Below are 72,089 nucleotides of genomic sequence, written 5' to 3'. Positions count from 1 at the left end.
AGTCTGAGATGCTCAAACAAGCATGTTTGTCTGCAGTTGGTGTTCTTCAACTCTAAAATGCACTAGACTGTGTAAGACAGAACCCACAAAAAAAAGACAACAGGCAAATGCATATGTGGTCCCAAAGTCTAAATAGTGACAACAGGGCGAGCTCAAACTGAAGAAAGATGGTTATCCTCACAGGTGAGTGAATCGGCTCATGCTAGGTGAAAAGCACTTGGTTGATCTCTGGAAGCAGGACACAGGAGACCTGAAAGATCATGTGAGACAAAAGTGAGAGACAGGAATGAATAAAATAAATCATCACAGCAAAGTAATGTAGTTTGTGAGCTAGAAAAGGAACATCCTGACAGTCTGAGGCAGGGTGCTCTGCAATCATCCTACTCCAACTATTGACAGGGATATTGTGGCATTTCTTATTTTTCAGTATGAATGAAATTAGTGGGTCCCGCCTTGATGACTATTAGCTTGCACTACTTGTCCTATAGATTTTTGTAGACTTACATTTTTACTTGGAATTTTATTTTATTTTTTATTTCACCTTTACAAGGAACGAGGGCCAGCCAACGTTCCTTGTACCAGAATAACATGCTAGCTAGTGATTAAAGGTATCTGCTCCTGCTAGCATAACAAAAGTTGCTGCGTTGGGAGTTGGGAGTCATTTTACAGCGTGCATTCATGGTATCACATTTCTGTAACTAAATAGTTTGATTACAAATAAATAAAATACTTGACATTTCTCCAAAAAGTACCATCTTTGTCCCCATATGCAGTAGCAAACCGTAGTCTGGCTTTTTTATGGCGGTTTTGGAGCAGTGGCTTCTTCCTTACTGAGCGGCCTTTCAAGTTATGTCGATATATGACTCGTTTTTACTGTGGATATAGATACTTTTGTGCCTGTTTCCTCCAGCATCTTCACAAGGTCCTTTGCTGTTGTTCTGGGATTGATTTGCACTTTTCGCACCAAAGTACGTTCATCTCTAGGAGACACAACACGTCTCCTTCCTGAGAGGTATGACGGCTGTGTGGTCCAATGCTGTTTATACTTGTGTACTATTGTTTGTACAGATGAACGTGGTACCTTCAGGTGTTTGGAAATTGCTCCCAATGATGAACCAGATGTGTGGAGGTCTACAATTATTTTCTGAGGTCTTGGCTGATTTCTTTTGATTTTCCTATGATGTCAAGCAAAGAAGCACTTAGTTTGAATGTAGGCCTTGAAATACATCCACAGCTACACCTCCAATTGACCAAATTATGTCAAATAGCCTATCAGAAGCTTCTAATGCCATGACATCATTTTCTGGAATTTTCCAAGCTGTTTAAAGGCACAGTCAACTTAGTGTATGTAAACTTCTGTCCCACTGGAATTGTGATAATCTGTCTGTAAACAATTGTTGGAAAGACTACTTGTGTCATGCACAAAGTAACCAACTTGCCAAAACTATAGTTTGTTAACAAGAAATTTGTGGAGTGGTTGAAAAATGTGTTTTAATGACTCCAACCTAAGTGTATGTAAACTTCCGACTTCAACTGTATATCAACTCAACTGATATTACAAAAAATACATCCCATTGAATGAGCCACATCAGTTAACATAATTTGAATTAATATTCTACGTTAAAATGGAAATGATTTCAACACAATTCCAGGCAGAGTGGTTCTGACTAGACGGAGTACAGCTACGTATGGAAGTGAGTTTTTCGTAGCAGGTTAGGAAAACATGCAGCAGGTTTGTATTATTAACGTGGCAGGTTAGAAGACTTAGGTTAAGGTTAGGAAAAGGGTTATGTAAAAATGCTCTCCTAACCTGCTACTTCCGGTCGTAGCTGTACTACCTGTAGTCACAACCATTGCGAGTGTACCCATGGGTTTACCAGTCAAATTGCCAGGGTTAGAGGTTCCAAGTAGAGGTCGACCGATTATGATTCTTCAACACCGATACCGATTATGGGAGGACCAAAAAAAGCCGATACTGATTAAATCGGCCGATTTTTATGTATATATTTGTAATAATGACAATTACAACAATACTGAATGAAAAATGAACACTTTTATTTTAACTTAATATAATACATAAATAAAATCTATTTAGCCTCAAATAAAATGAAACATGTTCAATTTGGTTTAAATAATGCAAAACACAGTTTTGGAGAAGAAAGTAAATATGCAATAGGTGCCATGTAAAAAAGCTAGAAATGGGTTCCGAATGGACGGGAGACTCCGGCAGCGCCGGACAGGCGGTAGACTCCGGCAGCACCGGACAGGCGGGAGACTCCGGCAGCTCCGGAGTGAAGGGCGATTCTGGCTTCGCCTGGCTGACTGACGGCTCTGGCAGTTCCTGGCTGGCTGACGGCTCTGGCAGCTCCTGGCTGGCTGACGGCTCTGGCAGCTCCTGGCTGGCTGACGGCTCTGGCAGCTCCTGGCTGGCTGACGGCTCTGGAAGCTCCTGGCTGACCGACGGCTCTGGAAGCTCCTGGCTGGCCGACGGCTCTGGAGGCTCCTGGCTGACTGATGGCTCTGGCGGATCCTGGCTGGCCGACGGCTCTGGCGGCTCCTGGCTGGCCGACGGCTCTGGCGGTTCTTGACTGACCGGCGGCTCTGGTGGCTTAGGACAGACCGGCGGCTCTGGCGGCTTAGGACAGACCGACGGCTCTGGCAGCTCCTGGCTGGCTGACGGCACTGGCAGCTCCTGGCTGGCTTACGGTTCTGGCAGCTCCTGGCTGGCTGACGGCTCTGGAAGCTCCTGGCTGGCCGACGGCTCTGGAGGCTCCTGGCTGACCGATGGCTCTGGCGGCACCTGGCAGGCCGACGGCTCTGGCGGCTCCTGGCTGGCCGACGGCTCTGGAAGCTCCTGGCTGGCCGACGGCTCTGGAGGCTCCTGGCTGACCGATGGCTCTGGCGGCACCTGGCTGGCCGACGGCTCTGGCGGCTCCTGGCTGGCCAACGGCTCTGGCGGCTCCTGGCTGGCCGACGGCTCTGGCGGCTCTTGACTGACCGGCGGCTCTGGTGGCTTAGGACAGACCGGCGGCTCTGGCGGCTTAGGACAGACCGATGGCTCTGGCAGCTCCTGGCTGACTGACGGCACTGGCAGCTCCTGGCTGGCTGACGGCTCTGGCAGCTCCTGGCTGGCAGACGGCTCTGGAAGCTCCTGGCTGACCGACGGCTCTGGAAGCTCCTGGCTGGCCGACGGCTCTGGCCGCTCCTGGCTGGCCGACGGCTCTGGCGGCTCTTGACTGACCGGCGGCTCTGGTGGCTTAGGACAGACCGGCGGCTCTGGCGGCTTAGGACAGACCGATGGCTCTGGCAGCTCCTGGCTGACTGACGGCACTGGCAGCTCCTGGCTGGCTGACGGCTCTGGCAGCTCCTGGCTGGCCGACGAGTCTGGAAGCTCCTTGCTGACCGACGGCTCTGGAAGCTCCTGGCTGACCGATGGCTCTGGCGGCTCCTGGCTGGCCGATGGCTCTGGCGGCTCCTGGCTGGCCGACGGCTCTGGCGGCTACTGGCTGGCCGACGGCTCTGGCGGCTGCTGGCTGGCCGACGGCTCTGGCGGCTCTTGACTGACCGGCGGCTCTGGTGGCTTAGGACAGAGCCTGAGCCTGCCCGAGCCTGCCCAACCTTACCTGGTTGAATGCTCCCCGTAGCCAGGCCAGTGCGGCGAGGTGGAATAGCCCGCACTGGGCTGTGCTGGTGAACCGGGGACACCATGCGTAAGGCTAGTGCCATGTACGCCGGCCCAAGGAGACGCACTGGAGACCAGATGCATAGAGCCGGCTTCATGGCACCTGGCTCGATGCCCACTCTAGCCCGGCCGATACGAGGAGCTGGAATGTACCGCACCGGGCTATACACACGCACTGGGGAAACTGTGCGCTCCACCGAATAACACGGTGCCTGCCCGGTCCCTCTCTCTCTCTCCGGTAAGCACGGGAAGTTGGCGCAGGTCTCCTACCTGACTTCGCCACACTCCCCGTGTGCCACCCCCCAAGACATTTTTGGGTCTGCCTCTCGGGCTTCCTTCCGCGCCGCCGTGCTGACTCCATTCGCCGGTATCCCTCCTCACACTGCTCCAGAGAATCCCAGGCAGGCTCCGGCACTCTCCCTGGGTCGACCGACCACCTGTCTATCTCCTCCCAAGTAATGACATAGTCCAGATCTCGCTCCCATGTCCAGGAGTCCTGCGATCGCTGCTGCTGCCCGTTACCCCGCTGCTTGGTCATTTTGTGGTGGGTGTTTTTGTAACGGCATTCCTCCTCCTCTTCTGAGGAGGAGAGGCGAGAAGGATCGGAGGACCAATGTGCAGCGTGGTAAGTGTCCATAACGTTTATTTAAAGACATAAACTGAACACTACAAAACAATAAATGTGAAACAAACGAAACCAAAACAGTACCGTGTGGCAACAAACACACACACGGAAAACAGACACCCACAACTAAAAAGTGAAACCCAGGCTACCTAAGTTTGATTCTCAATCAGAGACAACTAACGACACCTGCCTCTGATTGAGAACCATATTAGGCTGAACTCAAAACCCCAACATAGAAAAACACACATAGACTGCCCACCCCAACTCACGCCCTGACCATACTAAATAAAGACAAAACAAAGGAAATAAAGGTCAGAACGTGACAATGGCACCATTCATTTTCCTTCAAAGTATTGTCAGCTGACTTCTCATTCAGTGGAGAGGGAAATGTCTAATCAGAAGAGGAGCTGCTATTACTCTTCAAGAAGAAGATTAAAGGCAACCCCAAGTTTGGAGAATTGAAAGACAAAATGAATTTAGATTTGTAAAGTAGATGCAAAACTTTCGCACGTGCATGAATTCCAACATGGTCATTTTAATACCACAACTCACCGTCGTCCTCCATGGTACACGTGTCATTTTTGTAAAGGTAACGTAATCTTAAATTAAAGATTAAATAATCTTTAACACCAAATCATGACCCTTTACTGACTCTTGATTGGACACAAATGTTGTCTTGTTTCTTAAAGACTAGGAGGAGTGCAGGCATTAGTTTAACCTGTTTTCCAAATTAGTTAATTTGAATAAAGACCCTTATTTAATGATTGGTGTGGACGGACCTAGTGTTCTGTAAAAGCAAGACTGACAAACAGAGGTGGTTTAGAACCACTCCCACATGATAAGAACCCTTGCCTGATGTTGAAAAACTTGTGTTAACATCCCAAGCTTATTCATCAAAAGGGCTTACCAAGAGAAGCGTCTAAAAGGAGATTAATTTGTTGAGTTAGTCCTTTTGTACGTATTTCCTGGTAAGCCCCTTTGATGGATTTCTGTCATTGTTGTCGAGCACCCCTCCTATTTTCCTTTGTTTGCTGTAGTGTGGAGGCCTACCTGAACTCACCCCAAGCTAATGCTTTAGCTCAGCAGGCATAACACTGTTTTGTGGCAGGCTATGTTTGTTTAATTGTTTGTTCCCTGTTACTTGGGTACAAGAGTAAGAAGAATTGACCAACATTTTTTCATATGACTTAAGGATAATAATGGCAGTGGTGGTAGTGGAGGATACCGCCTCTTTTTGACATTCCCAACCCACAGTACAGCTGGGAAACGGTACTTATCTCTGGGATTGGATGTGGAAGGAGGGGGCAAGGGGAGAGGGCACCTGAGGTGAATTTGACTCACACAGGACTGGGTTAATGCACATTTTTGGCTCCTAGAACGGGGTTCACTTGTCCGGGTACACAGAAGCTCCATAGAATCAAAACATTGGTGTCAGCCTCAGGTTAAGTTTGAATGCTCTCTGATTACCACTGTGCGAAATGAGCAGCCTGTTACCCACACACACACGCACTCACTGCACAAGACAGGAGGTTGGTGGCACCTTAATTGGGAAGGATGAGCTCATAGTAATGGCTGGAACAGAATAAATGGAATGGTATGGAACTGATCAAACACCTGGTTTCCATGTTTGATACCATTCCAGCCATTATTATGAGCCGTCCTCCCCTCAGCAAACTCCTGTGCTGCGCCGTGGGCAGACACACACACACACACACAGTCACTGGGAGATGCTGGAGGAAATCTCCCCAGCTTTATGAGGCTCCTGCTAATCCCGCCGAGTTTAACACTGATTCACATTCATAGCTGAGCTTACCTATAATTATACATTGCATATTTTTGGTATTAGCAAAGATATTACTCAAGTTTCCAAGTACAGTGTTTTCTGGCCTGTATTAGGGCTCCATTTCATTCTGTTTCAGTGCAGGCCCCACAGAATACTCACCAAAGCAGAAGTGTAATTCCACAAATAGTGTGCCTTTTTGGGTAGTGTAATTTTGTCAAATTCTATTTAACCTAATTTTAACATTCCGTCATAAAGAGCACATGTATAACCTCATAACAAACATGTTTTCCCATCTCACGAGGTATCTATGGGTAACAGGGTTGACGTGTTGAAAATGACCAAAAAGAGTAGAACCAGCTCATCTGCTTTTATGCTATGATTTTACTATTACATTTCGTTCAGGAATAGTTTTACCATATTAAAACGACAGTTCAGTTGATGTTAGAGGGTGGACCTTAAACTTGAGGGGGACATACAGTACCAGTCAAAAGTTTGGACACACCTACTCATTCAAGGGTTTTTCTTTATTTTGACTATTTTCTACATTGTAGAATAATAGTGAACACATCAACACTATGAAATAACAAATACGGAAATGTTTCATTTTTTTAATTTTAAATTTGTCCTTTATTTAAATGAGGCAAGTCAGTTAAGAACACTTGTATTTACGATGACGGCCTACCCCGGCCAAACCTGGACGACGCAGGGCGAATTGTGCGCCGCCCTATGGGACTCCCAATCACAGACGGTTGTGATACAGCCTGGATTTGAAACAGGGACTGTAGTGACAACTCTTGCACTGAGATGCAGTGCCTTAGACCGCTGCGCCACTCGGGAGCCCCCAGAATCATGTAGTAACCAAACAAAGTGTTAAAAAATCCAAATATATTTTATATTTGAGATTCTTAAAAGTAGCCACCCTTTGCCTTGATGACAGCTTTGGACAAATATGATTACAAATAGGCAATTGCATTGGTTTTCTCTAATAGAGTTAGGGTTATTAATACAATTTAGTGAACTGGCCACCAGAAGCAGCACCTTCAACCCTTTCAAAGGCCCAATGCAGCTGTTTTTATTTCAATATTAAATAATTTCCAGCTAACAATTAAATACCTTCCTCTAATTGTTTTCTATTCAAGTCGTCAAAAGGAAACAAAAATAGATTTTTGGCAAGAAACTTTTTGGCATTTCACAAGCAAAACCTTTGCTAGGACTGTCTGGGAGTGGTCTGAATGGGGAGGGATATGTAATCTGAAAACTAGATGTTATTGGCAGAAAGGTTTGGAAATCTTTGTTATTGGTCTCTATACAGTGCCTTCAGAAAGTATTCAGACCCCTTGACTTATTCAAAATCAAAAATCAAATCAAACTTATTTGTCACATACACATGGTTAGCAGATGTTAATGCGAGTGTAGCTAAATGCTTGTGCTTCTAGTTCCGACAATGCAGTAATAACCAACGAGTAATCTAACCTAACAATTCCAAAACTACTACCTTATACACACAGGTGTAAAGGGATAAAGAATATGTACATAAAGATATATGAATGAGTGATGGTACAGAACGGCATAGGCAAGATGCAGTAGATGGTATCGAGTACAGTATATACATATGAGATGAGTAATGTAGGGTATGTAAACAAAGTGGCATAGTTTAAAGTGGCTAGTGATACATGTATTACATAAAGATGCAGTAGATGATATAGAGTACAGTATATACGTAGACATATGAGATGAATAATGTAGGGTATGTAAACATTTTATTAAGTAGCATTGTTTAAAGTGGCTAGTGATATATTTTACACCAATTTCCATCAATTCACAATATTGAAGTGGCTGGAATTGAGTCAGTGTGTTAGCAGCAGCCACTCAATGTTAGTGGTGGCTGTTTAACAGTCTGATGGCCTTGAGATAGAAGTTGTTTTTCAGTCTCTCGGTCCCTGCTTTGATGCACCTGTACTGACCTCGCCTTCTGGATGATATTCTACATTTTGTTACCTTAGAGTCGTATTCTAAAATTGATTAAATTGTCTTTTTCCCCTCATCAATCTCCACACAATACCCCATAATGACAAAGCAACAACAGGATTTTGATATATTACATAAGTATTGAGACTGTTTACTCAGTACTTTGTTGAGGCACCTTTGGCAGTGATTACAGCATCTAGTCTTCTTGGGTATGACGCTACATGCTTGGCACACCTGTATTTGGGGAGTGTCTCCCATTCTTCTCTGCAAATCCTCTCAAGCTCTATCAGGTTGGAAGGGAAGCGTTGCTTCACAGCTATTTTCAGGTCTCTCCAGAGATGTTCGATTGGGTTCAAGTCCGGTCTCTGGCTGGGCCACTCAAAGACATTCAGAAGCCACTACTGCGTTGTCTTGGCTGTGTGCTTAAGGTCATTGTCCTTTTGGAAGTTGAACCTTCGCCCCAGTCTGAGGTACTGAGTGCTCTGGAGCAGGTTTTCATCAATGATCTCTCTGCACGTTGCTCCGTTCATCTTTCCCTTGATCCTGACTAGTCTCCCAGTCCCTGCCTCTACAAAAACATCCCCACAGCATGATGATGCCACCACCATGCTTCATCGTAAGGATGGTGCCAGGTTTCCTCCAGACATATTTCGTGGCATTCAAGCCAAAAAGTTCAATCTTGATTTCATCAGACCAGATAATCTTGTTTCTCATGGTCTGAGAGTCTTAAGGTGCCTTTTGGCAAACTCCAAGTGGGCTGTCATGCCTTTTACTGAGGAGTGGCATCCGTCTGGCCACTCTACCATAAAGGCCTGCTTGGTGGAGTGCTGCAAAGATGGTTGTCCTTCTGGAAGGTTCTCCCATCTCCACAGAGGAACTCTACAGCTCTGTCAGAGTGACCATTGGCCCTTCTCCCCCGATTGCTCCCTTTGGATGGGCGGACAGCTCTAAGGAAAGTATTGGTGGTTTCAAACTTCTTCCATTTAAGAATGATGGAGGCCACTGTGTTCTTGGGGACGTTTAATGCTGCAGAATTTTTTTGGTACACTTCCCCAGATCTGTGCCTTGACACAATCCTGTCTCAGAGCTCTACGGACAATTACTTAGACCTCATGACTTGGTTTTTCCTCTGACAACTGTGGGACCTTATATAGACAGGTGTGTGCCTTTTCAAATAATGTCCAAGTAATTGAATTACCACAGGTGGACACCAATCATGTTGTAGAAACACCTCAAGGATGATTAAAGGAAACAGGATGCACCTGTGTTCAATTTTGAGACTCGTAGCAAAGGGTCTGAATACTTATGTAAATAAGGTATTTTTGTTATTTATTTTTTATAAAATGTCAAAAAAATAAAATAATGTTTTTCGCTTTGTCATTATGGGGTATTGTGTGTAAATGGTTGAGAATGTTATTTTATTTAATCAATTTTAGAATAAGGCTGTAACATAACAAAAGGTGGACAAAGTTATGGGGGCTGAATATTTTCCTAAGGCAAGCCACAACTCCACCCATGCAAAACCTGCTAATTAGAAGGTCCTGTGTACCAGGAAATAACACTGATCAATTTTCTTCACACTTTTACAGTGTTAGTTTAGATCTAATTAGATCTAATTAAGGAAGTAATGTAAACATTTGATAAAAAAACGGCACTTAACTGTAAACCCATATAGATTGCCAAATATTATGTATCTCAACATCAGATGAGGCAAGTTTCAAATTAGTTTCTGATAAGGCCTCAAAAAGCATAATTGATTCCCCTGCAGTCCTATCCCTGATGTATTACACATACAGGGCTGTCATCTGGCATTTGGACAGGATTTAAGTTACTCTGCAGTGTAGCATTCAGGCCAAGTACCCTATAGACCTACATGTAAAAGTATACACAACAGATAATAATGTAGTAATGTATTGCCCAATTATGAGTGCAATGTTCTTGGATAGTCACCTTAGGCAGCCATTTCTGCAGTCTGTCTTTTGGAACTTTCTTCACCTACTTTTCAAAGTCATACCCATTTAGGCATACCCATTTATATTTTCCAGTTTAGACTTAGTTCTTTGTCATTTTGTTGCGTAGGATTCATAAATAAGAATATAAGAAAATGTCAATTTTAAAGCATAAGGCACACAGATGAAGTCTATTGCTGGACTAAAAAGCATGCTCAATGGAGAATCCAGGACTAGGCTTAATTTCTGTCATAATTGATCATGTCAAGCTTAATTTATGAGATACTGGCCTAATTATTGCCTGCCTATTTAACACCCTCCCAATTTGGACGTGAGACTCTGGACCTTTAGGTACCTTATCGGCAAGCAAAAGGAAAACTGAAGGTGAAAAAAATAACTAAATATTTATGAACCATGTTGGTCAGGAATTTGTGAATTCTTTAAGTCAGAAGTCAGACACTGTAAAAAAATGCATTCTTCATTTTCAGACTGATGGATGGCTCTAATCAAAGATTTTCCCCCTCTGTCCTTGCCATCCGGAATCCTTGTGATGTCCCTACCCCATTAAAGTTGAAATTTTAAATGTTTTAAGGGTTAGGTAATGGTTATGGTTATGGTTAAGGTTAGGGCAAGGATAGGAGTTTGGGGTAGGAACGTCCCAAGCATCCTGGATAGCACTGACCTTTCCCCGGCTGTTACATCTGTCGGTATAAAAAAACATCAACAGCAGTCAGCTGTGGCAAGAGCTAACCATGACATATTGGGTACATCTTTAAGGACATAAGGGTACACATCCTACAAAAATAGGTGCTATTAGAGTGCTGGGAGCATGAACGGGATCTGAATAAAAGTTTTGGGTGGATAGGTAATGGCATGGTGAGAGAAATGGGACTGTTTGGTAAGAAGTTCAGCCCCTCAGTGGTTCTTCCTGCTATCCCACCTTGGTTGCTTCCTCAGCCAATGATAGTCCTAGGGTTGCTTTACAGGGTAAGAGCTGGTGAGGAAGGAGTAGATCCAGTAAATATTGTAAGTGAACATTTAAGAACTCAGTACTATGCTGTCTTGAATATATTCACTGGTGTATCTATGGACCATAAAACAGGTGGCAGTGACAAAAAGAGCATCGGATAATTTATCCTTATACACAATGGAGTTGCTGGCCATGCCCTTGGCTGCTGAGTGGGTGGATTAGGCAAGGCAAGACAGGGTAGTCATCTGCTCTGACTCATGTGCAGCACTGATGAGCTTAAAGTCCTTTGTGTCTTGGAGCATAAAGGATGAATTGTATGACATTTTGCAGTGCCTGTTTAGGGTGAGACAGATGGGGGTATTTGTGAGGTTAAGAACAGTGGTTAAAACAGATGGTAAGAGTTGTAGAACAGGAAGGGAAAGGGAAGACACCTATAAGATAAAGGTGTATAAGATCAAGGAAAAGGTGGGGGCAGGGAGGTCCTCAGGTTGACAGAGAGGGGAAGCAAGTGTAATTACAAGGCTGAGACTGGGACACACAAGGCTCAACAGTACTGAAATTGGTAGGAAAACATCTGACTGGGAGGTGTGATCACTCTCAGGAGGAGATGGAGACAATATGCAGAAAGAGAGGCTTCTGTGCAAGGCAGAGATCAACATGCAAACTGTATAAGTGAGAGAGAACAAGCATGTCCAGAGAAAGAGGGACATTGAACAAATCCAGGGAGGGAGGAACAACAAACATATCCAGAGAGGGAGGGACAACAAACAGATCCAGAGGGAGGGACAACAAACAGATCCAGAGAGGGAGGGACAACAAACAGATCCAGAGGGAGGGACAACAAACAGATCCAGAGGAAGGGACAACAAACAGATCCAGAGAGGGAGGGACAACAAACAGATCCAGAGGAAGGGACAACAAACAGATCCAGAGAGGGAGGGACAACAAACAGATCCAGAGAGGGAGGGACAACAAACAGATCCAGAGAGAGAGGGACAACATACAGATCCAGAGAGAGAGGGACAACATACAGATCCAGAGAGAGAGGGACAACATACAGATCCAGAGAGAGGGACAACATACAGATCCAGAGAGAGGGACAACATACAGATCCAGAGAGAGAGGGACAACATACAGATCCAGAGAGAGAGGGACGTCAAACAAATCCAGAGAGGGAGGGAGAAAAAACAAATCCAGAGAGGGAGGGATAACATACAGATCCAGAGAGGGAGGGATAACAAACAGATCCAGAGAGAGGGACAACATACAGATCCAGAGAGGGAGGGACAACATACAGATCCAGAGAGAGGGACAACATACAGATCCAGAGAGAGGGACAACATACAGATCCAGAGAGGGAGGGACAACATACAGATCCAGAGAGAGGGACAACATACAGATCCAGAGAGAGAGGGACAACATACAGATCCAGAGAGAGGGACAACATACAGATCCAGAGAGAGGGACAACATACAGATCCAGAGAGAGGGACAACATACAGATCCAGAGAGAGGGACAACATACAGATCCAGAGAGAGGGACAACATACAGATCCAGAGAGAGAGGGACAACATACAGATCCAGAGAGAGGGACAACATACAGATCCAGAGAGAGAGGGACAACATATAGATCCAGAGAGAGGGACAACATACAGATCCAGAGAGAGGGACAACATACAGATCCAGAGAGAGGGACAACATACAGATCCAGAGAGAGGGACAACATACAGATCCAGAGAGAGAGGGACAACATACAGATCCAGAGAGAGAGGGACGTCAAACAAATCCAGATAGGGAGGGAGAAAAAACTAATCCAGAGAGGGAGGGATAACAAACAGATCCAGAGAGGGAGGGACAACAAACAGATCCAGAGAGGGAGGGACAACAAACAGATCCAGAGAGAGAGGGACAACATACAGATCCAGAGAGAGAGGGACAACATACAGATCCAGAGAGAGGGACAACATACAGATCCAGAGAGAGAGGGACAACATACAGATCCAGAGAGAGAGGGACGTCAAACAAATCCAGATAGGGAGGGAGAAAAAACTAATCCAGAGAGGGAGGGAGAAAAAACAGATCCAGAGAGGGAGGGACATCATACAGATCCAGAGAGAGAGGGACAACATACAGATCCAGAGAGAGAGGGACATCATACAGATCCAGAGAGGGAGGGACAACATACAGATCCAGAGAGGGAGGGACAACAAACAGATCCAGAGAGGGAGGGACAACATACAGATCCAGAGAGGGAGGGACAACATACAGATCCAGAGAGAGGGACAACATACAGATCCAGAGAGGGAGGGACAACAAACAGATCCAGAGAGGGAGGGACAACATACAGATCCAGAGAGAGGGACAACATACAGATCCAGAGAGAGAGGGACAACATACAGATCCAGAGAGAGGGACAACATACAGATCCAGAGAGAGAGGGACAACATACAGATCCAGAGAGAGGGACAACATACAGATCCAGAGAGAGGGACAACATACAGATCCAGAGAGAGGGACAACATACAGATCCAGAGAGAGGGACAACATACAGATCCAGAGAGAGGGACAACATACAGATCCAGAGAGAGAGGGACAACATACAGATCCAGAGAGAGAGGGACGTCAAACAAATCCAGAGAGGGAGGGAGAAAAAACAAATCCAGAGAGGGAGGGATAACAAAGAGATCCAGAGAGAGGGACAACATACAGATCCAGAGCGAGGGACAACATACAGATCCAGAGAGAGGGACAACATACAGATCCAGAGAGGGAGGGACAACAAACAGATCCAGAGAGGGAGGGACAACAAACTGATCCAGAGAGGGAGGGACAACAATCAGATCCAGAGAAGGAGGGACAACAAACTGATCCAGAGAGGAAGGGACAACATACAGATCCAGAGAAGGAGGGACAACAAACTGATCCAGAGAGGAAGGGACAACAAACTGATCCAGAGAGGGAGGGACAACAATCAGATCCAGAGAAGGAGGGACAACAAACTGATCCAGAGAGGAAGGGACAACATACAGATCCAGAGAAGGAGGGACAACAAACTGATCCAGAGAGGAAGGGACAACATACAGATCCAGAGAGGGAGGGACAACAAACTGATCCAGAGAGGGAGGGACAACAAACCGATCCAGAGAGGGAGGGACAACAAACTGATCCAGAGAGGGAGGGACAACAAACAGATCCAGAGAGGGAGGGATAACAAACAGATCCAGAGAGGGAGGGACAACAAACTGATCCAGAGAGAGAGGGACAACAAACTGATCCAGAGAGGGAGGGACAACAAGCAACTCCTTCCAGTAATGAGAGCGATTTAGGTGAAAGACACTGGGCCCAGACAAGTGAAGCTGAATAGCTACCCACAAGAAAGTTTTGGTACACAGATAAGGGCATTTCAGCACTACTGGTTTGAGAAATGCAATTGGGTAGAGTACTCTGTCCACAAAAACACAGCTTACTGCTTTCAATGTAGAGTTTTTGGCAAAAACATTCAATTTTATTATTTTGTTAGTAATGGCCGCAAAAATTTGAAAAAAGCTTTGTTTATCTTCGGTAAACATGAGATGGCACAAACATACAGAGACAGTGTTGTGGCATGGCAAAGCTACCAGGCAACTAGCAGTCATGGGAACATTGCTCAGATTTTAACATCTGCCTATGCTAGTGATATTGCAGAGAGAATGAGGTATCTGAGGAGAATTGTTGCGGTCACCTCAGTGTTAGGAAGATAGGGACTCTCTTTTCGTGCCAATGATGAATCTAGTAAAATCACAAATAGAGGGAACTTTATTGAACGTATGTAGCTTTTGAAGTTTTACCCTTTCCTGCAAAGGTACAATACTCCATCAAATGTGACGTATCTCTCTCCAGAATCTCAGAATGACATGATCGAATGCTGTGCTCAAGAGATTATGGACACCATAGTCTCTAAGATGTCAAAGTCTGGAATGTATACCATTATGGTGGATGAGGCCAGGGATGGGCAGACTGAACAGTTGGCTCTGTGTGTTAGGTATGTGACAGAGAGGACAGTTAAGGAGCTTAATTTGGCGTTGTGTCATACTTGCAGGGCTATTGTGGAGACTGCTGAGTTTTTCAGTTTCTTGGAGAATGTGTATTTGTTTTCAAGTCATGATGGTGCAGCTGTCATGAATGGGTCCAAAGGAGTTGTGCAAGCACATTTCAGAGTGCTGCATCCGGAGGCAGTTAATATACATTGCTATGCTCATGAGCTTATTTTGGTGTTGTGTCATACTTGCAGGGCTATTCCGGAGGCTGCTGAGTTTTTCAGTTTCTTGGAGAATGTGTATTCGTTTTTCAGAACATCCCTAGTTAACCACCACAAGTTCAAAGAAGCTCAGTCCAAACTTGAAATAGCATCAGCTGAACTTGTACAGCTCTCAAACACTTGCTGGGCATGCCAGCTGTGTTCCATGAATGCAGTCCTTGACACTTTAACTGCTATTTTTGATTGTCTGCCATTCTATCCACCATGGTTGTTGGTCTGAGAGCAAAACTTCATAAGTTCTTCACTGTGTATTTGCTATTGATGTTTCAGTCCCTTTCTATAACTGAGGGACTACACGAGTTCCTCCAGAAAGAGACTGTAGACCTGGCAGAAGCTTGTTTCGGCAAACAAGCTGTATGTGACACACTGATGGGCAAATGCATAGATGCATTTGCCATAGAACTTTATGACAGAACCAAAACACTCTGTGAAATTCACAATATTCCAGAGGCAGATGCAGCAAGAAAGCGCAAACAAAAGAAAATGTGAGATTTTGTGGTGGAGACCTCCTGGGTTTAGGGACAGAATTGTCATGTTCCCAAACAATGAAAACAAGGTTGTTGCTCCCCTGCTTGGACAGGATGGTTTGTGAGCTTGACCAGCGATACAGGCATGCAGCCCCAACTCAAATAACTTCCTAGATACATCATGCTTAACTGAGTTTACCAAGCACTACAGTATTGATGTTAAAACAGAAGAGATGTTGGTGGCCAGAAACTTTCTTGGTCGGAAAAGAGAGGCTGGATGTCCTCCAAAAGATATGCTAGCTGTGCATAACCTCCTGGATGATGATATGTTTCCTTCTCGGAAGGAAATCATTCAGGTTGCCCTCACAATTATTGTGAGCACCTGCTCCTGTGAAAGGTCCTTCAGTGCATTATGCCGGCTGCACTCTTGGTTGCGTAAGAAAATGGGTCAAAAAAGTATTGCAAGTCTTGCAGCCATGTCAATTGAGGGTGAAGTGCTTGGGCCACTAAGCCACAATAGTGTCATTGACCGCTTTGCCACCTTTAAAAATAGGTACACTTTGATACGTCCACCCACATAATAAGCATTAAAAGAAAGAAGCAGGAGAAGCAGTTCTGTAATATAGGTTGTCAGATTTTATTCCTAATTATTTTTCTGTTTTTATTTTTTTTTATTAAGCTCATTAGTTTAATTCATTTTTATTGTTTTAAATGTTTTTTTTTTTTTTTTTTTTGGCCCCATTGTGGAAGATACTGTTTAAGATGTTCCATGTGTCTGAATTATTTATTAAATAAATATTTTTTTCTAATGGTATAATATGTCTTCTCATTTCTCTCTCTTTCAAAATAAAATCACAAAAGTATTTTGGCTACATAGTACAGCCATTAGTGTGCCTTTTGTGGGTGTTGGATGGATGGGGACAGAGTGGACTTTAATTTCTTTATTTTGATAGAATTTAAGTAAGTCATATTAGATCAGTGTCTAACACAAACTATGAGACAGGTATACTTTTAGCCAACCTTGACCAAAAATATCCTTATTTTGATAGATTTTACACCTGTTGTTACTCTAAAAATACATGATGCAAATACATTTTGGGGGCTTTAAAAAAAATCTGGGGGAGTATGCCTAGACCCCCCCCAAAAGAGGCTTAGCCCCCCTATCCATGAATCTCTAGTGACATTACTGATCAGAAGTATCAGGTGCAAGAGAGGCAGATTTAGGTTGCCAGGGTCAGAGTTGTACAGAAGGTGCCATATGCTGAGGCAGTGAAAAAAGTACAGGAAGATGGGTCAAGGGGGAGGGATCCTGAGAGGCTCCTGGTGAGTAGTATACTTTTTGCCAGTACAGTACAGGGCCTACGAATTAAATGTGATTCAGTAAGGTTGGCTTTTTAGCGTTCATTGCCATGGTTATCAACTGTACCATAGGAATGGAATGCAAATCACAGTATTTGTTTTTGCGGCAGCAGCAGAGAAGTACTTTGGGTTACGAGATTTTACGGCTGCTTTGCAGGGGGTGTCCCATCGCCTGGTGTAGGATTTAGATGGGGTTAAAATAGTGGAATGTGGTGGTGTTTTTTTAATGAGTGTAGGGTTAATAGCTAGCAGGGTCATTTTTCATTTCGTTTTTCCCATTTTTGTATCACAAAGTGTAATGAATTGTATTATCCGGTCCAGTTGGTGGCGATAATGTAACATTATATTAAATGCCAACCGCCGTTAAGCACCGAATAATAAGAAGAAGTCAGTGGACAAGGGACCAGGAAGCTTTAGCCACAGCTAGCCTGCCAGTCAGCTAAGACCAACACCCTGATATCAAACATGCTTGCTGATAGTCAATTTTTAAATCTACGAAATAGATTTAAGAAAGACGCTGAACTTCTCATGCAAGGGGTTTCAGCAGGTGACAGCAACGAAAAGAGTAAGTCAACGGTATACTTTAGCCATGAAAATTCCTTCGTTTGCTGCCCTCAGTTGCTAGCACAAAGAACTGAATTTAAAAAATAGTAAACGTATCAATGAATGAGACGTAAATAACTTATTTGGTCTGTGTCGTTGCTTATCATCCAACTTCTTATCGCTATTAATATAAAGTAAATTAACTAGCTAGCTTGCTAAAGTTGAGTCTCTACGCCTCTACAGAACTGTAAGGAAAATCCTCTAGTTAACGTCAGCTGACGTTAATGATTGTCTCGAATGTAACGGTAGCTGCCTGCATTTATTTTACAGCTGGCACATTAAGTATGGGCTGATATAGCCAACATTGTGCATCAAACAGGAGGTCCAGTAGGCAGATTTGACAACAGAACACGTGTCTTAACTTGTGGGCTTAAACTGGGCAGCATGTCACTGATTCTTGATTGTTGATTGTCTTAAAAGCTGTGTCAGCACTGCAGCAACACGATAGTTTCAGACTATACTTCTGTACTGGAGACTTAACCCAGTGTCTCCGTAAACTGATATGCCTTAATTGACCGATTTAGGAAATGTACACCTTTCCTAAGCACTTCTCAGTAGTTGGTATTCAGACTTACCTTCTTCTTCTTTAAGATTTTATGTCAGACTACACCTATTGGTGTATTGCCGCCCCCTACTGTACGGGGTATTGAAACAAAAAATATTTAATTGCAGGAAGAGGGGGGTGACCTGACAAGATAAAAAAAAAATCATCAAAATCCATCACACCCCTTCAATCACAGTTCACATCCCATCCCTAAACAGGCTCTGTTTGCGCTGTGTAGTTGATAACCAACATGCAACATGTCAGGATCCCTCTGTTGACAAGGAATATTATCTAATGTCTCTACTCCTACTACCATTAGTTCTTCAACTTCACTCCTTTCTTCCATTCTTCTCACCGCCTCGGCATAGGAGACATGCGGGAAAGCCCTTATACTTACCACCTCAGTCTCCTTCACCCTAACATGTTCCACGACCACAATTGCAGCATTTAGGCTCAGCTGGCATGCGATACCTCTCCCGTCTACATACAGCTGATACATTATCAAATATTTTGCATTTATAACACTGCATGGGTTTGTGCACGAAGGCTCTCACAGGGTATCTCATAAAACTGAAATACATGTGAGAAGGGAGAGACTCTTCATCAAAAAACTATAGAATGGACCATGCTGGTCAGTCGGTGTGCATCAACCACTTGATGCAATTCTTCACGTATATCCTTTGCTTTTACTTCTAGTGCCACCCCAGAGAAAACACCCTTGATAGGCACCCTGCTTCGAAGATTCACACGTGACACATTCCAATCTGATATATTTTCTTGAGGCCCAGAGCACACTCCTTCTGTCTCATAGATACACAAAAAATTAAAATAAGCCCACTTCTCGTTACGCTGAGCAACACTACGTCACCTGTTTATAGAGACTTCAATCAGATCTCCCAGGTAACAACACTTATCCAAAACCCTTATTCTGACTGAAAAATAATCATAACTAGGTTTGGATTTACTAGATTCCACTACCCCTTTACTTCTCTTATTTCCTTTTGCATTCGCCACTGTAATCCAATCCTCACTCTCCACTCGACAAGCCATCGGATTCAAACAAACATCAACTTCTGCCAATTTCCTGCTGCTCCCAGTATGGGTCCCTTCTTCCCTCTTCAGACTTACCTTATGCAAGTGTGTAACAGGATTTGCAGGTGTGGGTCCCTTGCTTGCGCTGAATAAATTGAATTCAACTCTCGTGGAGCTTTTATTCAGTAGTGTTTTAAGTACATTTATGTAAAGCCATCCATTTGAATTTGTACCTTTTTTTAATTAGAGTTTTCTCGACAGATTCCATAGAATATATGGAGAGAACGGTTCAGAATATTAGGGATCAATGAAAGAAAGCCATGTAAATACACACAATTATCAGCACCAATTGGTAGATTGAAAAATACTCTCTTGTATATTTTTTGGAGAGCACAAAATATATTGGTGAATCAAAACTAGGGGTTTGATTCATTCTGAAAGTTGCCATGTTCAATTGTTTAATCAATTAAATATTGGAAGGTGAGAAGTGTACAATAGGGGTTGAACAGTAATCCTATAAAGCTACCCTAACAATCCTCACTAATCACGGAACTGTGATGACAATGATCCAGTCGTCATGAATAGTGCTCCAGGTTTAAACTTCTACATATGGTCTGCGTTCTATAATGTTTCAAATAGTCTAAATGTCCCAAATTATTTGTCAACTTTTAATACATTAGTCTATGATCTACTTTTGCTCGCGATCATCAGGAACAACCACAGGAACGTGACAGGAAAGACAGTTTCCATAATTACATTACATTACTTACCTAACACTAATGTCAGTGACAGTTATAAATGTATGTGGTTATAACTGACGGTGGCTACCGATAGCGGCTAATATTTAACACGGTACAAAAATACAGTGAAAAGTCTGGGCATATAATAAAACAATTCTACAAGTCATAAATCAACTCCGTAGGTTTGGCACTATACTGTCATTTGTGCATGGCTAAAGAAACCAAAAAGTTCTCAGAAGAGAAAAAAAAAAAGAAAACAGACCTCAACATCACTGTAAAGTCCATGGAGAATAAGAGCACCTCCTCCCAGCTGCTCACTGCACTGAGGCTAGGAAACGCTGTCACCACGGATAAATTACAATAATCGAGAATTTCAATAAGCATTTTTCTACGGCTGGCCATGCTTTCCACCTGGCTACCCTTACCCCCGTCAACAGCTCTGCACCCCCCACAGCAACTTGCCCAAGCCTCCCCCATTTCTCCTTCACCCAAATCCAGATTGCAGCTCTTTCAGAACATCAGCTACATCTGGACCCCTACAAATCAGCTGAGCTAGACAATCTGGACCCTCTTTCTAAAATTATCCGCAGCAATTGTTGCAACCCCTATTACTAGCCTGTTCAAGCTCTCTTTCATATCGTCTGAAATCCCTAAAGATTGGAAAGCTGCCGTGGTCATCCCCCTCTTCAAAGGGTGAGACATTCTAGACTCAAACTGTTATAGGCAGGGAAGGATAGATATAGATCTTTCTAAAATCTTCAAAAGCCAAGTTAACAAACAGATCACCGAGCATTTCGAATCCCACCATACCTTCTCCGCTATGCAATCTGGTTTCTGAGCTGGTCGTGGGTGCACCTCAGCCACGCTCAAGGTCCTAAACGATATCATAACCGCCATTGATAAAAGACAGTACTGTGCAGCCATCTTCATCGACCTGGCCAAGGCTTTCGACTCTGTCAATCACCACATTCTTATCGGCAGACTCCACAGCCTTGGTTTCTCAAATGACTGCCTCGCCTGGTTCACCAACTACTTCTCAGATAGAGTTCAGTGTGTCAAATCGGAGGGCCTGTTGTCCGGACCTCTGGCAGTCTCTATGGGGGTGCCACAGGGTTCAATTCTCGGGCAGACTCTTTGTATACGTCAATGATGTCGCTCTTGTTGCTGGTGATTCTCTGATCCATCTCTATGCAGATGACACCATTCTGTATACCTCTGGCCCTTCTTTGGACATTGTGTTATCAAACCTCCAGACGAGCTTCAGTGCCATACAACACTCCTTCCGTGGCCTCCAACTGCCCTTAATTGCAAGTAAAACTAAATGCATGCTCTTCAACCGATCGCTGCCCGCATCTGCCCGCACGTCTAGCATCACTACTCTGGATGGTTCTGACCTAGAATATGTGGACAACTACAAATACCTACGTGTCTGGTTAGATTGTAAACTCTCCTTCCAGACTCACATTAAGCATCTCCAATCCAAAATTAAATCTAGAATCGGCTTCTTATTTCGCAACAAAGCATCCTTCACTCATGCTTCCAAACATACCTTTGTAAAACTGACTATCCTACCCATCCTTGACTTCGGCGATGTCATTTACAAAATGGCCTCCAACACTCTACTCAGCAAACTGGATGTAGTCTATCACAGTGCCATCTGTTTTGTCATCCAAGCCCCATATACTACCCACCACTGCGACTTGTATGCTCTCGTTGGCTGGCCCTCGCTTCATATTCTTCGCCAAACCCACTGGCTCCAGGTCATCTATACGTCTTTGCTAGGTGAAGCCCCGCCTTATCTCAGCTCACTGGTCACCATAGCAGCACCCACCCGTAGCATGCGCTCCAGCAGGTATATTTCACTGGGTATCTCCAAAGCCAACTCCTCCATTGGCTGCCTTTCCTTCCAGTTCTCTGCTGCCAATGACTGGAACGAATTGCAAAAATCACTGAAGCTGGAGACTCATATCTTCCTCACTAACTTTAAGCATCAGCTGTCAGAGCAGCTTACTGATCATTGCACCTGTACACAGCCCATCTGTAAATAGCCCACCCAACTACCTCACCCCCATATTGTTTTATTGTTGTTTTTTTGCTCCTTTGCACCCCAGTATTTCTACTTGCACATTCATCTTCTGCACATCTATCACTCCAGTGTTACATTGCTAGATTGTAATTATTTCGCCACTATGGCCTATTTATTGCCTTACCTCCCTAATCTTACTACATTTGCGCACACTGTATATAGATTTTTATATTGTCTTATTGACTGTATGTTTGTTTATCCAATGTGTAACTCTGTGTTGTATGTGTCAAATTGCTATGCTTAATCTTGGCCAGGTCGCAGTTGTAAATGAGAACTTGTTCTCAACTGGCCTACCTGGTTAAATAAATAAAGGTGTGAAAACCTAGCCTAGCCTTATCAATTTGTAAATGACAGTGCATAGAGAATGGTATTATTTCCATCATAAAAAAAATAAAGTAGATGTTGTTCCACCGACAAGCTCAACCTTTTTCATCGTTTCATCGCATATAAAGGTAGTGGAATTAGGTCAATGTCAGAATATGGCGTGTCTGTAGACATACCTCCACCACACATTAATTTATTTGATCTTCACCCCAAATGAATAGCATGCTATTCTTAAAAAATATATATTATTATTATAATTCATTTTTTTTGTATTACTTTTTACCCCTTTTTCTCCCCAATTTTGTGATATCCAATTGGTAGGTTCAGTCTTGTCCCATCGCTGCAACTCCCCTACAGACTCAGAAGAAACAAAGTTCGAGAGCCTTGCATCCTCCGAAACACGACCCCCGCCAAACCGCACTGTTTCTTGACACACTGCTTGCTTATCCCGGACCAATGTGTCGGAGGAAACACCGTACCCTTGCGACAAGAGTTAGCATTTATGCACCCAGTCGCCACAAGGAGTCGCTAGAAAGCAAAGGGTCAAGGATAAACCCTCCCCTAACCAGGACGATGCTGGGCCAATTGTGTGCCGCCTCATGGGTGTCGCTGCCGGCTGTGACAGATTGGATCGAACCTGGATCTGTAGTGATGCTTCTAGAACTGCGATGCAGTGCCTTGCGTCACTCGGGAGGCCCGTAGCATGCTATTCTCATTCTTAAGTTCAAGGTCAGAATACGTGTAGGGAGAAAAGTGCATAAAAAGGGAATTAAGTTCCATTTACTGTATGTGCGCTTAACTTGTCGGAGTGCCCCCTGTATAAGAAACAGCAGACCCATCATTGGCTGGCTGGGCAGGCTATTCTTTTACGCTGACAATATTTTTTGCTAAATTATTCATTTTAAATATCTACTCCTTTTTTTATACTATTAAATACCTTTTAAATTGCTATTTTAATTGTCTAGTAATCTGACAGCTGCAGCTTGGTGGGTCTGTTTTCAACTAGAGTACATTTTTGTAAATTAGAGATTAATAAATAGGCTTTTCAAAAAGTATGCTTATAGCATGAGGGGCAGTTTAATCCTGAAATGTGTTGAACCTTAAAAGGTGCAGCGGTTTGGGCACCTTCTGTTCTCATATTCTGGTGTAAATTCTATCAGGTTTCATAGCCTCTTTGTACACTTTTGCCTTGTTGCATTAGTGGTGACCAGGTCTTTGGCAGGCAGACAATATTCAGTATTTAACTCAAGGATGGTTATTAGTAGGCTGTAGCCTAGGCTATCATCATACATAGGCCTAGCTAGATTGTGTAGCGCCCTTCAACAAATCCCAAAACGTTCAACTTGTGTGGGAGCAAATAATCACACACTTTCTCTAGGCCTTTTGTGTTTCTTTTGAAATGAAAAATGATGATTTAGGACCATGCCTACTGCATTCCAATGACCATGGAATTTTGCCTCAAACTTGCAGGTCAAGAAGAGAAAGATGCCAAACCACTTCCTCGGATCAACCGCCATTCCGTCTTCTGGATTGTGGCTTCTGTCGGCTTGACTTACTATTTCGACTTCCTCCGCGTCATCACGGAGAATGGCGATATCAGAAGGTGTTGTAGTGATGAAAAAAACTTTTGTACTCAAACTAATCCAGCTAAATTGAAGATAAAAGGGGACAAGTGTGTGTGTGTATAGGTCTTTGCAGTAGGTCATCTGTGATTAGTAATCAAAAGGGGTCGTCAGCCTGGATCCAAAATTGATAATTTTATCTCTGGATTGTAGTCTTGAATCGCTCCTATTGAAGTGAATTCCACTGGCCAGAAAATAACCAACATTCTGTTTGGTCTTAGGTTACTAAAGGGTAGATTGGTCACTGTAATTGGAAAAAGTATTTATGATGGCATTTCATGAAAGAACCAAACCACAAGTTCCTGTCATGTATTTGCTGCTTATGTGTTTTGTATTGTTTTCCAGCTGGTGGTTCAATGTTGGTGTGATACTGCTGGGAATATGCCTAGCTTTGGCCATGTTTTGCATCGTATACCTGGAATGGTTTAAGGGAATACAGCACTATGATCATGAGTACCCTGCGATTCCTCCTATCACCACAGCAGCCTTCCTCGCAGCATCATGCAGGTAATACATGGATACATGCTAACCCATTCATAGACGCTAACTACAGTGCCTTCAGAAAGTATTCACGCCCCTTGACTTTTTCCACATGTTGTTACAGCCTAAATTGAAAATGTATTAAATTGAGATTGTGTTGAGATTGTGTGTCACTGGCCTAGACACAATACCCTATATTGTTAAAGTGGAATTATTTTTTTTGACATTTTTTACAAATTAATAAAAAATGGAAGGCTGAAATGTCTTTAATCAATAAGTATTCAACCCATTTTTTATGGCAAGCCTAAATAAATTCAGGAGAAAAATGTATAAGTTAACATCATTTTTGAATGACTACCTTTTCTATGTACCCCACACATACAATTATCTGTAAGATCCCTCAGTCGAGAAGTGAATTTCTAACACAGATTCAACCACAAAGATCAGGGAGGTTTTCCAATGCCTCGGTAAGAAGAGCACCTATTGGTAGATGGGTAAAAGTAATAATAAAGCAGACATTGAATATCCCTTTGAGCATGGTAAAGTTATTAATAGAGGTCGACCGATTATGATTTTTCAACACCGATACCGATTATTGGAGGACCAAAAAAGCCGATACCGATTATTGGAGGACCAAAAAAGCCGATACCGATTTAATCGGCCAATTTTTAAAATGTATTTGTAATAATGGCAATTACAACAATACTGAATGAACACTTATTGTAACTTAATATAATGCATCAATAAAATCAATTTAGCCTCAAATAAGTAATGAAACATGTTCAATTTGGTTGTTTTTCATATACCTTTGACTATTGGATGTTCTTATAGGCACTTTAGTATTACCAGTGTAACAGTATAGCTTCCGTACCTCTTCTCACTCCTACCTGGGCTCGATCCAGGAACACAACGACAACAGCCACCCTCGAAGCAGCGTTACCCATGCAGAGCAAGGGGAACAACTACTCCAAGTCTTAGAGCGAGTGACGTTTGAAACACTATTAGCGAGCACCCCGCTAACTAACTAGCCATTTCACATCACATCGTTACACCAGCGTAATCTCGGGAGTTGATAAGCTTGAAGTCATAAACAGCAGAGCTGCTGGCAAAACGCACAAAAGTGCTGTTTGAAAATGAATGCTTATGAGCCTGCTGGTGACTACCATCGCTCAGTCAGACTGCTCTATCATATCATAGACTTAATTATAACATAATAACACACAGAAATGTGAGCTGTAGGTCATTAATATGGTCCAATCCGGAAACTATCATCATGAAAACAAGACGTTTATTCTTTCAGTGAAATACGGAACCGTTCCGTATTTTATCTAACGGGTGGCATCCATCAGTCTAAATATTCCTGTTACATTGCACAACCTTCAATGTTATGTCATAATTGCGTAAAATGAACGCAAGAGAAGTGAGACAATTTCACCTGGTTAATATTGCCTGCTAACCTGGATTTATTTTAGCTAAATATGCAGGTTTAAAAATATATACTTCTGTGTATTGATTTTAAGAAAGGAATCGGTGTTTATGGTTAGGTAGACGTTGGCGCAACAACAGTCCTTTTTCGCGAATGCGCACTGCATCGATTATATGCAAAGCAGGACACGCTAGATAAACTAGTAATATCATCAACCATGTGTTATAACTAGTCATTATGATTGATTAAGTTGAATGCTAGCTAGCAACTTACCTTGGCTTCTCACTGCATTCGCGTAACAGGCGGGCTCCTCGTGAGGCAGGTGGTTAGAGCGTTGGACTAGTTAACCGTAAGGTTGCAAGATTGAATCCCTGAGCTGACAAGGTAAAAATATGTCGTTCTGCCCCTGAACGAGGCAGTTAACCCACCGTTCCCAGGTCGTCATTGAAAATTAGAATGTGTTCTTAACTGACTTGCCTAGTTAAATAAAGATTAAATAAAGCTGTAAAAATATATATATATATATATATATATATATATAATAATAATAATAATAATAATAATAATAATAATAATAATAATAATAATCGGCGTCCAAAATTACCAATTTCCGATTATGAAAACTTGAAATCGGCCCTAATTAGTTGGCCATTAATCAGTCGATCTCTAGTTATTAATTACACTTTGGATGGTATATCAATACACCCAGTCACTGTAAAGATAGAGGCATCCTTCCTAACTCAGTTGCCAGAGAGGAATGTATCAGGGATTTCACAATGAGGCCAATGGGAATTTTAAAACAGTTAGAGTTTAATGGCTGTGATGGGAGAAAACTGAGGATGGATCAACAACATTGTAGTTACTCCACAATACTATCTTAAATGACCGACTGAACAGAATAAAATATTCTAAAACGTGCATCCTGTTTCCAATAAGCCACTAAAGTAAAACTGTCAAAAATGTGTCAAAGAAATTAGCTTCATGTTCTGAATACAAAGCAAATCCAATACAACACATCACTGAGTACCACTCTTCATATTTTCAAGCATGGTGGCTGCATCATGTTATGGGTATGCTTTTCATCTGCAAGGACTAGGGAGGGGGAACGAAACGGAATAGTGCTAAGCACAGGCAAATCCTAGAAAACCTGGTTCAGTCTGCTCTCCAAGAGATACTGACAGACATTCACCTTCCAGCAGGGCAACCTAAAACACAAGGCCAAATATTCGCTGGAGTTGCTTACCAAAACGACAATGAATGTTCCTTCGTGGCCTAGTTACATTTTTTTACATAAATCAGCTTGAAAATCTAATGCAAGACTTGAAAATGGCTGTCAATAAATGTTAGAATCACTTTTTTCAGCGATTACAGCTGTCTTTCTGGATAAGTCTCTAAGAGCTTGAATACTTTTTTGAAATAATAATGTGCAAATATTGTACAATCCAGGTGTGCAAAGCTCTTAGAGACTTATCCAGAAAGAAAGCTGTAATCACTGCCAAAAGTGATTCTAACATTTATTGACAGCCATTTTCAAGTCTTGCATTAGATTTTCAAGCTGATTTATGTAAAAAAAAATGTAACTAGGCCACGAAGGAACATCGACTCAGGGGTGTGAACACTTAGGTAAATGAGATATTTCTGTATTTCATTTTCAAAAAATGTCTAAAAACGTGTTTTAATTTTGTTATTATAGTAAAATATTTGTCACCTGGTAAAATAAGACATATGGGGTTTTGTGTGCAGTAGATGGGAGAGAAAAAAATAGATTTAATAAATATTTTTATTCTGGCTGTAACATAACTCTTAATAGCCACTTAATAACGGCCTTTGCTTTTTCACATCAAGTGATGTTTTAATACGCATCACTGCATCCCATATCAAAAGGTTGGCCACTCCTCTTTAAAATCCCGTAGATCACTTCATTGCTGCCTTTTTGCTTACAACGCTCTACAAGCTTCTGACTTACCTTTGTTAAATTGAGCATGAAATAAGAGCATGAAATACCAAACCCGTTCACATGGTTGGTTAACTCTTTCTCTAGTCTCCACTGAACTAGGTAAATCTGGTTTTAGTTTAAACACACCACATTTTTGGAATCACAAGGGCAGTTTAAAACCCTGATGAGAAATGAGTTCACCGAGGTGTGCAATTGTTTTGATTGATTTTAATAATTTGTTTATGATGCCTGTGATGTTTGGTTTTCTAATGTAATGTACTTGTTGTTTTATTTTATGTCCTCAACACACCATTGAAAATAAGTCAAGGGGTATGGATACTTTCTGAAAGCACTGTACCTTTAGCGCCTATTGACAATAGTATCTTCTGGCCGGTGGAGTTTTGTTAAGACCCCGGGGCTCATTCTGAACATGTAAAACACATTGCTTGCGGTACGGTTTTGGAAACATAAGGAACGTAACTTTCATGTCAGTGATAAATCATTTTCAAAAAACAAAAGGTTACGTTACACACCTTTTTAATAGGTTGAGGGATAGTGTTCCCGCACGGCAATATCTCCAGGTTACAGCGCTTGTTTACGGAAGACAAACTGAAGACATAGGCGGCTGCCTGTGCTAATGAACTATCTAGGGTGCTCCGAACACCTGTGTGTGAGCGTAACTGTGGAGGAAGTGTAGTTCGTCAACTGGAGGCACACACAGCTTGTGGATCTGTGTAAAGCTGCTACAGAAAGTCTATCTTTTTTTCTTTGGATATATATTTATTTATTTTATCTCGTTGATATGAAAGATAAAGGGGCATATGCAAACAATGATTATTGACGCTTCTAAACGTTAAAAAAGCATGGGAATTGTAGCTCACACGCAGCCAACTGTGGATGAAGCTAGCCGCTGAAAACTCTACTGATAATAAGGGTTTTAGAGTTAATATCTAGCTAATTACATAATGCTTTCGGTTAGTAAGTTGTAAGCCTATTTTACAATCTCTCCAATGGTAATCACAATGATCTTGGTCTCAAGCACATTTGTTTTTTCTTCTCCCCAGTTTTAATATAGCACTGTGGCCTGTGTGGTCGTTCCTCACCCCCGTCCTCCTGTTTACCCAGTTCATGGGAGTTGTTATGCTCATATCAATGCTTGGGTGAGATGTTAAGGTAAGATGCCAACATTTAAATAAATATGATCTTATGAACCAACAATATAGATTGTGTAAGAATCGGTATTATAAACAATATTTTTAATTGTTAAATCCAATACCTTCTATCTCTCCATAATTTAAATTGAGATGGAATAAAACATTTTTGAATCCTATGAATCTCAATGTAGTTTTATTGTGTAAGAATTGGTATTGTTAGTATTTGTTAATTCCAATATTTATCCCTAATTTCAAAATTATATTATTATACTGAACCAAAATATAAACTCAACATGTAAAGTGTTGGTTTACTGAGCTGAAATAAAAGATCCCATACATTTTCCATATGCAATAAAAGCTTATTTCTCCAATATTGTGCACATATTTGGTTACATCTCAGTGAGCATTTCTTCTTTGCCAAGATAATCCATCCATCTGACATCAAGAAGCTGATTAAACAGCATGATCATTACACAGGTGCATCTTGTGCTGGTGACAATAAAAGGCCACTAAAATGTGAAGTTTTGTCACAACACAATGTCTCAAGTTTTGAGGGAGTGTGCAATTGGCATGCTGACTGCAGAAATGTCCACCAGAGCTGTTGCCAGAGAATGTAATGTTAATTTCTTTACTATACTTTATTTTAAAGAATTTGGCAGTACTTCTAACCGGCCTCACCACTGCAGAGCACATGTAACCACGCCAGCCCAGGACCTCCACATTCGGCTTCTTCACCTGCGGGATTGTCTGAGACCAGCCACCTAGACAACTGATGAAACTGTGGATTATTTATTTTTGTAATAAAGCCCTTGTGTGGTGAAAACTCATTCTGATTGGGTGGGAGCTGGCTCCTCAAGTGTGTGGGCCGATGCCCTCCCAGGCCCACCCGTAGCTGCACCCCTGCCCAGTCGTGAAATCCATCGATTAGGGACACATTTATTTCAATTGAATGATTTCCTTATATGAACTGTAACTCAGTAAAATCGTTGAAATTGTACCATGTTGCGTTCATATGTTTGTTCAGAGAGCTTAAGCACCAATAATAACTAAGTACCTACTTCGGAATGCAATTATTTTTGTTTATTTTACAGTACTAAAGCCTCAACATAAAGTGAATGACTACAGTTTGACATGCATATATTATATTTAAGAAATTAACAAAGCATTAAGTGCTTTAATAGTTTTTGTATATGTTTTTGAATAAATGTTTAGTTTTCTTTGATTCAGAAAGCTATTGTGCTATTAGCAGTGTAAATGTGTCTGCTTAAATTCTGTGAAATATTTCTACAACTTTTTGTTATAAGTGCATTGTTGCTAATGTCAACCTTGTTTTCCTCTATTGTTGGCAAAAAGACTAACCTTAAAAGTCATTGATATGAACTTGAGTCTCTTTATTTGGTAACATTGTGTTTATAATGGGTCTGAACAAACTTCTTTCCCACCAGGTGTGTTTCCACCAAACTGATTTATTGTGGATAAAAATCAGTGCGTGTCAAGGTAGTGCACACACAATGTACTTTAACGCCTAAGTGTTCATATAGGCTTACTGAACAAACATCTAAAGTTCAATGTGTTTCCATCGCATTTTCAAATCTAGCGATAGTTTTGTCACACAAATTTGTGTTAAATAGCAAATGTGCCTCCTGGCACATGCGATCGAGGCAACAGTTAGCATATACAGTGCGGGTAGGCTAGTCTACATGATGAAATTATTATGGAAAAAAAACGATAATATTTTTATTTGTCGAACTGCAGTCATGCGTCGATCATCATGTCACCAGAATAAGACCCTCGAAATGTATTGGAATGGAGCATCACCACCCAGTGAAGTTCAACAGAATGAATTTAATCTGTAGCCTAATAAACTGCATGGTTTTCCGAGTCGTAATGGGACGACCACACACCATATCATCGCGTGACTCCAAGTTTACCCTGATATGATGGTTATTATATCAATAATTAGTTGTAATATATATTTACAGACAAAAATAACTCACTATGTCGAAATAACATCTGTGGCATTTATGAAATTCCGTCACAGCTGTCCAGGTTTGTGTATGTTATACGGTATGACTTTACTCGCATAAAAACTGGATGGAAACGTGGTTTGTAATGTACAACTATTGTTGGCCTTCAATCGAAAACACTCAAACGTCAATCCAAGGGAAATTTCAATATATATATCCCTAATATTTGGGTTAATATTTTTGGCATACAATGACGAAAGGGAAGTTGGAACCCCACCATGCATGACCAACAAAATAGTTTGGCAAGATGAACTGAAGGCAAACGATGAGCAAAATGACTGCTTCCAATCGAATCTAAATGTTCCGAGACATTTTCCATATGCACAAAAAGCTTATTTCTCATTTTTTTTGCACATATTTGGTTACAGATGTTGCTTTCTGGTTTTGTGATGAAACAAAGGTGTGGTTGAATTTATTCTGCCACTGTGTTTTCTCGGCCTCATGGTGTAAAGGCATATGAACTAACAGGTTATAAAGCAAATGTCACACCTGTTCCAGCTCCCTCTCTCCAGCACTCGTCGCTGGTCTACTAACCACCGGCCCATTATTACACACACCTGCTCCCCATCATTACGCACACCTGGACTTCATCACCTTGATTACCTTCCCTTTATTTAGCCCTCAGTAGCCTCAGTCATCAGGCAGTATTGGTTTGTGTTCACATTCAGTACGCATCTCCTATTTTGTTTATTTGTCTTTTTATAAATAAATACTCACCTTCTGCACCTGTGAGTGTCTTCGTTACAGCAAACAATGCAATTATCACAACACATAGGTTGTAATATGGCTTTTTTTCCTGGCTTGGCTTCCCCAGTGATTTTACTCACGCACCGCTACTGCAGCAAGCACGTTCCCCATACACTAGGAATGTCTTTCCCCCAACGTTATAATGAAAAATGACCCTTAGGACCCTTAGGACACACTCTTTTTATGCCATTTTCCCCGGTGGGCGTTCACGGTGGTCATAGATTTCAGCATGCGTTTGAAAATCCATAAATGTATAATTATTGTGCAATTTATAGGCTATATATAGGCTACATTGGCTACATTGAGGCTACATTGAGGTTTTCCTTTCATTATTTTTTGGCTATCTGGCATTAGTGTATAAGCCTACATTTTAGGGCCTAACTGTACACTCTAAAAATAAAAGGTTCCTTGGGGATCATTTAGGATAATATAAGGTTAAAAAAGGAACCTTTAAAGTGAAACTGCACCATTTTTCAACTTCATATTCATCATCTCCAGCACCACCCCAACATCAACATACTGTATGTGAAAATTGTGTCTTTCTATGTTTTGTACTAAAAAAGATAGAGGAAGATCAGTGTTTCCAATTATGTGCATTGTGATTTTGACCAATTATGAGTAGGCATTGCCTACTAATTGTCTACTAATTGGTTGTTGATGTATAAACTCAGCAAAAAAATAAATGTCCTCTCACTGTCAACTGCGTTTATTTTCAGCAAACTTAACATGTGTAAATATTTATATGAACGTAACAAGATTCAACAACTGAGACATAAACTGAACAAGTTCCACAGACATGTGACTAACAGAAGTGGAAAAAATGTGTCCCCGAACAAAGGGGAGGGTCAAAATCAAAAGTACCAGTCAGAATCTGGTGTGGCCACCAGCTGCATTAAGTACTGCAGTACATCTCCTCCTCATGGACTACACCAGATTTGCCCGTTCTTGCTGTGAGATGTCACCCCGCTCTTCCACCAAGGCACCTGCAAGTTTCCGGACATTTCTGGGAGGAACACTGACATTCCTGCCTTGCAGGAATTCACACACAGAACGAGCCGTATGGCTGGTGGCATTGTCATGTTGGAGGGTCATGTCAGGATGAGCCTGCAGGAAGGGTACCACATGAGGGAGGAGGATGTCTTCCCTGTAACGCACAGCGTTGAGGTTGCCTGCAATAACAACAAGCTCAGTCCGATGATGCTGTGACACACCGCCCCAGACCATGACGGACCATCCACCTACAAATCGATCCCGCTCCAGACTACAGGCCTCGGTGTAACGCACATTCCTTAGACAATAAACGCGAATCCGACCATCAGCCCTGGTGAGACAAAACCACGACATGTCAGTGAAGAGCACTTGTTGCCAGTCCTGTCTGGTCCAGCGACGGTGGGTTTGTGCCCATAGGCGACGTTGTTGCCGGTGATGTCTGGTGAGGACCTGCCTTACAACAGGCCTACAAGCCCTCAGTCCAGCCTCTCAGCCTATTGCGGACAGTCTGAGCACTGATGGAGGGATTGTGCGTTCCTGGTGTAACTCAGGCAGTTGTTGTTGCCATCCTGAGCCAGTCCCGCAGGTGGGATGTTCGGATGTACCGATCCTGTGCAGGTGTTGTTACACATGGTCTGCCACCGTGAGGACAATCAACTGTGCGTCCTGTCTCCCTGTAGCACTGTCTTATGGCGTCTCACAGTACAGACTTTGCAATTTATTTCCCTGGCCACATCTGCAGTCCTCGTGCCTCCTTGCAGCATGTCGAAGGCACGTTCACGGAGATGAGCATCTCCTTTTGCTGTTTTTCAGAGTCAGTAGAAAGGCCTCTTTAGTGTCCTACATTTTCATAACTGTGACCTTAATTGCCTACCGTCTGTAAGCTGCTAGTGTCTTAACGATCGTTCCACGGGTGCATGTTCATTAATTGTTTATGTTTCATGGAACAAGCATGGGAAACAGTGTTTAAACCCTTTACAATGAAGATCTGTGAAGTTATTTGGATTTTTACGAATTATCTTTGAAAGATAGGGTCCTGAAAAAGGTACATTTATTTTTTTGCTGAGTTTATTTATATAAATCATGTAATGTAGTCTTCGTTTTTCATCTGCTAGCCTAGTTACATAGCCTGTAATGTTAGCTGATAATTGTTTGTATGATTTAGTTAAAGTTACTGTAACTTTAGCTAGCTATATTCAATATTGAGAAATGTACAGTATGTCCTCATTTATACTCATGATAAAGTCTCTCACCATCTCCTTCCAGCCCCCTCTCTTTAAGACTTTAGTCCCTGTCTTATCATGCACCTGTCCAGTTAAGTTGAAGAGAGTGTGGGTGCTGTGAGAAACTCAGCCTCCACAAACAGGTATGACACACACACACACAATACACACACTCAGCCCACACACTCTAGTTGAATCAACATTGTTTTCACAGAATTTCAATTAAATTACATTGAACCAATGTGGAATAGATATTGAATTGACGTACTGTATGTGCCCAGTGGGACAGATAGAAAGAGAAATGACCTAATCTAGGTTGTTAAACTTGACCATTTTTTTAATTTATTAGATGTTACATTTCATATCAACTAATCATGTTGAATTTGTCTAATTTATGTATTTCAGGCTGGTATGTCGGGGTGGCCTGCTTTCATAGAGTTTGGGTGCTGTGAGAAACTCAACCTCCACAAACAGGTAAGACACACACACAGATGACTTAATGATACACTCTCACAATCTCTTTCCATCCTCCTCCCTTTAGTCCCTGTCTTTCACGGTCCCGTTAAGTGGGTGGGGTGGGTGGTGGGGGGAGACCACCCAATGTAGGTTATTTTAAACGTGACAAAAATATGTCTTTGATGTTTTTCAGGCTGGTGTATTGGGGCGACCTGTTCTGTCCTCAGTATTTCAGACCAAAGCAAGACAATTTTAAAGATATGGATCTACAAACAGGTTAGCCTCTATATAAAGTATTTGGATGTATTTGCAGTGTGATTATAATGTGTTCTGTGTTATTTATTTCTTTTCCAATTGTAACTGAATGCTCAATGAATGTATTTACAGTGTGATTATTGCGTTCTTCTATCTCTGTTCTCCATCCTCTATATCTCTCCATACTGTCTTGTCATAATCACAGCAACTGATAGCACATACTCAACTTTTACTTGATGATAATCAACGCCATCAATCAATGTAATTTGTGTTACAAATAGAATTGTTAGTAATCCTGTATGTTTCTCTTTTGCTTTAAGTATCACACTACCTGGCAATACATGGATGTGTGCACTGCACTCATTCAAAAGTACTCCTCGTTGAGAGACCAGACAGGGAAGGGATGTGTAAGAATTGTTACATTTTCCTACTCACATTAATTCACACACTAGTAACCTTTTTACACCATTGTGCCTACCCAGATCATGATGTGCTGGCTTGGATATATTCTTCTCACATTGTTAAACCGTCACATTTCCAGCAGCATAACAAGACCATGTCTAGTTATGTAATTGACTAAGTCTGCTCGTCTGACATCGGTCCTAATATTCCGTCATTACATTTGTCATGTACCCTTTACAACATGCAGCCGTTCTAATTCTATTGATTCTAATCCAGCCTTTTTATTTCACAACCTCCAATTGAAGTTCTCAAAGTCACTGCAGCCATTTTCCCCCTCCACCACCTCAAAGATAATCCAAGTGGTCTGAATGTCACAGACAGTACAAAGTTAGTCGTTATAGAGTCTAAGGTGTGCTCAGTTGTTAACTTAAGGTTTGAAATATGACTTCAGTAACCTTTATTATATATATTTTTAATTCCATCACCTACCGTACCATAAGGATAGAGGGGAATCCCTTTGGAATGAGAACCACGTCCAACTCTTCTGGATTGACAGGAGCTACTAACTGAAGAGCCGGAGGACATTTCCATGGGATTGGGAATGGCAATGGAGATCCATTTCCTTGTTAACTACAGCTAATGTCAGGGTTACTTCAACAAGAGAAAAGCTGCTAAATAGATAGTTGAAAATAAAAAGAAGAGAGATGTAATGTTTGGGAAAGATTTGGTGAAGTGCTAACAGAGCAGTGCAAGAAATGCTTAATTCTGCAGGAGTTATTATTAAGGCTATGTGAAAGGATATAGACCTACAGTCAGTGTCCAGACTTCAGTTATCATTTAACCCATCTGAACAGTACGTTACAGTTCCCTTGACGTGCCATAGGACTATTTAAAGTCCCAGTCAGTTGACTGTTGAATTTCTATAGCGCAGGACCTCTTCGGAGCACTCTAAATTGTTAAAAAATGTGTGCGGCGCATGGCGAAATAGTACGGAGCTCAACTTGGCCTCTGCATGCCTTCATCAAAACCTCCATATGAAGCCTCCGAACACATTTTCGGATCAAGCATTGATTGGCTTTTAGTCGAAAGTACAGTAATGGATGTTACCCATATGTGCTGAGTCCATAAAATATGCTACATGGTCAATCCAACGTCTGCATTTGCCTTGCAGCATTTACGGTGATATGGCCTCTCCAGAAGTCAGGGCGTTTATACTCCTTGCCTTCACGGAGCAGCACAGAGCTGTTGTAAAGGAAGTGAGCTTTTGTTTATACAGGACCTTCCTTCCCCACATACCGTCACCCAATCATGTCAATGTGGAGCTATACGGTTTAGATAAACTTCATATTATATTTGTGTATAATTTGCCTATGGACAAAGTAGTTTTTATTGATCCATATTTATTCGACAAAAGCAATGTCAAAAACAAATCATTGTGACATGTTTAATTAAAACATGTATAGGATACCTTTTTTAAAGATAGACAACATTTTTATCTGTTCGACAGGAGTGGATTTTTCTTTTGTCGAACTTTCTTCATTGTGACATATGCTAATGTTAATGGTGTTTATTTTATATAAATGTTGATTGCCGAATGTACGTGGTGACATGATGTCACGAGTAACTATAAAACCCCATTTCATATTTATTTCTAAATGCCTACCGCTTGCAACATAAAACATTTTCAACTATAAAAATAATGTTTCTGCAGGACAAGGATTGTCCTGACTTTCAAGAATGCCTGAATTGCTTCGCCTTGCTTTTTCTGGTTGGCTGGCAAGTTTCACAATCCAATTTCAGATCTGAAGGAGAATGGAGAGGAGAGGAACCTGGCTCTGAACCAGTCCTCTTCTGGCTTTGTTTTTTCCATTTACCTTTCTGTGTTTTATCATTTTCCTTCAATTCACAAGAAGCTGAATGTCTCACCCGAGAAAGCAGCCGAGTGAGCGAAACGGCACCTCTCTTTTCTCTGTATGTGTAGGCCATCTATCTGATGCTCTCTGGTCAAAAAGAGTATGACATTTTTGCTGCCAATAGAAGTGAATTTAAGGGAAGACAGCAAGAATTTGGCCTCCCTTGATAAAAAAAAAAAATGAATAAAATAATAGCCAACCAGCGTAGAGCTAAACTTAATGAGGTCAACTGTGAATGGTCCTGACTCACCCAAAAAAGTTTGTATTTAGCTTCCCTCTATTCATATAACAAGAGAGCAATACACAATTGACAAAAACAACTAGAATTGTTGCATCTCGTTGTGTTGTTGTCCTCTGGTGGTAAGCTAGCTTGCTAAAAATGGCCTTTTCCTAAATTAGCCATGGATGGAGATAGCGATTTGGACTTGTGGTTTTACTTTATTCTCAGTACTGGCCAATGATTATAATGGCGATTCTGATCCAATCATAAATTCATACATTGTGCCACTGGCCTGAGAGGATGGTAGTTCAATATGTAGCTAGATCTAGAAGGCTAATGTTAAGTAGCTAAAGTTGCCCATGAAAGGAAGTTAGGCTAGCGAGCATGTATTTTAGCCAGGTAGCCTAGGACAACAAAACATAAAAGGGTGTATATTGTGACAGAGTCATAGACCGTTTCATCAACATGAGAGAGAGGAGGATGGCATTGAAGTTTCTCTACAAGTAGGGTGAGTCAACATGTTTTTCTACTTGCATGAACTTACAGCAAGCACATAAACAGAAATCAGAACTATGAACAGCCACATATTTATCATACATCGACTGGACTAAATTGTTTTTGGTATATTTTAGATGTCACTGTATTAGACTAAGAATAGGTGATTTTATCATGTCGAAATATTGAAATTGAAATGGTGCTGGATTTTTGGAGTCAGCTCATGATTTCTTTGAGACTTGTGGAATCTCTGTGATTCTAAATCATTCGTTTTTTGTAGTCCAAAACATTAACTTGCTTGACCTTGCTGTTGGTCATGTAACATGCAATGTGCTTTGTGGGCACATGCAGAGAAACCTGGTTGCAGTCTCCTGTTCAGCAAATTTATTCCACTCGTTGTACACCATGTCATTTGCCAAAGACACGGTAAATGACCAGGACAAACTTTTTGGCAAATGACAGGAGTGGCAAGGAGTGTAATGTTAGCTAAAACGATTTGTAATCATACTACTGGAGGAGGGTTATGTGTTGAACGTGGACGTGTGTCGCACTTTGAAACCCACGCCCACATTGACATAGTACCTCCCACCAGGCAAAATACTGTGAAAAGAGTGTCCCATAATAAAAGGGAAGGTGCCTCTCGCTCCCATAACACACGTTTTCTGGAGACTTGTGGGCAGAGATCTGATGAAATCGCGCACTGTATGCGCTTTCGGTTGCCTGATTGTGTCCAGACTGAGGAGAAATACGCAGACTATCCACTCACGTCCTGTGGTCAACCAGATCTGATCACAATCAGAACACAATGGGACTTTTGTGCATCTAGACTTGTCTTTTCTATGCGATCTTAGTATTCTGATAGCGAGAAGTCGCATGTAGACACTTCCAGATAGATGAAGTAGATTATGTGAATGATTGGCACTTTTAGATCACCAATTTCTCCAAAAATTAAAATGTATGGCGGGTTCAACTGGACTACGGATGTGCGTCGCCGATGGCTGGAATTCAATCTATTCCTCTGAATTCACCCAGCAAGCGGTTATATAAGGTGATATAAAGTAATTTAATCTAAATGGTCCAGGATGACAATAATAGGTCAAACACACCATGTTAGTAAAGCTGGACACTGAATGAAAGCATGAAACAAGTGAGACCGTCTTTGGACTGAATCAACTTGCAGTTGGCAACGTTCGTATCCAATTGCGTCCCCACCTTATTGCTACAGGTTGAGCACTTGGCCTTTCACAAATGTACTTGTAGCACACAGTGTTGACATTGCTCTTCCTTTCGGACTCGAATGTTACATATTTAGGCGCCATGGCTGAGCACGGTGGCCCTCATAGTATGTGTTTAAATAAGGTAGACTGTCACAGTTCCTCCACCTTGTCCTCCAGCTCAGAGCAAGAAAGTGAAATATTCACCAAGTTGAAAGTCAGTTTGACTGAGGACTATCCGCAGAAGAATGCGGAGATTCTGAGCGGTCAGTATGGGACTAATTTACTTTTGATCGGCGTGTCATTGATGCTGGCTATTGGGAACAATGGAGCATCCGTGAAGGAAGAGCACCTGCTGTCGTTTATCACGACCCTCATAATCGTCCAGCTGCTATGGATGATGTGGTACATCGTGAGGAGAGGCATGCAGAGTAATTTACAGGCAGAAAAGGATGTGCATGCTACTACCTCTTGGATAAAAGGTACAGATATTTGGAAGATTAGGTTTCCAGTATATAAAATGGTATTGTGAATGTAAATCTCGAGGCTGGATTTTCAATGTTTTGTATAGTTAAATGCTTCTCAAGTAGCTGATGGAACTTTTCCAAATAGATTTGTTTTTTATTCATAAAACTTTGGCGGAGAAACAAGCAAACATTGAATTGACATCAAAAGCAATTAAAGGATATTTGTTGCATACTTTTTCGTTTCAATGCAGCCTCTTAACAACGAATGTTTCATTGATTATAGGGGGTTTAACTCTTCTTGCACTCCTCTCGTTGATCATGGATGCCTTCAATATTGGATATTTTGTGGGCTATCGATCATGCCTGTCGGCTGTTCTAGTGGTATACCCCATCATCCACGCAACTCACACAATAGCACAGGTAAGATACAACCCCCATTCTATGTTGATTTGATAACGCTTTTCATTATGGTATGGCCTATACTTACAAGGATTTATAAAATGGTTTGTAATTTCTAAACGGATTATTCCATATATAGATGGTTTATAAATCTGTAATAAACAGTTATAACACATAAGTAAAACATGTGCTATTTTTGGGCTTGCTTAATAATGTGCTTATTATATATGAATGTACTGTTATTGATATTGCTGTTATTATTGACAGTGCAGCCATAACCTCAGAATTTGGCAAGCAGCTAAATGACAAGCACACAGTTTAAACAAATGTATTATTAGAGCGTTCAATTATAATGTACATAGTGTAACTATTTATTTTAAATTTATAAAGAAATAACTAACAACTTATTTACCACCCCCTTTTATACATTTGCTTAAATATGTAAAGTGTTAACATTATAGGTAAGCTGGCAGCTCTGTTCAAAACATTTTTCCAGTAAAGGTATCTAAATACCACTTAAGCAGGTAATGTATAGAGCTTTATCTTGAAGTGGAATAATGTACACTTTGTTTCTCAGGCAAGAAAAAGAGTTGTCTGTACAAAATAATCCTGTCGTTATCCATGTTATTGGAGTAAAACGTAGTGCAGGCGGAGGTAATCCTTCAGTTGAGAGGTCATTTGATATGTTCTCACATTCTGGTGATTCATTTTCACAGTCCAAATGAAAGCCTTCACCAGAAATGTTTTTTAGACTGATATAGTGAGTGTCTTGTCAGTGCTAGTTTGGTACAAATGTTAATTTGAGTTTTGTTTTAGGTGCATTTCCTTTGGTTTCACATCAAAGACGTCATCAAGTCCTTTGAGACCTTTGAAAGGTATTGTGAAATATAATAAATCTGTATTTTGAGATTGTCACAAGCCATGCGAGCCTCTCAGGCCTATGGTATGTTTAGGTTATCCTCATGTACATTTTTTCAGTTTAATAAAACAGTTATCCTGTTATATTTATCCTGTTATAACTATTGTACTCACAAAGTTGAATCTACAGCCTATAATTTATCTACCCAGCAACGACTATTGTGACAATCAATTTCTATTTTGATTCATGGATGTTTCCCGTCAGGTTTGGCGTCATCCATGCAGTCTTCACTAACCTGCTGCTGTGGTGCAGCGGTGTGATGTCTGAGGCCAATCACTTGCTAAACCACCACAACACAAGGCTGACTGCCCTGGGCTTTGAAAACCTCACCATGGGTAAGGGGACCAGGGTCGAGTGGCTGCTTGAAAAAAGGACAATAGTTCACTTGAGAAGCTCACTTAATTGGATGAAAGACAGGTGAAGGGGGGTTGAAGGGGAGGGGATGGATTAGGCAGTCCAGCAGGTCTTTTTTGTGTTGAACGTCTACTCTTTTAGGTTTCACGACACACGCACGGTTACTGGCCCCGAACACCCGCCCCCAGCTTGCGTTACCTCAGACGCCATTGTCCCAGGCCAGGCTGCTCCCAAGGGCGTTGCAATTACAGTGACTGAAACATCTTAAGCCTCTATGGAGGAGAACCACCATAGTGGTACCTTTTTGGGAGGAGTGGGGGTAGTGAGTACAGTAGGTAGAGGTACAGGGTTGAGTTAAGAAGCTGTCTTTAGAGGGCAGCACTAGGAAATGGTAGGGCTTCAACAAGTACATGGAAAGCATTATTTTGAGGAAACGGAAAGTAATTTTAGTCCAATGTGCTGAATTGTGTATATTGGTGTTGAGAAAGTTGGTTGATACACTTGATCCACCAATCTGATATTCTCAGCACACGTGTGAAGAGCAGTTTGTGGTGATATTGATCACACCACCCACTGCTACATGAAGATTTCCATAGCTGAAATGACTAGAACATTGAGCTGTGAGGCCCAAACAGCACAAGGTCAGTTCATTTGGTAAATAACTAGACTCTAAATTCCCTTCCTACCACCCTTGTTGCTTTAGACTGATGGCAAAGGATTGTTTAATTCTGTTACATAAGACCCAAAGAAAACAACTGGCCTCATGCAAAAAACATTGAAATAAACCTTATTGCCATAAATATTTGAATAACTTGAGAGTTTCTAACCTCTGTGTATTATACTTGTATACACAAATTGGAGGTCACTGTTTTGTAAAGTACATAAAGTTACATATGGTGGCAGAAGTGGGAATGCACTGGGCTTGAAATTGACACAATATTTTGTTTTTTTAATGTGAGTTTCAGTGGCTATGGAACCTCATTGTAATTGCACTATCAGTGCCTGCTCCATGTTCGTCAACGGCCTCTACTACCTTTATCCCTTCAACATCGAGTACCACATCTTTGTCTCGGTAATGCTCTTTGTCATGTGGAAGAACATAGGGCGCACCATTGACCTTGAGCACAACCGGAAAAGGCTGGCTACCAAGACCCAGGGGCTGGTAGTCGGCCCCATCCTGGGTCTCGCCGCTCTGGCCAGCACCATCGGCGTACTGGTGGTCTACATCATCCACGTGGAAGAGTCGCTGGACATCCGGGAGTCAACAATTGCAATTTTCTACTACTACGGCATCGTCATGCTGGTGGTCATGTGCTCGGCCGGGGTCACGGGTCTGCTCATCTACCGTGCCGACCCCATGCCCATGGACACCACCAAGAACCCCTCGCGGAAGCTGGACACAGAGCTCCTGTTTGGTTCGTCGGTGGGCTCCTGGCTCGTTTCCTGGTGCAGCGTGGTGGCCGTGTCAGCCTCACGCAGCAGCCCGAGCTACCGCTGGACCAACCTGATGTACTCGCTGCTCAGCATCCTGGAGAAGTACATCCAGAACCTGTTCATAATTGAGTCCCTCTACCGCCAGCGGGAGGACGGTGAGAGGGAGGACGCTGAGGTGGCGGGGCCTGCACCAGAGATATTCTCCGTGACCTCCTCCTTGTCTCCACCATACAACGGAATCATCAATCAGGCGTACGAGAATCCGGACAACGGCTGCGTCACGCTGGAGAATGTGCAGAAGGAGAGTGGACAGGTGAATGGGTGCCCACAGAAACATTTGGAAGTGCCCCGTCAGGTGGAGAACAACGTGGCGGTGACCCCGAGCAAGAAGAGTCAGATCCTGAAGAACATCGCTGTCTTCCTTTTCATGTGCAACATCTCAGTAAGCTTGCTGTTCTTTACTTATTATTTATTATGATTTATTTATTGATAATAGTCAGCAGTGATGTTATTGTCATAGGGTATAGCTAGCTCTCAAGCACACATACTGTATGATTCTCCCCCATTTCTTACCCTTCTAGCTACTTTTACTATCTACCTTTCATTCAATGTCCCAGTTGGGAAGTTTATGAAATACAGCATGCATTTACCACACAAAAATACAATACCAAGTTAAGTTTAACCTTATTGGTGTCTCGTTACTGCAGCTCTGGATCCTTCCTGCCTTTGGCTGTAGACCCCAGTATGACAACGGCCTAGAGGAGGAGACGTTTGGCTTCACCACATGGACCACAGTTCTCAATTTCGCCATGCCGATTACCCTCTTCTACCGCATGCACTCTGTGGCCTGCCTTTTCGAAGTGTTCCGGAGAGTGTGACAAGACGAAGAGGGACCAATGAGACAAGGCAACATGCACAAGAACATTCAGGAGGCCATCTTGTCATGTACTTTGACTTCCAAACAAGCATGGAAACACATTTGTCACTTTAGGGGGCTTATAAGATGTCCCTTGTAGTGATGCATCTTCAGAAGCATTTTATAGCACCTGGTCTAAACAACAAATGACATTGATATGAGACCTTGGGTTCAAATAGTATTTCAGAATCTTTCAAATACTTTAGTTTTACATGATTGAGCTGGCCAGGCACAATGTAACCAATGGATTAGCCCTAAACGTGCAAAGTATTTGAAAGATTTCAAATAATATTTATACCCAGGTCTGATATCACTTTGTTGTGTGTTACTGCACTAAAAAGATAAAATGACATTTAGATTTAGGTCTATCGTAAGTGTTTGGGTTTGTCTTTTGATTTTCATCCAAGTGTCGTTGAAGTCAAGTGTTATTCGACGCATATGTAAATAGTTAAATGTTTTGATCTAGAACAGATGTAAGCCAGGCTATGTGGGAATGCGTTATGAGGGCATAACATGATTATACCAAGCAAAGTGCCATACCACATTCATTTTTATCAAATCAACCACCGTGTTTACAGCAGAACTGTACTATGATTTGAAAAGCCATAAACATTTTTTTTTGTTCTGCCATTTTTAGGATGTTCTCATTGGTCAGAAGAAAACACAGGAAACTCAAAACACTGCTGTGTCAGACACTTGAACAACTTGGCTGGTGACTGTCTAGAGTCCTACATGTACTGTAGTACACAGTAAGCCAGCACTAGACTTTGAATGCTCTTCTGTGTAGTATTGGACTGTAGTTCTCACAATCTCTCGCCAACGTTCATTGGACTGTTGGCAATAATTTCCCTTTAGATGTTATACTAATGTACCTAAACAATACAGACGTGGTTTTATAAAATATATTTAACTATTTTAATTATGGAACAATATTTGTGTAAAAAAACAAACAGCGTGGTGTATGTGGAGCTTCCCCCAATCCACACTGATCCTTCCCCTGGACCCATATTAAGCTTAGCCTGGTGGAACCAGCCTATTTTCTGCGTTCACACAAAGCAGACACCACTTTTTTGGTAGACAGCTGAAGGATGGGCCTGTTGTTATGTTATTGAAAAGGGAAACAATACAATATTTGCACAGATGTACAGTATATACAGCATTGACTGGCATTCATTTTCCAAAAAGCAGATATGTTTGTTCAAACTGAAACAATTCTGAAACTGAACCATTTATCTTGATTGATGTCGTTTTGAAAAGTGAGCATTGAAAATAATCATATCCTGTGAAGTTGTTGATTGATTTTGTGAGGAATTACTTAAATGTAGCGCTACTGCATAGTTAAATGTAGAACAACATATTGAGGCTGTGGTGGAATATCAAAAAACAGAGTTCTACATTGGTGGTAACTACTGTACACTGTTCTCAGTTGTATGTGCCAATCTTTGGTCAATGCTTATTGGTAAACCTGCAGCAATACTACATCCTCTGTGGACATATCTGAATGTACTAGATTAAAGCTACTGTAGCCTACATAGCCTCTGTGATAAAAATGATTGTGAAATTATGACAAATATTTTAAGTTAACTTAAATTCATACTGTAGGTCAGGGGTCAATCATGGTTTATTCAGCCGCGGCACAATTTATTTTCTTAAGCGGATGGTCAGGGGGTCAGAACATAATTATACAGTGCCTTCAAAGTATTCACACATCTTGACTTTTTGCACATTTTGTTGTGTTACAGCCTGAGTTTAAAACAATGTCAAGTGGAATTATGTTTGTTGACATTTTAACTAATTAATAAAAAATGAAAATCTGAAATGTCTTGAGTCAATAAGTATTCAACCCCTATGTTATGGCAAGTCTCAATAAGTTAAGGAGTAAAAATGTGCTTCACAAGTTGCATGGTGTTTAATAGTGTTTAACCTTATTTTTTAATGACTACCTTGTCTCTGTACCCCACACATACAATCATCTGTAAGGTCCCTCATTTGAGCAGTGAATTTCAAACACAAGTTCAACCACAAAGACCAGGGAGGTTTTCCAATGCCTCGCAAAGAAGGGCACCTATTGGTATAAGGGTAAAAAATAGAAAAGCAGATATTGAATATCCCTTTGAGCATGGTGAAGTTATTAATTACACTTTGGATGGTGATTCAATACACCCAGTCACTACAAAGATACAGGAGTCCTTCCTAACTCAGTAGCCGGGGAGGAAGGATTTCACCATGAGGCCAATGTTGACTTTAAAACAGTTACAGAGTTTAATGACTGGTAGGAAACAACTGATGATAAATCAAAACAAATTGTAGTTACTCCACAATACTAACCTAATTGACAGAGTGAAAAGAAGGAAGCCTATAAAGAGTAAAAATATTCCTAAACATGCATCCTGTTTGCAACAAGGCAATAAAGTAATACTGGAAAACAAATGTGGCAAATCAATTCACATTTTGTCCTGAATATGTTTGGGGCAAATCCAATACAACACATTACTGAGTACTGCTCTACCATATTTACAAGCATAGTGGTGGCTGCATCATGTTATGGTATGCATCATGGTATGCTTGCAATCGGTAAGCACTGGGGAGTTTTTCAGGATAAACAATAAATGCAATGGAGCTAAGCACAGGCAAAATCCTAGAGGAAAACCTGGTTCAGTCTGCTTTCCACCAGACACTGGGAGATGAATTCACCTTTCAGTAATACAATAATATAAAATATAAGGCCAAATACAATGGAGTTGCTTACCAAGATGACATTGAATGTTCCTGAGTGGCCTAGTAAAAATGTTGATTTAAATCGGATTGAAAATCTCATAAATACAGAGCGTAGGCCTATATCAGTTCAAATCATCTTCTTTCACCTAGAGTTGAAAGCATATTTTTGACAAGAAGAATCAATCTGTCTAGAATATATGTCAGACAATATACAGCTCTCACCTCTAGTCTCAGTTTATCCTGCTAATTATCTGAATTTACTTAACATTCCTTAATTGTAGTTGCTGAAATACCGTCTTGATGCATTAACTCGCCACAATGGCCACCTGGTGGCGACAAATGTTGCCTTTCTAGCAGGCTATGCGTTAGTGCATAAAACCCCCATCAGAATGAGATACGTTGCAAAGGTTGTTGCCCAATTCAGAGCTTGCTATATTCAACTCTTCAATAAAGGTCAGCCAAAGTCAACTTTACGCATTTTTTTTTCATTTAGCCTAGTCCCGTCGTTTGTTGAAATGGAATTCCCAAATTATTCCAAACCATATGTGACTATATTCCCTAAATATTTGACAAATTATACGCATATAGCCTATTAATTATCGGAATTATAAAGTCTATCAATTTCAAATGCAGGCTATTATCTGAATGTATTTCATGCTTTATATTAGACTATTCGCATATGCTATATATTAGACTATTCGCATGTGCTAGCCTATTATAAATAGTAGACATTTTAATTTACAATTTGTATAAATCTTTGTCACTGATGACTTTATATGCCTACATGTAGGGGATAGGGTCTAACAAATACATTTGTATATATAGGCTATATAAACGCTTACTCACTATTCAGGGAAGGTGCTAGTCAGTCAAAAAGAAAGATGACCATAGACACGATATTTCATGAATAAAATCAGTAAATAATGCCAGAATTTAACATAACATAACATAGCCTAGATTGTACTCGATTGAATTTGGCAGGACACAGATATTATTTTGATGGCGCGTCAAAACGATTTGACAGGCATGTTGTCGACGCATCTAAAAATAAATGTGACGTTTAAATGCCGGAAACTGCCAAGAGGATATACTGCACATGCAGATGTTAAAGCGAATTTTGTTATTGTGCCTATACTTATACGTAAAGATTGTGAGAGTGACTCACCTAGGATGTTAGTCTGGCCTACCTGCTGCATTCTGCAGAAACGTGAAATTGAAATTAAACTGAAAACATTCCACGCTCATTCCAAACGCGTGCATAATTTGAGAGCTTGCTCAATTGCTCACAACGTAGGCTAGTGATGACCTTTATAAATGCAGAACTTCCTCACGTGCAATGTTTATTTTAACACAGAAAATGTCTAATATAATTTCAGCCACAAAAGAAGACTTCATTCTCAAACATAGTGTCGTGCATAAAATTCGCATTCCTGAGGGAGAGTTGTTCCAAGCGCAATATCAGCACCACGGACAGCACCACTTGATATACAGTAGTGATTCATTTTCCCCACAGCAATAAAATGCTCTATAATTTGTTCACTGTTTATAGAAAAGTGTAGATTATATAAAACATGAATAAAAAAATTGCAATCAGGCTTAATGTTTGCTAATTAAATTGTTGCTTTTGAAGGACCTGTCACTGTTTTTTTTTTATATAGAATAGAAGCCCACAACTGGAGTAGGCTATGAGGGTGCAAACTATAAATCAAATAGAATGCTCATTGTTAGCTTTCTACCAAGACAAATAGATCCTCCATCCTTGAATGAGGTTATAGTTTGTAATTTAACACATTCATTTTTTTTCACATCACTGTGATGGGGTGCAAGTGCGTGTTTCCACAACCGATGTATGTGTGTGGGTGGGCACAAGTGCGTGTGTGCACGTTGGCTCAGGGGACTCCCTCCCTTCTCAAAACACTCACGAACTCAAAATATCTCCGACCAACAGTTTCAGTGCGGCTGCCTTACTTTGGCCAGGGAGGTCAGACGACACGAGAGGTAATAACATCCCGTCGCCAATGAGCGACGCGCTTCAATTTTGGCGATTTCGCGCACCGAACGCCCAGTTCTGCTCAGCGTGGACGCAACACATTTGTTGCAAATTCACTAAGCAATCTCAAATCTTTCGTTTGTATATTATTTCGAATATAATGGCAGTTGAGGAGACGACAGAGCCCCGTGAGTTGATTACTACTGTGTCCCCTGACGCGCATGAAGCCATGGACTGGCTTTCCACTTGAGAGGAGGACACATGGAGAACCCCGCGAAATACCTCTCAGTGCACGAGAGCCACTCCGTCCCGTTACCTCTTGGGGAGATTATGTGGAACTCGACCGAATCGGAGGCAACATCCAAATCCAACGGTGGAAAGGAATTGGTCATCCGGACAGTGACGGGCTGTTTGCTCTCCCTGCTCATCCTGTGGACACTACTGGGAAACATTATGGTGTGCTCCGCCGTACTTCGAATTCGGCACTTACGAAGTAAAGTGACCAACATTTTCATCGTTTCTTTGGCTGTGTCGGATTTATTCGTTGCAGTTCTGGTGATGCCATGGAAAGCTGTGGCCGAGGTGGCGGGGTATTGGCCCTTTGGTACTTTTTGTAATTACTGGGTGGCTTTTGATATCATGTGCTCAACTGCGTCCATCCTCAACCTCTGCATTATCAGCGTGGATAGATATTGGGCCATATCAAGTCCGTTCCGGTACGAGAGAAAAATGACCCAACGAGTTGCCTTCGTTATGATAAGCGTCACGTGGACGTTGTCTGTACTTATTTCATTCATACCAGTCCAACTGAACTGGCACAAAGCCAGCGAAGGCGAAACAGTTGGAGTCCATAACGCCTCCTTGGGTGAAGTAGAAGAAAACTGTGACTCTAGCCTCAACAGAGAATACGCCATATCTTCATCTTTAATAAGTTTCTACATACCCGTAGCAATTATGATTGTGACATACACGAGAATATATCGGATTGCTCAGATCCAAATCAGGAGGATAGCTTCCCTAGAGCGCGCGGCGGAGCACGCGACAAGTTGCAGGGCCAACAACAGACTCGAGTGCCAACACCACAATACCTTGAAAACATCTATTAAAAGGGAAACCAAAGTTTTAAAAACGTTATCGATCATTATGGGCGTCTTTGTGTGTTGTTGGTTACCTTTCTTTATTTTGAACTGCATAGTTCCATTTTGTGATAAACCACCGACTGACAAAGACGCAGGTCTCCCTTGCGTGAGCGAGACAACTTTTGACGTTTTTGTTTGGTTCGGCTGGACTAATTCATCCATGAATCCTATTATTTACGCTTTTAACGCAGAGTTCAGAAAAGCATTTGCCAGTCTGCTGGGTTGTCGTAATTTCTGCTCCAGAACACCCGTTGAAACTGTAAACATTAGCAACGAGCTGGTCTCTTACAACCAGGACACCCTTGTCCACAAAGAAATCGTGAATGCCTACGTCAATATGATCCCCAACGTAGTGGAATGCATTGAGCACGAGGACACGTTTGACAGGATATCACAGTTATCTCACAACAATGAAAATGCCACCGACTCTGTTTGTGACTTGGAAGACTGTGAGGCAGATATTAGCCTCGACAGGATGACACCATTCACCCCCAATGGTTTACATTGAATACACCTCGACAGGATGACACCATTCACCCCTAATGGTTTACATTGAATAAACCTCGACAGGATGACACCATTCACCTCCAATGGTTTACATTGAATAAACCTCGACAGGATGACACCATTCACCTCCAATGGTTTACATTGAATACACTTGTAACACCTTGTGCGTAAAATGATGTATTGCTTCAATCAGATATTTGAGATGTTGTGTTGTTGTCCCATGCTGAAAAGTGATGTAAATTGGTGTCTTATTACATAAGAAAAGTCTATGTTTATTAATTTATACTAAGGTTATGGCTTCTAAGTTCTATGTATTCGGAGCAGCAGATGTAATGCAACCAGTTGCTCTTATTGACCAAGTGGGTTCTATTTGCGGTGAGGTACCCATTATTGAGTTCAGATATTATACTGCTTATCATTTTCACGCTCAATGACAGCTTGCTGGACTTTTACAGACTATGGAAAAGGAGCAAAGCCTTACAAGGCAGTGTAACCACACACGTTCATCACATGCAGTTGTTTAAAACGCCTTATTTATTCTGGGAAAGAGTGCAATATAGTTTTGAAACAAGGGAAATGTTACAGGATTGTAATATGTTTAATTTAAACGAGGCCAAAATATTTAAAGTGCTCCTCTCTCTCTCTCTCTCTCTCTCTCTCTCTCTCTCTCTCTGTCTCTTTCTCTATCTATCCTGCTCTCTATGTGTCCGTCTCTCTGTCGTACACAGACATAACTGTACAGCAAATTTGCCCACGCACACATTAGACAAAGCATTCTCAATCGAATTATGCACATAGAGCAGGCTTGCTTGACTTTACCCATAATAAATCCACACCGATTCAAATCGAATTAGGAACTGTTGGAAACCTTAACTTGACTGATTATGGTGAACACCTGCTAAGTACGATAAGCTTAATTATTACTTAGTGGATGTTCTATTCTCTGTGTGATATTCTACCTCTCTATTTGGTGATACAAATGGCCAAGATGCACAAATCCAACCGTCTCCATGCGCCAAAGTATGCCATCCATATTAGGAAGTCCACCAGACAACATACATTAAGTTAATTGACTTGATGCATCTCCCTCATAGCCAGTTAATGATAAACTTTTAAGATCACATATGTCTACAAATTAATCAACAATTCAGATGATGTGCAATGAGGTAATACAGAAACTTGGTGTGAAACTCCACAGTGGGACCATGGTCGGCTGGATGTAGCCTACATTTCACCTCAGCTAATGTCCATCTTTTGATAATGTACAAATGGCAATGATATTGAATGTATACTGTCATTCAAACAGTGAAGTGTGTCATCATTTTGTAATAAAATGCTATCTAGCAGAGATTCCAGTTTATTATAATGGTTCTTGTAGAATGAAAAGGGACACATCTACAGTGTCCATATTAGGACAGCCTCAGAGTCACGAGTAGTTAGTCAAGGAACTGCTTCCTGTTTTTGTCCCTAGCGAGAAAACAATGCTGTACTTGATATTTGCAATATCTAATTTCATACATTCTTAGTTAATAAGGAGAATACCATGAAATAATTTCATATGATACTGCTAATAGACATACACAGATGTAGATGGATAATTATCTTAAGTTTAGTGCTTAAATACTCTTTTGGTATTTAGGAATAAAGAAAGTTGCACCTTTATGTTGTTCAAGGTCTCAAAATGGTTGGACATGCCACCATCACAGGCCAACCAACCATTAATGTCTTAACTGTCAGAAGTACATTTCCAATTTAAAAAAGACAGACTTTGCTCAGACAAAATCACCCAGAGGGAAATCTTCCAGACTTTTGTCTCAGTGTGCATCTGTAGAGTTTCTGAGTCCTCAGCTGTCCCTTTTTCCTTCCTATAAAACAGAGTTTAGTTATACTGTGAATTGTCCTCATTTTGTCTCTGAAGTGCGCCATACTCTCGCCTTGATGAAACCATATGGGCTTAGCACTGTGCTGGAGCTCATCCTTCCCTCCCCGTGCTGAGGAGATGTGAAAGGTAGTTGGTCTTGATGTTCTGCAATGACAGGTTTGGAGAAGAAGCGGAGGCAGGCTCAAGGGGGTTTCTCTATCCGTCACTACAAATCAGTCAAAAGCATCTCTCTATTCCCACAGAGATGCATATCTCTCTCTCTCTCTCAGACCTGGGATAACTATAGTTTTCTGTGTAGAAATTAACCATTTTTCCAGGGGAACAAATAGTTACTTTGAGGTGACTACAACTATTTGAATACAGATCCCGAAAAAGGAATACTTTTAAAAACTATTTGAATATAGATCTCAGAAAGTGACTACTTGAATACAGATCTCAGAAAGTAATTACTTTTTTAAACCTATTTTTAGTAATACAGATCTTTGTATTATTGGAAACTATTGGATTGTTGCCTTTAATTAATGGCAGGGTTGTATATTATAGTAAGTAACTGCATGTTGAAGATAGAAATAGAATGAATAGATCACACGTAATATCATGTACTGTTCCAATCTATCTGACAGGCATATTTGATCTACACAATACATTTCTCAGAACATTTTGTAAATGTCCATTCTCCTGAATGTCCATTGCCCCATGTGTACATAATCAAGTCAAACCATTTAACCAATTATGTTTTGCACAGATAAGTATAAGTTGTGATGCTCAACTACTGCATGACTCTTTCAACATGCCAATGAAAAGGTTGAAAGCTTAATAAAATTGATGATATCTGAGCATACTGCAAGTTAAATCAAAGCCATTTGCAAACATTGCAAACAGAAAGTTGGATGCAAAAACAATTTCAAACCTCTCTGTCCATCTGAGGGTTATGGCTCTATTCAATCCACATCTCGGAATTTCAGCTTTACAGTGTGCATGAAATTTAAAGGCAATGTTCCCGCTTTAGCTGTATATGTTGGCTTTAGCTGTATATGTTGGCTTTAGCTGTATATGTTGGCTCAATCACCATATGTTGGCTGTCACCACCGATAAATCCATGATTATCGAAAACTTCAACAAGCATTTCTCAACGGCTGGCCATGCCTTCCTCCTGGCTACTCCAACCTCAGCCAACAGCTCCCCCCCCCCCCCCCCCCCCCCCCCCCCCCGCAGCTACTCGCCCAAGCCTCTCCAGGTTCTCCTCTACCCAAATCCAGATAGCAGATGTTCTGAAAGAGCTGCAAAACCTGGACCCATACAAATCAGCTGGACTTGACAATCTGGACCCTCTATTTCTGAAACTATCCGCCACCATTGTCGCAACCCCTATTACCAGCCTGTTCAACCTCTCTTTCATATCGTCTGAGATCCCCAAGGATTGGAAAGCTGCCACAGTCATCCCCCTCTTCAAAGGGGGAGACACCCTGAACACAAACTGTTACAGACCTATATCCATCCTGCCCTGCCTATCTAAGGTCTTCGAAAGCCAAGTCAACAAACAGGTCACTGACCATCTCGAATCCCACCGTACCTTCTCCGTTGTGCAATCTGGTTTCCGAGCCGGTCACGGGTGCACCTCAGCCACGCTCAAGGTACTAAACGATATCATAACCGCCATCGATAAAAGACAGTACTGTGCAGCCGTCTTCATCGACCTTGCCAAGGCTTTCGATTCTGTCAATCACCATATTCTTATCGGCAGACTCAGTAGCCTCGGTTTTCTAATGACTGCCTTGCCTGGTTCATCAACTACTTTGCAGACAGAGTTTAGTGTGTCAAATCGGAGGGCATGCTGTCCGGTCCTCTGGCAGTCTCTATGGGGGTGCCACAGGGTTCAATTCTCGGGCCGACTCTTTTCTCTGTATATATCAATGATGTTGCTCTTGCTGTGGGCAATTCCCTGATCCACCTCTACACAGACGACACCATTCTGTATACTTCCGGCCCGTCCTTGGACACTGTGCTATCTAACCTCCAAACGGGCTTCAATGCCATACAACACTCCTTCCGTGGCCTCCAACTGCTCTTAAACGCTAGTAAAACCAAATGCGTGCTTTTCAACCGTTCGCTGCCTGCATCCGCACGCCCGACTAGCATCACCACCCTTGATGTTTGCGACCTAGAATATGTGGACATCTATAAGTACCTAGGTGTCTGGCTAGACTGTAAACTATCCTTCCAGACTCATATCAAACATCTCCAATCTAAAATCAAATCTAGAGTCGGCTTTCTATTCCGCAACAAAGCCTCCTTCACTCACACCGCCAAACTTACAACACCCACGCGCTCCAGCAGGTGTATCTCACTGATCATCCCTAAAGCCAACACCTAATTTGGCCGCCTTTTGTTCCAGTTCTCTGCTGCCTGTGACTGGAACGAATTGCAAAAATCGCTGAAGTTGGAGACTTTTATCTCCCTCACCAACTTCAAACATCTGCTATCTGAGCAGCTAACCGATCGCTGCAGCTGTACACAGTCTATCGGTAAATAGCCCACCCAATTTTATCTACCTCATCCCCATACTCTTTATATTTATTTACTTCTCTGCTCTTTTGCACACCAATATCTCTACCTGTACATGACCATCTGATCATTTATCACTCCAGTGTTAATCTGCAAAATTGTAATTATTCGCCTACCTCCTCATGCCTTTTGCACACAATGTATATAGACTTTTTTTCTACTGTGTTATTGACTTGTTAATTGTTTACTCCATGTGTAACTCTGTGTCTGTTCACACTGCTATGCTTTATCTTGGCCAGGTCGCAGTTGCAAATGAGAACTTGTTCTCAACTAGCCTACCTGGTTAAATAAAGGTGGGAAAAAAAATAAGAAAATAAAAAATCAGAAATTAGTGTGGAATCTGTAACGGTTCAGCTTTACGAATTGAATACAGCCCCAGGTGTTCTTGTTTCAAACACATACTATATCATATTTAAAGGGATAGTTTACTCAGAATGTAAAACAACATGATTTTCTACCTAGCTTGGATGTAGATGATTCAAGAAAGCAGTTTTGGGATATGTAGTTTCCTTTCAACACTTAATAGCCATAGTTTGTTACTGTTAGCATTATCAGCATTCTCAGTGACACCAGTGATGTACTGGGCCATACGCACTACCCTCTGTAGCGCCTTACGGTCAGATTCCAAGCAGTTGCCATACCAGGCGGTGGGTGAACAGGGAGTACAGGAGTACAGGAGGGGACTAAGCACTACACAAGAATAAGAACTTGATGTCAAGTGTTACTGTATTACTTTGTGTCATTATAAAAAAACATTTAGTTATTTTGAAGCTGCGAAAGTGGTCTACTCTAAGGTGATTCCATGTCTCTCATGTATTTAATTCTAGGCTATAGGATTTTTTTTCTTATCGTGATGTGTGTTTTGTCCTATACCTGTCGTGATGTGTGTTTTGTCCTGTATTTTAATTTAATTTGAATGTTATTTTTAATCCCAGCCCTGTCCCTGCAGGAGGCCTTTTTTCTTGTAAATAAGAATTTGTTCTAACTGACTTGCCTAGTTAAATAAAGGTTAAATAAAATTAAAAATTTAAAAAATGTAAAAATATATATTAATATCTAGGAGCCCAACAAACCATGTGCTTATCATCATATATTTAGACTAATTCAACTAACTGTTGCAAACATTTGTCAGCCACCCCCCCCCCCAACAAAATATGTATTTTTCAAATAACTTGCATATACTCAAATATCTTCAAATATGATTTGTTTTCCTGACATGTATTCAAAATACTTTTGAATATTATTTATTTTTCTAAGACCCGTATTTTAATATAAAAAAAATAGTTGCCTTTTAGTTGAAATTATATAAACTACATTCTACTACCATCACCATGCGCAATGCAAAGCATCGACTGGAGTGGTGTACAGCTCGCTGACATTGGACTGGGTTTGGCGTGTGCCAGGAGAACGTTACCTGCCTGAATGCATAGTGCCAAATGGAAAGTTTGGTAGAGGAGGAATTATGGTCTGGGATGTTTTTTTATGGTTTGGGCTAGGCCCCTTGGTTCCAGTGAAGGGAATCTTAATACTACAGCATACAATGACATTCTAGAAGATTCTGTACTTCCAACTTTGTGGCAACAGTTTGGGGAAGGCCCTTTCCTGTTTCAGCATGACAAAAGAAAAGTGCACAAAGAAAGGTCCATACAGACATTTTCATTGAGATCAGTGAGGAAGAACTTGACTGGCCTGCACAGAGTCCACAGAGTCCCTTTGGGATGAATTGGATCTAATCGCCCAACATCATCAGTGCCAGACCTCACTAATGCTAAATGGATGCAGCAATTTTCAACATCTAGTGGAAAGCCTTTCCAGAAGAGTAGAGGCTGTTATAGCACCAACTCCATATTAATGCCCATGATTTTGGAATGAGATGTTCAACGAGCAGGTGACCACATATTGAATTTTTTATTTATTTTTTTGAAATGTGCCCCTTTTTCTCCCCAATTTCGTGGTATCCAATTGTTTAGTAGCTACTATCTTGTCTCATCGCTACAACTCCCATACGGCTCGGGAGAGACGAAGGTTGAAAATCATGCGTCCTCCGATACACAACCCAACCAAGCCGCACTGCTTCTTAACACAGCGCCATCCAACCTGGAAGCCAGCCTCACCAATGTGTCTGAGGAAACACTGTGCACCTGGTAACCTTGGTTAGCGCGTACTGCGCCCGGCCCGCCACAGAAGTTGCTGGAGCGCGAAGAGACAAGGATTTTCCTACCGGCCAAACCCTCCCTAACCCGGACGACGCTAGGCCAATTGTGCGTCGCCCCACGGACCTCCCTGTTGCGGCCGGTTACGACAAAACCTGGGTGCAAACCCAGAGTCTCTGGTGGCACAGCTGGCGCTGCAGTACAGCGCCCTTCACCACTGCACCACCTGGGAGGCCCTTGGTGACCACATACTTTTGGTCATGTAGTGTGTGTATATATATATACATACAAAGATTTATGTAGTCACTGTTTTGGCTTATTATTTGGATAACATTTCTAATTATTTGGACAAAAGGGTTATTATATTTTGTTTAGTTACTCATGGTAAGTATTTACCTGTTGAAATTCAAAGGTGCTGGATTGAACATGACAGTTAAAAGTCAGACCTGCAGCACAACGAATGAAGGCTGTAGTCAGTTTCCTCACTTTCTTATTCCTTCATCTTCTCTCTCTCTCCTTTTGCTTTTCCTCTCCCCTGCACTGTGATTCATTCAAGTGTTTATGCCTCACCGTGTGTCTCTCCTCTCCGTCTCTACCAGCCTTGTGATTCACTCAAGCATTCCCAGTGGTCATGAAAGGTATGAAATTGCTGTCCACTTTCCCAGAGGCAGTTAGACCACTCCATTACATATCGTCTACCTCTAGGCTTTGTTGTGAGTAGGAACTGGGAAGCCCAAGAAAATAATAATAATAATAATAATTGAAAGTCTCACACAGTGAATTTTTTAATAGGTTCCTTCGCCAAAGTTTTGGCTCAGAAATCAGCATGAGAGTTTGGAAGCCATCCTCACAAACCTGATACATGCTGTGGATGAACTCCACTACGAAAAATCATTTTTTTTGCAAATGACAGAATTCAATGCAAAGTTAACTCATAGGCCTTCAAAGACACTGCATTACATTTCAAAAGGAATACTCTATTGTTGTGGGTCGTGCACTTTAAACATCCTCAAAGAAGCTGTATACTTTGAGATTGAAAACATTTGCAAATTGTTGTACATCCCATGGTCCACATAACGGTTTTGGACAGAGTGAACATATCATCAATGAGTTGTCATATCCTCAATACATCTGATTGCTTACATTTTTAACCTCAACCCAGCAAGGTGTCTAAATAAATGGCTTAGCCTCTAGCGTCTCCAACAACACCATCATTCAACTAACATGTTTTTAAATGCTTGAATGGATTGAGCAATGTCTAATCAACAATGAAAACATTTGCGACCATACACATTCACAACCATTGTACACTACCTCCTGGATGTGGTGTCACAATACAAACAGCATGTTGCTCCCTCAAAAGGTCAAGGGTCAGCGACCACCTTTAAGGAAGAAATGAAGGATGCCCCTTATTTCTTATAGTTGTAATGGAAGGTTCTTGTTTTACATTGATCATGAGTTGTCACAGGCCTATATTCTAAATTCCAATATATGGTGTCATATGTGGTGTCATTTCCTCCTGCAAGGTGCTCACTGATCTTAAGCCTTTTAGGGCAAGGGTGGGCAACTCCAGTTCTTGAGGGCCTGATTGGTGTCACACTTTTTCTCCATCTCTAGCAAACACAGCTGATTAATCAAATTGCATTCTAAACTGAAGATCATGATTAGGTGATTATTGGAGTCAGGTGCGTTAGCTGGGGCTCGGGCAAAACTGTGACACCAAACAAGCCCTCGAGGACTGGAATTGTCCACCCCTGTTTTAAGGGATCATCGTGCTTCTGGGGAATGCTGACCATTAACCACGATACACTCCATTCACAACAGTCATATTAATTAGACACCAACTGGAAAGAAATGACAGGAAACGGGGAGGGACTTAGATAGATAGAGATATATATATATATATATATAGCGCATTACAAAATACTTTTATCAATTTTCAGAAATATTGGTAAATTATATTTTATTGTTTAAAGTAATTATGAAAGAGACTGGTGTTTTTTCTTATTCTAATCATGGCATGGGGTTGTTCAATGACACACATTACACACATTTAAGAGAGACAAATAATAATGTATTTTTTTACAAAATGCTATATTTCTGCCTCACTAAAATAAGTAGTACTGCTAGGTTTTACACAGTCACATGTAACAACTAACTACATTTTAATAAAGAACTGTACAAATGATTTCTGACATCAATATAACAAATGCATTTACATTTTACATTTTAGTCACTTAGCAGATGCTCTTATCCAGAGCGACTTACAGTAAGTGCATTAATTTTAAGATCTTTAGGTGCATTAATTTTAAGATCGTCAAGTTAAAATAGTATGTCCAATATGAATATGATCAATTCAGTTGCTTATACAGTAAAATTTCTCAGAGATATGGAATAATGAACTTGTTTTGGATAGGGGGCAGTATTTTGATGTCCGGATGAAAAGCGTGCCCAAAGTAAACTGCCTGTTACTCAGGCCCAGAAGCTAGGATATGCATATCATTGGTAGAGTTGAATAGAAACCACTCTAAAGTTTCTAAAACTGTTAAAATTATGTCTGTGAGTATAACGTAACTGATATGGCAGGCGGAATCCTGAGGACAAACCACCCCCCCCAAAAAAATTCAGCCTACCACTATTTTCAATGGCTATCACTTTTATTAAAAGGCCAAGTCCTCTCAGATTGCAGTTCCTAGGGCTTCCACTAGATGACAACAGTCTTTAGAAAGAGTTTCAGGCTGATTTTTGGAACAATGAGCCAGAAATTGTAGCTTTTCTTGGTGGCTCCTATTTTGGCTGTTGTGTTTCCAAGCGCCTGAATGAGAGCGCATTCTTTGGTATTTTTCTCCGGTAAAGACAATAATTATTCTCCGTCTTAAATTGTATCATTTATTTACGTATTAGGTTACCTAAGGTTTGATTAGAAACGTTGTTTGACTAATTTGGAAAAGTTTATTAGTAACGTTTGGGATTTATTTTGTATGCATTTTGATGGAGGCAAACTGGGTGGATTATTGACTGAAGCATGCCAGCTAAACTGAGTTTTTATGGATATAAAGAAGGACATTATTGAACAAAAGGACCATTTGTGATGTGTCTGGGACCTTTTGGAGTGCCGCCAGAAGAAGATCATCAAAGGTAGGGCATATATTATATCGCTATTTCTGACTTTCGTGTCGCACCTGCCTAGTTGAAATATGTTTTTCATGGTTTTGTATGTGGGGCGCTGTCCTCAGATAATCGCATAGTGTGCTTTCGCCGTAAAGCCTTTTTGAAATCTGACACAGCGGCTGGGTTAACAAGAAGTTAAGCTTTATATTGATGTATTACACTTGTGATTTTATGAAAGTTAAATATTTATAATACTGTAGTTTGAATTTCGCGCTCTGCAATTTCACCGGATGTTGTCGAGGTGTCCCCGCTAGCGGCACGCCTTTCTCAAAGAGGTTTTAAGCAGAAAAGTACAAAAGTCAGAACATGGCTGGCAGTTTTTTGATGTTGTTTTACATCATACTCTTGTGCCATAATTGAAAATAAAATATTCTCATGTCAGTGTCACATTGACATAAAAGTGGTGATTAGTATATTTTCAGCCTTGTACGCCACACCACTCAACAATAGATGTCTATCCATTTAAGGCCATATTCAGATGTCACTCTTATTGACATGCATCTCTAACTGATGCACATGAACTGAAGGCCACTGTTAAACGCATTCTTAGTGATTTTAAATATAATTCTAATGCATAAGTTAGGGACGCCATCAGGATACATAATGCTTTGTTGCTGGCACTGTTTCAGTTCCCTTTTGATTCCGTTTGAACCCCTGACTCAGGCAGCGTAGCCTAGTGGGTAGAGCATTGGACTAGTAACCGAAAGGTTGCCGGTACAAATCTGTCGTTCTTCCCCTGAACAAGGCAGTTAACCCACTGTTCCTAGGCAGTCATTGAAAATAAGAATTTGTTCTTAATTAACTGACTTGTCTAGTTAAATAAAGGTATAAAAATACATATTTATCCAACTCAACTGTCAACAATAAAGAACACTTTTACTTTTTTATATATAGTGTATGTGGACACCACTTCAAATTAGTGGATTTGGCAATTTCAGCCACACCCGTTGCTGAAATGTGTTTAAAATCGAGCACACCGCCATGCAATCGCCATAGACAAACTTTATAGTAGAATGGCCTTACTGAAGAGCTCAGTGATTTTCAATGTGGCACCATCATAGGATGCCACCTTTCCAACAAGTCAGTAGAGCTGCCCCGGTCAACTGTAAGTGCTATTACTGTGAAGTTGAAACATCCAGGAGAAACAACGGCTTAGTTGCGAAGTGGTAGGCCACACAGAACGGGACCGCCAAGTGCTGAAGCGTAGTGTAGCGGATAGTCCTGACACACATTCTGTAAATTCACCAAAGTTACAGTAATTGTCTGTAATTTTGGTAAATAGCAGGTAATCAATGTCAATGTATGGTAATTTTGGTAATTTATACTTGAATATCTTAAAAAAATATATTAATATAAAGTATTCATTTTTGAATATCTGTGTCCATATTTCCATGAGTTTTTAGTGGATAAACCATATGGTTCAATATAAAATAGCCTAATTAATGTACAAAAACATCTAATCCACAAAGCCATTATTTCCTATAAACTCTGCAACTATTGACTTTTTTTCTTAACTGCCGTCAGCTTGGTGCAGAAACATTTACAACAAAGACATGTTGTGATAGTAAAATAAGTTAAAAGTGTGTAAAATATAAAGGACATTTCATGCTGAAACCCTCATATTAGACACCAATGGTGTTCACTAAGTTGATGGGTTAAATTTGGGATAATGCTTATAGCGTTGTCATTCTATTTTGTATTTTATATACATTTATTTATTTACATGTGACAAAAATTTCATGTAGATATTAGGCAGAATCTACCGCACACCAAAAAACGATTAGTGAAGGTGCTGGAGGCAAAATGCAAAACTAGAGAAATACACTTTGCTACCCTATATGCATCAAATCACATTGAAAACCCTGTTCAATCACGGAGCACACTTTAATGAATAGCCTGTCAAACTTTCATCAAAGCCACTTGGCAACTGGCATTGATGGCAAAGACAAGCGTCCTCTCTCATTTCAACAAGGACACTATTGAAGTCTAAGGAGCTGAGAGATGTTTAGAAGAAGATGCTTGGCTGAAGCAGAAAGTATTGGTTTAGATTGTGCCTTTGTCTTTACCATAGGTAACTTCTCAAGCTCATAATTAGTTTAAGCCTTGGTTATTAGGATGCGTTCTATACTACTAATCCCTCAAGGGTAAAACAAAAACGTAGTGGATGACCACTTATCCTTAGCGCATCAGTGTAAGTATATTCTTGCAGGACAATTACAGAAATAGGGCAGTATTCAGGACTCGAACTGTGAATTATTTCATGGCATCAATTATTATGTTCTTTATGTTCATCAATTATGTTCTTATCTCTTGAAGAAGACATGTTCTAAATATAGGAATTCTCAATAGGCTACAACCAGCCTACTGCTAGCCTAATTAGCACTGAGAGCAATCATGAGCAACACTACCATACATCTACATAAAAGTGTATACATTGTTGTAAATTGCTTGTATGCCACATGTACACATCGATTTAGAAGATATAGCAATACTAGTGGCAGCACATAAATGGCATGGGTCCCTAGATCCAGCACATATCATAAACCAAGCCTACCGGTAAAGTTTCAATAATACATCACTGACTGCCTATAATGTGTGAAGCTTTGAGTATACTCTTAAAAAAGGTTACATCTAGAACCTAAAAGGGTTCTTCGGCTGTCCCCATAGGAAAACCCCTTTTGGATCCAGATAGAACCCTTATTGGTTTCAGGTAATACGCTTTTGGGTTCCATGTAGAACCCTTTCCACAGAAGGTTCTACGTGAAACCAAAAAGGGTTCTCCTATGGGGACAGCTGAAGAACACTTTTGGAACCCTTTTTTTCTAAGAGTCTAGCCTATCCTTTCTCAAAGGAAAATTGTCAGGCTCTCTTTCCCATCGCCTCACAGTGCAAGTGTCTGTAATTGGATATGTGGGATGTCAGTGCTGTCCTCTGTGTTGATCTGTGTCGATTCCTGTGGCTGTGACTCGTTATGGTAGAGCAGGGATGACAATTCGGGGGTGACAGTTAGCGGTTCAATAGTTTCTGCATGGGAGAATCACATTGCAAGATGTGTCTACTGACACAGTGGCAAAAATGAGTTCCTATGTGCTGTTTGTTCAGAAAAGAGAGAACCAATTGGTCAACATATTAGGCAAGGTCAGACAAAGGTGTCACTGCTGTCTAGATGGGAAGTAAGCAGTTGCTTGGATCAGTACAGCTGTGTAAAATAAAAACGATTGAAATTAACAAATTGTTAATAAACATTTAAAAAAGCAACAACAGCTAAACAGTATTTAATGAAATAGACATACAGTATCAGTCAAAGGTTTGGACACACCTAGTCATTTCTGGGTTTTTACTTTATTTTTACTATTTTCTACATTGTAGAATAATAGTGAAGACCTCCAAACTATGGAATCATGTAGTAACCAAAAAAGTGTTAAACAAATCAAAATATATTTTATATTTGAGATTCTTCAAAGTAGCCACCCTTTGCCTTGATGACACTCTTGTCATTCTCTCAAACAGCTTCACGTGGAATGCTTTCCCAACAAGGAGTTCCCACATATTCTGAGCACTTGGCTGCTTTTCCTTCACTCTGCGGTCCAACTGATCCCAAACCATCTCAATTGGGTTGAGGTCGGGTGATTGTGGAGGCCAGGTCATCTGATGCAGCACTCCATCACTCTCCTTGGTCAAATAGCCCTTATACAGCCTGGAGGTGCATTTTGGGTCATTGTCCTGTTGAAAAACAAATGATAGTCCCACTAAGCAAAAATGATATGGGATGGCGTATCGGTGCACAATGCTGTGGTAGCCATGCTGGTTAAGTGTGCCTTGAATTATAAATAAATCACAGACAGTGTCACCAGCAAAGCACCCCCACACCATCACACCTCCTCCTCCATGCTTCACGGGGGGAATCACACATGTGGAGATCATCCGTTCACCTACTCTGCGTTTCAAAAAGACACAGCGGTTGGTCATCAGACCAAAATACAGATTTCCACCAGTCTAATGTCCATTGCTCATGTTTCTTGGAACCAGCAAGTCTCTTCCACCACCCGAGCCACTGCCTGTTCACCCCGCTATCATCCAGAAGGCGAGGTCAGTACAGGTGCATCAAAGCTGGGACCGAGAGACTGAAAAACAGCTTCTATCTCAAGGCCATCAGACTGTTAAACAGCCACCACTAACATTGAGTGGCTGCTGCCAACACACTGACTCAACTCCAGCCACTTTAATAATGGGAATTGATGTAAAATATATCACTAGCCACTTTAAACAATGCTACTTAATATAATGTTTACATACCCTACATTATTCATCTCATATGTCTACGTATATACTGTACTCTATATCATCTACTGCATCTTTATGTAATACATGTATCACTAGCCACTTTAAACTATGCCACTTTGTTTACATACTCATCTCATATGTATATACTGTACTCAATACCATCTACTGCATCTTGCCTATGCCGCTCTGTACCATCACTCATTCACATATCTTTATGTACATATTCTTTATCCCTTTACACTTGTGTGTATAAGGTAGTAGTTTTGGAATTGTTAGTTAGATTACTCGTTGGTTATTACAGCATTGCCGTTTTAGAAGCACAAGCATTTAGCTTATTTTCGCGCATTTTGATCTTATTGGTGTCCTTTAGTAGTGGTTTCTTTGCAGCAATTCAACAATGAAGGCCTAATTCACACAGTCTCTTCTGAACAGTTGATGTTGAGATATGTCCGTTCCTTGAACTCTGTGAAGCATTTTTTGGGGCTGCAATCTGAGGTGCATTTATTCTGATGAATTTACCCTCTGCAGCAGAGGTAACTATGGGTCTTCCTTTCCTGTGGCGGTCCTCATGAGAGCCAGTTTCATGATAGCGCTTAATGGTGTTTGCGACTGCACTTGAACTTTAAATGTCCTTGAAATTTTACGGATTGACTGACCTTCATGTTTTAAAGTAATGATTGACTGTAATTTCTCTTTGCTTATTTGAGCTGTTCTTACCATAATATGGACTTGGTCTTTAACCAAATAGGGCTATCTTCTGTATACCACCCCTACCTGGTCACAACACAATTGATTGGCTCAAACCCATTAAGACAAATTAGCTTTTAACAAGGCACACCTGTTAATTGAAATATATTCCAGGTGACTACTTCATGAAGCTGGTTGAGAGAATGCCAAGTGTGCAAATCAGTCATCATGGCAAAGTGTGGTTGCTTTGAAGAATCTCAAAGATAAAATATAACTTTTTTGGTTGCTACATGAATCCATGTTTTAGTTCATAGTTTTGATGTCTTCACTATTTGTCAGGACTTCCGCCGAAGCTGGTCCCTCTCCTTGTTTGGGTGGTGTTCGGCGGTCGACGTCACTGACCTCCATTTCTCATTTTCCATTGGTTTGGTCTTGTCTTCCATCATACCTGGTTTCAATCCCATCAATTACACGTTGTGTATTTAACCCTCTGTTTCCCCTCATGTCTTTGTCGGTGATTGTTTGCTGTATGGTTTGTGCAAGTTATGTTCTGGTGTGCAACAGGTTTTGTACCCTTTTATATTATTTTTGTTTATATTGGTTTTCTGAGTTTTCTAGCATTCATTGAACTGCTCTGTTTATACCAAGTTCACTCTCCTGTGCCTGACTTCCCTGCCACCAGCACGCAGTCATTACACTATTATTCTACAATGAAGAAAATAGTAAAAATAAAGAATAACCCTGGTATGAGTAGGTGTGTCCAAACTTTGACTAGTTCTGTATGTCTGAAATAGTTCTGACGCTGAAAGCAAAACATCTCTGTTAAATTTCACTGTCTGGCTACTCTATGTATTTATGAGTTCTTTCATGTTCCCTAGAGTTGGAGTTTTGTTATCTCCTCAGCTCTTATTTTGTTCTCCTTGGAAGGATCCTCAGAATAGTTTTTATTGTCACAGAACAGACTGAAGAGATTGCTGAGGCTCTCAAAACACACTGTGTACTTGCTAACATCCAATAAAATAAAACTGCTCAATGAAACGTAAAGAAAGAGGGTAAATGCTAGTTTACACCTCTTGTTTGGAGTTCTTGACCTGTCAATTATATTAACCAACTTGACACCAGTGGCAGGCCTGTGTTGAGTATTATTTTTAGAATGTATCTCTAAAAGCATTGATGAATGCTATTGATCAAAATAAGTTAAATCTATTTCAGTGTGATTTGTAAAAATGCTTTAGGGATTGTGACAGTGCAAGGTGTTGTGCAAAGAACTGTGTATTACGTGTTTCCTAAGGAAATCCAATATGTTAGGGTGATGCTCGAACCCAACTCCCCAGGATTCTTAACCACTAACTGGCATCCAGCTGGCATCTGGCTGCCTGAGGTCAATACTTTCCTGTCCTGATTTAGATATTTTGGTAATGTGTGTAACAAAGTTATAATTTTAGATATAATGTGGATTTTTGTTTCATTATTTTTATTTCCCCCTTTAAAGCATGGTTAAAACTATACTTTTGATATCATGGTCAGTCTTTGCATCCATAACAATGTCTATGAATTTGAGAAGGATTACATTTCCCTTAGCTTTTTACCTTAACAGTTGCTGGGAGAACACTTTGTAAATGTTTCAACTGTGGATTGTCCTTTAAATTAGGACTATCCTGGCTCGTAAACTGACCTGCCTACTGTGTTGCAATGCCTCTCTGCCCTTTACTGCCCCCTACCCTTCCCTTCCTCCGAAAATGCCTTGTCTTGTTCTAGGTTGTCTGTGCAGTTGATCCGATCTCACAACACCTGGATGCCAAGCGTGACTGCAGTAAAAACAACCTGCAACCTAACCCTTGTCTGACTATTTTGGTGGGTCTCTACTGGGCTGGCCATTCTTTGGCTTCCCTTTAACTGTCTGATCTTGATTGTATTCATGTTACTCTGCAAGTTGGAGTTCTAAAGATACTTTTTCGTGTTGATCTAAATTGAGGTAAGGAACAAACTTTTTAAGGCTTGTGGGACTGTCTGTGTACAATAGAGGCCTCTCTCCCTTCTGATGTCTCCCTTGTTTTGCTTCTCACATCACACAATATCAGTTGAAAGGGTAGAGCTGTGACATCAAGCACTCAGCTAAATCTGACGCCACAGAGGAAAAGGGGAATCCAAATGTCTGTCCCAGAAACACTTTGGTGCTTGATCAGCAGCAGTGTACACAGTCAAACGCCATAATGGAGCCAATCAGAAAACACCAGAGACATCTTCACAAGAACAGCCTCTTCAAACTCTTCAAGCTTCACTTGCGCTCTCGTTCTATTCTCGTTCCCTTCTATTTCTTCTTGTTCTATACCTCTAACCCTTCTTATTTTATCCTTGGCCCTCTCTCTCTTTCTCGATATTTCTATCTCTTTGATTTCCTTTCCAGCCGTTCTTTCTGCCTAGTTTAAAGTGCTCTCTATGTTGAGCAGTAGATCCTGTTCTCCAGTCCAGTGTCTTGGGTTTTATTAAAGCTCCCTCTATAGTTTTGACTGAGGCATATACATTCCTCTCTCCATACTCAGCTGTACACAGTGTCTCGTATAAATCTTGCTGAGACACGGGCCTTCCTAATAGGGACACCGTACAGGCCACAAAATGCTAATATTCACTCAGCGCTAATATTCTGAAGGCAGTGCTAAGGAAAAGTGATATTCTGTCAGAAGAGGTTTTGATTGATTACAGTAATTTGAGTGTAAGTTCGAAATTATGACTTTGCTTTTCACCAAGGGCCCAATTTAGAAATGATGCCTTTCCTATGCACTTCTCAGTAGTTGATATTCAGATTTACCTTATGCAGGTGCATAACAGGCTTTTCAGCATACCTCCCTGCACCCCACTGCTGTCTTACCTCTGAAGCTAAGCAAGGTTGGTACTGATGGGAGACCAGATGCTGCTGGAAGTGGTGTTGGAGGGCCAGTAGGAGGCACTTTTTCCTCTGGTCTAATTGTTTTTCCCATAGCAGTGATTGGGGACATTGCTCTGTGTAAGGTGAAGTCTTTCGGATGGGATGTTAAATGGGTGTTCTGACTCTCTGTGATCACTAAAGATCCCATGGCACTTATTGTAAGAGTAGGGGTGCTAACCCTGGTGTCCTGGGTAAATTCCTAATCTGGTTCTCATAACATCATGGCCACCTAAACATCCCCAGCTTCCAATTGGCACGTTCATCTCCCTTCCTCTCCCCTGTAAAATAAGGGTTAAATACATAAAAAATAGCTCTTGTGCCGAATAAAGGTAATTCAACAGCTGAAAACCCTCCCACTTGCTGGCTAACATATTTTCTCCTGGAGTTTTCATTCAATAGGCGTTTCAGTACATTTACTCCTCCCAAAATCTATGTTTTGGTATTTGTTCCATTAGTCCATTGTTGACATATTCTCAAAATGTTTGGCTTGACAGCAATCAAGTTTTCAAGATATGTAACTTTCAAAATACAGAAATCATCCCTGTATGATGCATTTAGCATCATATGATGTACAACCCAGGGTTTTACATCATATGATGCTGGGTTTTACATCATATGATGTAAAACCCAGCATCATATGATGCAAAATACAGCACCAAATGATGCAAAATACATAATATGGGCTCCTGAGTGGTGCAGCAGTCTAAGGCACTGAATCTCAGTCCCTGGTTTGAATCCAGGCTGTATCACATCCGGCCGTGATTGGGAGTCCTATAGGGCAGCACACAATTGGCCCAGTGTCGTTCAGGTATGCCGTGATTTTAAATAAGAATTTGTTCTAAACTGACTTGCCTAGTTAAATGTAAAAACATGTAAATATGGGATGATTTCTGTATTTTGAAAGTCACATATCTTGAAAACTTGATTGCCGACAAGCCAAACATTTTGGAACTACTGTATGTCAACAATGGACTAATGAAATAAATACCAACATATAGTTTTTGGGTGGAGTTTTCTTTTAAGCCACCCATTTAAATAATGTGGACCTTTAATTAGAATTCTGTCGACAGACAAGAATACATCAAGAGAAGGGGTTAAGAAAATAGGGATCAAGGAAAGAAAGGCATATTCGTCTCCATTTCAACACCAACTGGTAGATTGAAAAATACTCAGACTTTATAGATTATTTGGGCACATTCTTGGGTTAGAAATGTATATATCAATCAGTTAAAAAAACAGGTTTGGAGAGCCTTTACACACTAAATATATTGATGAATAAAAAATACAGTGGTTTTATTCATTCTGAAAATTGCCACATTCAGTTCTTTAACCCATGGTAATGTTGGAAAATTAGAGTACATACAGTGGGGAGAACAAGTATTTGATACACTGCCTGTCATTTTTTTAAATCATAGGTACACTTCAACGGTGAGAGACGGAATCTAAAACAAAAATCCAAAAAATCACATTGTATGATTTTTAAGTAATTAATTTGACATTTTATTGCATGACATAAGTATTTGATCACCTACCAACCAGTACGAATTCTGGCTCTCACAGACCTGTTAGGTTTTCTTTAAGAAGCCCTCCTGTTCTCCACCTGTATTAACTGCACCTGTTTGAACTCGTTACCTGTATAAAAGACACCTGTCCACACACTCAATCAAACAGACTCCAACCTCTCCACAATGGCCAAGACCAGAGAGCTGTGTAAGGACATCAGGGATAAAATTGTAGACCTGCACAAGGCTGGGATGGGCTACAGGACAATAGGCAAGCAGCTTGGTGAGAAGGCAACAACTGTTGGCGCAATTATTAGAAAATGGAAGAAGTTCAAGATAACGGTCAATCACCCTCGGTCTGGGGCTCCATGCAAGATCTCACCTCGTGGAGCATCAATGATCATGGGGAATGTGAGGGATCAGCCCAGAACTACACGGCAGGACCTGGTCAATGACCTGAAGAGAGCTGGGACCACAGTCTCAAAGAAAACCATTACTAACACACTATGCCGTCATGGATTAAAATCCTGCAGCGCACGCAAGGTCCCCCTGCTCAAGCCAGCGCATGTCCGCATGCCCGTCTGAAGTTTGCCAATGACCATCGGGATGATCCAGAGGAGGAATGGGAGAAGGTCATGTGGTCTGATGAGACAAAAATAAAGCTTTTTGTACTAAACTCCACTCGTTGTGTTTGGAGGAAGAAGAAGGATGAGTACAACCCCAATAACACCATCCCAATCGTGAAGCATGGAGGTGGAAACATCATTCTTTGGGGATGCTTTTCTGCAAAGGGGACAGGACGACTGCACCGTATTGAGGGGAGGATGTATCGCGAGATCTTGGCAAACAACCTCCTTCCCTCAGTAAGAGCATTGAAGATGGGTTGTGGCTGGGTCTTCCAGCATGACAATGACCCGAAACACACAGCCAGGGCAACTAAGGAGTGGCTCCGTAAAGAAGCATCTCAAGGTCGTGTAGTGGCCTAGCCAGTCTCCAGACCTGAACCCAATAGAAAATCTTTGGAGGGAGCTGATAGTCCGTATTGCCCAGCGACAGCCCCGAAACCTGAAGGATCTGGAGAAGGTCTGTATGGAGGAGTGGGCCAAAATCCCTGCTGCAGTGTGTGCAAACCTGGTCAAGAACTACAGGAAACGTATGATCTCTGTAATTGCAAACAAAGGTTTCTATACCAAATATTAAGTTCTGCTTTTCTGATGTATCAAATACTTATGTCATGCAATAAAATGCAAATTAATTACTTAAAAATCATACAATGTGATTTTCTGGATTTTTGTTTTAGATACCGTCTCTCACAGTTGATGTGTACCTATGATAAAAATGACATACCTGTACATGCTTTGTATGTAGGAAAACCTGCAAAATCGGCAGGGTATCAAATACTTGTTCTCCCCACTGTAGAATGATAATTGGTAGAATATTATTCTATATTGTGCTATATCCTGGTCTAATGCCTGCACTAACAATGGAACTGTGTGATACAGACAAGTATTGCGCCATGCGTCGGGTTCAAACTGTTACAGATTGGTCTGCGCTCCACTGCATAACGATTTAATTAGCCTAAATGTATTTTTTTATATGATAAACCGTTACTAATAATCCTCAGTAACACCCACATGGACGTGACAGTGTTTCCAGAGGAAGCAAATGAAGGTAAACAAAACAATGTAAACAAATGGAATAATATTATAGCCTATACCAACTGAAGGGAACTAACGGTAAATTGGCAGTTAAATATGTGTTATTATTAGGCCTACTTGATAGAAATAGAAAACAGAGAAAGTCAGGGTAGTCTATCATTAAGACATTCGAGAGTGCCAATCCCTGCTAGTTAAAAGGCCTGCATAATGGAACAGCATTTCATAAACTTTACTGTGTGAAAGTTAATATGTTGATATGCTTCAGTTTGCTGCTATATGACTGGTTTCACATTTGTCTCCAGCGATTATAAGGTAAAACAACTGTCATTTTTATTTACAATTCCCTTATCCAACCGGATTACTCATTTACCTACTGTAGCTCTTATCAATAGCTCTCATCAAGTTATAAATTACAGTGCATGGAGAATGGTGTTATTTCTATCTGAAAACCGGTGGGTTCAATAGACCTTATTCATGGTTTTCTCATGCATACATATGGTGGAATTATGAGGGAATTAAGTCGAGGTCAGAATATGGTGTATCTGTAGACACACCTCCGCCACACCTTCATTTATTCAATCTCCACCCAAAACGAATAAAAGGTGAATAGAACACTATTTTCATGCTTAAATTCAAGGTCAAAATATGCATAGACAGAAGAGTGCATAAAAATACAATACAACACGTCAAGCTAATGAAATGCATTTCATGTGACCATACAGTATATATTGTGTTGGGTGAGGACCATATATATTGTGTTGGGTGAGGACCATATATATTGTGTTGGGTGAGGACCATATATATTGTGTTGGGTGAGGACCATATATATTGTGTTGGGTGAGGACCATATATATTGTGTTGGGTGAGGACCATATATATTGTGTTGCGACAAGATATGTATTCCTGGCTCAATGATGCACAGTAGTAGTAGTAGTAGTAGTAGACTATAGATGTCTGGGATGAAAACTGCAGAGTTGAAAACACAATTTCAATAGGTGAAAACAACCTCGAGAGCAGTCTCCAGTGTTGAAAAAAAAACATGTATTAATTTTGAACAGGGAGGGGAGGGGATCCTACAGTGTTCCTGAGTTTCTCATTACAGACAGCACTCACACTACAGTAGAAGAGAAATGTTCCTATAAGGCCACGGATCGTTTCCTAACCAGCCAAATGAACCCAGTGTGAATCCTTGACCTATATGTGTCAGACAATAAAATGAGAAGTGAGCATTCCAGTAGTTCAGTGGATGGATTAAGTCTCTGAGTTAAATAGAAAATGAGCAAATCCATATTTTTGCTCACAGGACCTCTCTCTCTCTTACACCATGACAGTCATCATTCAGAGACTTGTCCCGAAGTCACTCCTGCGTTGTGTTGGCTGTGTGCATAGGGTTGTTGTCCTGTTGGAAGGTGAACCTTCACCCCAGTCT

At 41.2% G+C, this 72,089-nt stretch overlaps 3 protein-coding genes across 3 annotated transcripts; all 3 read left to right on the top strand.

The window, feature by feature from the left end:
- The first annotated feature begins 17,465 nt into the window (after positions 1-17,465).
- Positions 17,466-31,799, top strand: LOC139414436 (transmembrane protein 128-like). Its single transcript, XM_071162352.1, has 5 exons — positions 17,466-17,665; positions 23,900-24,032; positions 24,397-24,558; positions 28,958-29,066; positions 29,697-31,799. Exons 1-4 carry the CDS (start codon positions 17,566-17,568, stop codon positions 29,055-29,057), a joined length of 495 nt encoding a protein of 164 aa, XP_071018453.1. The 5' UTR covers positions 17,466-17,565; the 3' UTR covers positions 29,058-29,066; positions 29,697-31,799.
- Positions 31,800-38,445: 6,646 nt separating this feature from the next.
- LOC139414433 (proton channel OTOP1-like) lies at positions 38,446-45,228 on the top strand. Its single transcript, XM_071162350.1, has 6 exons — positions 38,446-39,471; positions 39,740-39,876; positions 40,672-40,730; positions 40,979-41,109; positions 42,094-43,004; positions 43,270-45,228. The coding sequence occupies exons 1-6, from the start codon at positions 39,093-39,095 to the stop codon at positions 43,438-43,440; spliced, it is 1,788 nt and encodes a 595-aa protein (XP_071018451.1). The 5' UTR covers positions 38,446-39,092; the 3' UTR covers positions 43,441-45,228.
- A 3,179-nt stretch (positions 45,229-48,407) lies between these two features.
- LOC139414434 (D(1B) dopamine receptor-like) lies at positions 48,408-49,833 on the top strand. Its single transcript, XM_071162351.1, is given in 2 exon segments — positions 48,408-48,443; positions 48,445-49,833. Coding segments are annotated over 2 exon segments (1,425 nt in total).
- The last annotated feature ends 22,256 nt before the right edge of the window (positions 49,834-72,089 follow it).

This window comes from Oncorhynchus clarkii, chromosome 7, assembly GCF_045791955.1.
Source record: "Oncorhynchus clarkii lewisi isolate Uvic-CL-2024 chromosome 7, UVic_Ocla_1.0, whole genome shotgun sequence".
NCBI lineage: Eukaryota > Metazoa > Chordata > Actinopteri > Salmoniformes > Salmonidae > Oncorhynchus > Oncorhynchus clarkii.
The sequence above is the reverse complement of the archived record's forward strand: the minus strand, read 5'-3'. Positions and strand labels throughout refer to the sequence as shown.

What these genes read in the sequence shown, in the direction of transcription:
- LOC139414436 (XM_071162352.1), top strand. Translation starts at nt 17,566, where the DNA reads ATGCTTGCTGATAGTCAATTTTTAAATCTACGAAATAGATTTAAGAAA. An exon ending in AGGTGACAGCAACGAAAAGA is followed by an intron (nt 17,666 to 23,899) that starts GTAAGTCAACGG and finishes TCAAACTTGCAG; the next exon opens with GTCAAGAAGAGAAAGATGCC. An exon ending in TTCCTCGCAGCATCATGCAG is followed by an intron (nt 24,559 to 28,957) that starts GTAATACATGGA and finishes TCTTCTCCCCAG; the next exon opens with TTTTAATATAGCACTGTGGC.
- LOC139414433 (XM_071162350.1), top strand. Translation starts at nt 39,093, where the DNA reads ATGGCTGAGCACGGTGGCCCTCATAGTATGTGTTTAAATAAGGTAGAC. An exon ending in TACTACCTCTTGGATAAAAG is followed by an intron (nt 39,472 to 39,739) that starts GTACAGATATTT and finishes CATTGATTATAG; the next exon opens with GGGGTTTAACTCTTCTTGCA. An exon ending in CTTTGAAAACCTCACCATGG is followed by an intron (nt 41,110 to 42,093) that starts GTAAGGGGACCA and finishes TGTGAGTTTCAG; the next exon opens with TGGCTATGGAACCTCATTGT.